Below are 70,212 nucleotides of genomic sequence, written 5' to 3'. Positions count from 1 at the left end.
ACTGAAAAAAAGTTAGGAAAACATTTACTGTGTTTCTTCAGTGTCTTGTAGTGTAGCCTAGCAGGTGGAACCTTAAGTATGAGCCATGGCTGTAGGACAGGACATCCACTCCTGTGCTGGCAAGTGAGAGCTACCAAGTCATTATCAACCCAGTGCCATGAAGTTCAATACCAAATACTGGAGCATTCGTACAGGTACTTCTGCTTCTTACTTGACTGCTGTATTTTAGATAGGAGATTGTCTCTAAAAGATGGTTAAGGCCAGTTTAGAGGTAGTCTTTTAGAATGTTTAGTGATGACCTCCATTTAAGGTGGCTCTATTTCCACTAGTAGAGGGAATTAAACCATTTTCAGTCTCTCCTCTCCTCTGAGTCTGACTGGATATATAATGTCTCAGATGCTTCTCTGAGAACTTATGTAACTAGGCTCCTTCTTTCTTAAACAAAATACAGCCTTTCTTACAAGGAAGGGCACAGTCCTAACAGAAGCACTGTCATTTCTTGATAGGTTTCCAAATTTTTCTTTGCTGACAGTAAATTTGGGCTTTTTAGTTGCTTTTAAATTGTATTTTTCTACAAAGATCTTTAGATTTTACTATTGTCATGCTTCTGAAAGAGATGGATTTTATAGTTAACACATCCAGTTAGTGCCATCATCTGGATCTGTCCCCTTGATTGGCTCAGATTTCCTTACAGCTGAGATAGATTGAGGAGATGAAATACAGTGCACTTCTTTTGCTTTCAAATGACAAATGTCTGTGGCTTTGTGTTACTCTGTGTGTTTTAAGAGTCTGTGCCCTTGTCAGACTGTGGCTTAAACTTTGAGTTCTAGCCATTACATGGCAAAACAGAGCTGAAGGCTTTCTTTGTTACCTCCTCCAACTCCAGGGGACAGGTATCAGCTGTATGTCTCTCCGTTCTGCAGATGGCTCAGCTAGTCTTGTGCTCCTTTCCTCGGCTGCTTTGTACTCAGTTATTGTTAACGGGCTGTGATGATTGCTTGTTATTGTGTTAACAACTTCCTTGATGATGGCAATATCAGGCAAGTAAACTTCAGTGTTTAAGACCTGTTTGAAAATCATCTGTAGTTGTGCTGTCTCTGCAGCTTTTTTTCTGCTTTAGAGTTATAGAACTGTTCCCTGTGGAACTAGTCAGCAGGGCACAGCAGTGAGAATTGTCCATCTCAACTGTTTGTTGAAGGCTTGTATGAAAGCAAACCTTACACATAACACAGCTGTTTTGTGATTCCTTCATGCTAAAATGACAAGGCTTTAAAAATACATTGCTGATTCACTGAAAGGAGGGAATGCTGTTTTTAGAATTCAGAACTGGAAATGTGAGTCTTAGCCTGCCTGGCAGAAACAGGTTTCTTAACAGCTGCTCCTTTTCACTGCCTCAGCATCTTTGTATGAAATCAAATGTCTTAGCCTTAAATTTGATCTAAAGGTGTATGCCATTTGAAAGAACAGGAAAGGATGTCTGTGTAGACAGTGATATTTAATGAAGACAATTTTTTGAATGTGATGTTGTTTTGTGTTGCAAGGCATCCTTTCTTCCCCAACCAGTACAATTTCAGCTGAGCCTTATTAAGTAATAAAGTTCAGATCGTGTAATGACTTCTTTGTTATTTTGTACTAAAACAAGGTTCATAGGCTTAAGAAAAAAATGCTGTTTCACAAAATCATCAATGTGCTCCTTGTTGCTGTCGTAACAGCATGCCAGTTTCAGTACGTGATCTTTAATCTGCAAGTGACTTCTTTTCTGTTCGTTTTCATAGGTTGCATGATATTAAACAAAAAAGAGCTATTTTTCTGGTTTGTGGTTAGTAGCCTGCTAGTTTGACACAGGAATCTGGCATTTAGAGTAAGCTTAGCTGGTGCTAGGTCAGATTCCTGAGACTTTCAGAATTATGCCTATGAGCCTCAGGCGTGTAGTGAGGTGTGAGCCTCCCCACTACTTCAGCAGAGGTCAGGAGACCACGGGACTGTTTGTGTTCTGAGCCACTAGAATGAAAAAAAGCATGGAATGGACTTGGTCATATGTGACTCTTTTATCACTATTCCTAGGAAAAAGCCCCATGCTGTAAAATCTTTTATAACTGTTTCTGTCCTTTGGCAAGAGAAACCAAAGTGATTATTCTTGCTGGTCTGTTCTAGGTGATGTCAGGGACTCCATGTCCACCAGTAATATTTCCTACAGTGTTTTGCAGTATGTTGGCAGTCTGGGGAATGTTATTGTAGAGCTGGCAGCTGTGATCATTTTATGCACTGTGTCATCTAAATGGCTTCAAAATCTCTCTTAATGCTGCTGCAATGTACTGGTAGTCTGTTTGTGCTACCAGCATTATGCTGATATTGGTGGAAAAGCTGAACCTTTCATAGCTGTTTTTAACCCATTAATGTGTATAGGACCAAGAACAGCTTGGTATCTCAATTTAGGTAGAATTGCAACTCTCCACTACCAAGGAAATGAAACTGTGCTTGCCAGTATTTGTGATAATCTGACAAGTAATGTAACCTTCCTTCACATCTGACCTGTGTTCAACAGCCTTTGTAAAGCATGATTGTATGATTTTTACCCTAGCAAAGGTAGTTGGCTGTGAAGCAGGAAGTCACGAAATCCCCGTGGGATTTGAGAAAATTGACTGAACCATGGTTACACACATAGTGACTGTTTGTTTGTACATTCTGTGACTGTTTCATTCACAGGAAAGATGCTGAGTTTATTCATGCTGCCAATACCACCAGCACAAGGAGTTTGGCAAGTGTGTTTCATTTCTGTTTGTGTATTTATCTAGGCAGTGCCTCCTACTCAGCCCTCGATGGTTGCTTCTGTGAGGCACCCCTTGAACACCAGAATGCTAGGGATTAGCATGTCAGTTTGGAAGTCAAAATGAGGTCCAGACACCATGACTGCTTATGAAGAAAGTATGCTGGAGAAGTTACGTGTGTCCTAAAGAACAGAAGGTTATCTAAGGTGTTATCATTTGTTCCTGATGTATATTCCTCACTGAATGTCTGTGTTACCTCACCTGACTGACTCCAGTGAGCGCAATGAACAGAAGGAAGGAACACGTGATAGCCTGCTCTTCAAGGCATGGGGCAAACAAGCCTGCTGTGCCTTTTTTGCTGGCCTGTGTTGTTTTCTTGTCAGCTAGATGAAAGCAATGAAGGATTTTGCTTCCTTCTGAGCATGTTGATTGGAGCATACATGATTCCATTTCATTTTCTGTTAGCAGTGGACAGCTATGCAATGAGATTTCACTATAGTGTTAAAACTTTGGTTTTGGCTTTGTTTTTGATAGGGACTTTCATTAGCCTGCACGTATGCCTTGTGAGGCAGCTTTTATTAACTTCTGGGTGTAGTTAAAGGAGCTTCTTTCTGACCAAGTCCTGTGGTTGTAGTCCTAGCTGATATTTTACTTTGGTTCTCCCTTGCCTTAATGCAGATCCCACATCACCCAGGCATCATTTCCTTGTGGAGGCAAACTCCTTGCTACCCGAAGGCGTCCACTGAGATGTGAGATTAATGAGGATGGTGATGATATTTCCATTAGTGATGAAGAAAATCTCTGGAAAGAGATTAGAGTTCAGTCTATGAGCAGCTGAAAGTGAAGTTGCATGTATAAGGAGTAGAGAAGTAGCTGAAGACAAGTGCAGTGATAACAGAGTATCAGGAGATGGAGACTTCTTTAAACTAAGAAACTGGGGGGAGAGGTCAGCGTTTCACTAGCCGTGGAAGGTAGTTGCTGTCAGGTTCTAGTGCTATGGGTAAAACCCTTAGAGTTCAGTAGTGACTGTAGAATATAACTGGCACTTCTTCAGTTAAAAATATTTCTAAAAGACATACTTTACAAGACAGTTGATGTAACCTTGTTTAGTGTAGACTTCATATTACACAGATGGAGATAAAATGAATACAATTTACTGAACGTACTGTATTTCTTTTTGTTGAAGTAATTTGGAGAGTCAGAAGGCAGGACCTGATCAGTAAGGCAGTGACCTGACTGGTTGCACGCCATACCGCAGCACTGCGGGGCGTACAGTGCAGGGTTCCTGTTTCTGACTTGGATGGTGTGCTCATGAACACACTGCCAGCCTAATAGAGCACGTGAAGCAAAATAGGTGAGAGCTGGCCAACACAAAAGATCGCTCCAGAAGGAAAGCTAGTTCTTTAAGAAGAGCTCTTTCAATAAGTACAGTTCTGAGTAGAAAGTCATGTTTGTACAGGGATATGCCTGTGTGTGCAGGAATTAGATTGCACAGAACAGAATTGATCCCAAAGGTTAGGATATTAAGAGGAACATGTATCTAGAACTGTGTCTATTTCTCTGGTATTCTGTTAGGTAAATGATGAAATTGGTATTAAGCACACTTATCAAAAGCATACAGCACTGTTACAGTTTGGTAAGATTTAGAGGAAGTCACAAATGAAAAATTTTGCATTTCACAGAGAAAAATAAGAACTTCAGAACTTCCAGTGTTAAGAACTTTCCTTATTTAGTTCAGGTGTGCCTTTAGGAGTCTGCCATAGCTGTACCTTGAATAACTTGCCAAGGTGGTGTCCTGGGAGTCCAGCTAACGTGACTTTGAGGTTGTACTTTACTATCTTTGAAACCTGTGATCACTCACAACAAATCTCCATGTATTTGTATCAGAGCAGTTCCGAAGATAAACCAAATAACCAAGATACAAAAATAATACCCAGAGGTCTGCCTGATCACGCAGGATGGAATTTATATTACCCCCTTGCGACATACTGCATTCAGTGAAGCAATACTGGATGTAGAGGTTCAGCCACGCCTAAACTAGAAAGTCCTTTTGTCCCGTTCCCAAGGTTTTGGTATGCAAGAAAAATGTTTAAGTAGGCAGCAAATGTTGACAGAATTGTGTTCTTCATAACTACAGTGTTAATGCAGCTTTGGTTTTTTGTTTTTTTTGGGGGGGGGCATGGGGGGGTTGAAAGAATTCTGAAAGAGAGTGAGCAAGATCTGTGTAGATGAAGGAGCCAAGCATTCCATGGGCAGACATGAGTGAGAGAAAAATCTTTTCAGAGCGATTGACCCCGTTTGTGTTCATGCTGTTGCAAAAATAAATCTTGGATCAGAGGGGAGCTTAACATTCAGGTTAGACACATCGATTCTCCAGTAGTGTTACGTCAGGTAATGACAAGAAAAATCAAAGGTGTTACTGGAGTGGAAGAGAATAATTGAAAATAGTTGTCAAACAATATTTAGTAGTAACAAAATAATTGGAAAGTTAGCAGTGTAAATGTCCCTTGAGACTAAAAGGATGGACATGTCCATAGGATGAACAGTCACAGTCGGCTGTCGGAAAGGAAGAATGAGAATTAGCACAGTCACATTTGTTTTTCCATTCTCAGGTCTCTGGGGAGCTGCAGTCAACAGAAGTGCTCTCTCTTCTGCCAGCACGCAGGAAGCCAGAGATCACAAACAGGTAATTGGAGCTGAAGTAGATTAAAAAATTAAAGTAGATTAAAAAGCAGGTTAAAAAATCACTTTCTGTGCAAAAATTTTAAGGGGTTGTAGGAACTAAGCAATGGAAAAACAAGTAAAAACCTTTCCTGGCACTGCCTAACTTACAGGCTAGTTGCAGCTTGTCTCTTTGAGTTAAATATCTGGGCTTGTGATAAGTGCAGTCCTTGTCCCAGCCCTCCATCCAGCCCAACGCTAACTGCAGTTACACCAATAGTGCTGAGGAGCAGTGGCTGTGGATCAGAACCCATTGTGATTTACCCTCCAAGCTTTGAGGTAAATCTTCAGAAATAACCCGTGTGACTTACAAGCTAATACCTCATTTTAAAAAGTGATTCAGGCACTTGGCTGCTGTTCTCCCATTGAATTAATTTCCTTTCCCTGTTTGGCAGATAACAGGTCTTTCCTATTTGTGCAGTTTGACTGTTGCATTCTTTTCAGCTAACTGGTTTTGCAGAGTGTTTTCCACAAAGAAGAGAGGAATGTGTAGTATTTCCAGGGGCAGGAGAGCCAGCCTTTGGTGTTAGGAGATGGTTGGTTGTCTGCCAGAAACGCTGATGTCTTTTCTGCAATTCATACTGCTTAGATTCCCCAGCTGGTACAAGTGCCTCTGATGTCGGTTGATCTACACAAGCAGAGACCAATTCAGGTAATTTATTATGATATTAATACAATGTGCATATATTCATAACTGTAAATGCAGTTACTCTTTTTCCTTATTGTTTGTTTTTTGTTTTTAATCACTGAAGCTTGTGGAAGTTCAAACAGGCTGCTGAATGTGAGAGACTGTTTTAAGCTGAGGTGAGTCTATGATTCCAAGGTTGAATAACTGATGATTTACTGGATATTAGAGCCAATGTGTCTGTGCTCTTTCAGAAGCTGTTGGAACTGCGGGAAAATCCTTTTGTGCTTACTGAATGTAACTAGACCAATAAATGTTCACCTGCTATCAGAGCTTCTTCAACCTGTTCATGGGAAGATCTAGTTAACTAGAATTAATGGTACTGTGTGAGCTGTACAGCTTATTTCTGGAAGTATTGAGTTATTAAAAATAGAACAATTTTCTAAGGAAGTGGGAGTAGAAGTGTCATTAGGAGAGGCTGCGGTAGAGGACAGAAAGGCAAATGGACCTTCTGTTCAGAGTGTGAATGTGCTCTTTGAGATTGGATGGATTTGTTAGTATGTGGCTTGGGAGGTTTTATAGAAGAATGCAACATATGCTGCATGTTGGCATTATGTTTGTTATGTGAAAATATTATTTTTTTTCCAGCTGAGGGTGTTCTGATTGTTTTCCTGCTGCTTTGCTCTGAGAATGTTTGACAAGAAATTGCCCCACCACCCAGACTGTCCCTGAGCAGCCATTAGTAAGCACATGGCTGTCTGGCATCTGCTCAGCTGCTCATCCCTATTTAGAGCCCCCGATGAATATTGCAGCACAGAGTGGCTGTTACTTCCAGGACTGTATCTGTGAATCACCTTTCCAAGTCTCCAGTGATTTTTCTAAGAAACCTAAGAGGAGGGGAAATTGTGTGTTTAACTGCTGGCGACAGACTGATGGAGCTGAGGTGCCCAGGAATTGATTTTTAAAGCTGGTCCCTGGTCTCACCAAAAATAAAACCTCACAAAGTGAGAGCAGTGCTTGCAGTGAGGTTCTCTGCCAGAATGCTGTGCCACAACAAGCCTTTTCCGACGGCTGTCCCCGTGCCTTATTTTCTTTTACTCGGGAGAACTGTTACCATGATTTTCACATTCTGCAATGACTGGTCCATGCTTCCCTTCTGAGTGTTCTTGCTCCATCCCCGTGTTACTGCTTTCTTTGTTCCATAGCCTGTGTTCTGCCTCTGGTGGTTCCCTGCTTTTACCACTGCTGTTTTTATGGCCAAGACTAACGCTTTCTAGAAATGTATTTTTTCTTTTTAACTATATCTTGTTTTTTCTGACTGGTGTCACATCTGCGCCTTGACAATTTGTTTTTCCCTCGTTAGAGTAGCGTGAGTCTGGGTTTCTTTTTCCCGTTTCTTTCCTTTTTTTGCCACCCTTCTTCTACGCGTGGTTTACACTGTTAGGGTTAACCGAGCGTGCATCCTTGAGCGTGGGGGCAGAGGCTGTCTATCTCGGGCATCTCCTACGCACTGCTTGTGGCACCCAGACTTCCTATACTTCGGACTTCGCACACCGAGCTCTGAGGGCCGCGCCTTCAATAGCGTTGCTCCGAACGGGGCTTGCACGCCGCAGGGAGCGCGGGCCGGGCCGCACGGGAGCCGCCCTAAGGGCTGCGCCTCGCTGGCAGCGCGGTGCGTGGCAGAGGGCCGCTGCGGCTGACGTGTCGGACCTCCGACGGCCGCGGCTCGTCTGCTGCGTGCTAAGGAGCGGCGCCGCCCCACCTGCCGGCCCGACCCACCGCAGCCGGGCCGCTCCGGGGAACCCCACGCGGGGGAGGCGGAGGATCTCCGGAGAATCTCTGAGCCCCGCGCCCCGCCCCGGGGCGCCGCTCTGGGCGGCTCTTTTAGCGCGACCCCGGTGGCTGCGGCTCCGCCAGGCGCGGAGCGACCGCCCCTCCCCTGCCCTCTCCCACCCCGTCCCTCGCCCCTTCCTGCTCTCTCGGAGGGCGCGGCCGGGTGAGTCAGCGCCGCGGGTGGGGGCTCCGGGGCGGGGAGCTCCCGCCCGACCCTACAAAACCCCTCCCGCGCGGCCACCGGCCCCAGCCGCCGCCGGAGCCGCCGCCAGAGCCGCCTCGCCCACCCCGGCCAGGTGAGCCCCGGGGCTGCCAGCGCGGCACGGAACGGGGCCGGGCCGGAGGGAGGGAGCCGGGGTACGGCGGCTGCCGCGGGGGGAGCGGAGCGGGTGCTGCCCGGCAGCGGAGCGGAGCGGAGCGGAGCGGGGCGGTGGTTGGGTGCGGTCGCCCCGCTCCTCTTCCTCCGCCTTCGCTCGCTCGCCCGCCGTTGTCCCGTGGGCGGCTTCGCGCGGGGTCGGCGGAGCTGAGCCGGGAGCTCCGTGCGCCCCGCGCCGCGGCTGGGGGTGCGGCAGCGCCCGGGAAGGGAACCTCCCGTACGTCGTCGGGCTTCCCCAAAAGCCTTCCTGCGAAGGCACGTAACGGTTCGGCAGAAGTAGCGGTGGGGCCGTAAATTCGCTTTCCACCCCGAAGCTTCTCCTGCCGTTTAAAGGCAGCGGCGTTCGTGCGAGGCTGCGGCGAAGGCGGCGGGATGCGCTCGGCCTCGGGCAGCCGCCCTTGCCTGCCCCGGACGCTGCCGGCGCCCCGCAGCCCTTGCACGGGGCGGGGCCGGGCTCCTCGGGCTGCCCCCGGGTTCCCCCCGCCCACGACGGCAGCGCCCGGCTCGGGCGTGGCGCTCTGGGCCGCGGCGGAGGTTCTCCTAGGGGCTGCTGCCCGCCTGAGTCAGGCCTGGCGCGATTCCTCCTGCCTGAGCCGGAGGGCAGAGGGACGGAGACTTTTATTTCAGCCGCAGGAAAAGCGAAACGCTCTCAGGGGGGCGTTCTCACTCACAGTGGGCTTAGTTCCTTTTACCTTAGCTGTTCTGATGTTGGTGTTCAAATGCTGTGTCTGCATAGCGGTACATTGACCCTGGTGTGCGAATGGAGAGTTAAAGGATCTTTCAGGTCCTCTGTGCCGCTGGGTGGTCCCTCTGCGCTCCTTCTGTAGCAGCTGCCTGTGCTAAGCAGCCCCAGTGTGTGTGGTTTGCATTACCGTGGAATGGTTTCCACTGGCAGGAAAGCTCTTCCTGTTAAATGTAGAAAATTTAATAACTTGAATTCAGTGAATTAAAGGCCCTTATTTTTGTGCATGCATGGCATCTTCTTGGGCTGGGACATCTCCTGGGCTGTTAGTAGGGTGAGAGCAGTTCAAGAAGGTGTGCAACAGTGTGGTGGAATGGTTTTCTGGATCTTTTCCTTTAAGACTAGTATTTCTCTGACTGGTGACTGACTTTGGATGTCCTGCTAAACCTTACAGCATGCCCTGCAGGGGGAGGACCTGGCCCATTTGTACCAGCAGTCAGCAGTATGCAGTGAATGGTTTTGAGTCCTTAATTCATTTACACTGAGGCATTGCAGCTCCTCCCTGCTGCATCTCCTCTGTTGCCAGACTTCGCCCTGGTTTGAGACCTGACACAAATGTGCTCTGAGTTCTAGTTTCCATTCTCTCATTCTGGGGATGCCGTTTCCTTGGCTCTTGATTTGGGAACACCCTTTGCCCAGTTTCTGTCTTGAGGGGTGGATTAAATTCTTAAAATGGTAGCTCTGCTTATTGAGCAATATTGATTGTGCGTACCTGGCATGGCTTTCCTGCATGAATCATGGTGGGTGTTGTGCTTTACTTTTTCTCCCCTAACTTTGTGTACCTGAGCTGTCCCTGGGAATCAAGATACAGAGCTGCTTCTATGTGTGCTCTTCTGTCACCAAACAGCTGAGGGGATGAGGCACTGCGTGTAGGCCAGTCACAATGTAAGAGTAGCTTTGTAAGTCAGAGATTGCTGGCAGTGGTGACGGGGCTCAAAGCAGGTAATCTCCCTTAGTAGAATAATATTGTGCTTCAGAATTGATAGTTTGTATTTAGGAGTAAAACCAATTGCAGAAGCTTGCCTTAAGGTATTGAAGTGTTAGCTTAGGAGGGTAGGTGTTGGTCGTTTCCAAGTAAGGAAGAACAAGTTAGTGCACGTATTTTCTGTTTACATGCTCAAACCCAGCCAGAACTTGTCCAAACGGCATCGGAATCAGTTCTCAAATATGACGGCGTTACAAAGCAGGGTGTGACAAGACGTGCATTTGTTCTGAGTAAAGCTCTGCAGTTTCTTGCAGAAATGCGTGTTTCCTTTTGCCAACATGCTTCTGCGGAGCGGCGGTTGCTATAGCATTGTTGTGCGCTGATGGCACAAACCTCCCAGCTCCAGCCCTACGTGAGGGTGTGATCGTTCTGTTCTTGGAAGCTGTTCAAGTGCTTTGTTCCAGCAAGCCCGATTCAATGTGGTTTCTAATTGACTTAGAAATAGGAGTCTTGCGAAAAGCTTTGAGAAAGATTACACTGCAATCACTTTGCTTGTTTTCACTGGTGGTTTCCAGTTCTTTGTGACAAGGAAGGCTGAAGGACCGGAATTGCTCCTCTCTGGTACTGGCTGTAAAGCTGTTAGAGTACAAAGTTCTCATTGTTAGGCACTTCATTTTATTAACATAGACATGAAGAATTTCGCAGTGCAGGAATGTGTTGTCCACCTCTAACCAGTGTCATTGTGCCAACAGCAGGTAGCAGCTTCTTGCCCTTTCTGCTGCCTGTCTTAAAAAGGCCGTGCTGGAGTTTTGCTCCAAAGAGGATTTATTTATTTAATTTATTGGATTATTTATTTTATTGAAGGAAATTGACGTTTACTGTGCTTTGCATTTCTCATTTTCTTCCCTTGGGATCTTAGTTTCCCTTGAAATAGATTTGGTGTTTGTTACTCACATAGGTTATGACAGAAGATAGCAGGTTTTCTTGCTGTATTTTAAGCAAGGAAATGTGCAATTACTGTGTTTATGCTAAAAAAAAACAAAAAACCAAAACAAAAAAAAAAAACATCAAAATACGTTACTGCACTTTATTTCTGAAATCCGGAATTTCTCTGCTTCTTCCTCGTAGAAGACTTAATGAAAAAAGAGGATTTAAAGGTGTTTAAACAAAGAAAAAGTCTTGCTCTGGAGTCTTTACCAGGTCTCTGTTATTTGGAAAATACTTCCAACCTCTTACTGTGCTCTGAGCTCTTGGGTTCAGATCCTGTTGATGAGTGGAAGGGAGTTTAGCTTGTCTGGGAGGTGTGCCTGGGTGGCAGCACTGCTTGCCTGAGGAAAACCTGGTGTAAGGAGAGCACAGAGTGATTGAACAGAACATAAAGCCCAAACAGCCCTTGGAAGGGCGAACCTGGGACTGGCTGCAGAGCAGCTGGGAGCGAGCTGGGAGAGCGCCGTACCGACATGGAGTGGGGAGACTGATGTGCATGGAAATGAAGGGAAGAGCGCTCCGTGTGGCCGAGAATAATACCATTTTGATTCCAGACCCAGTTATCAGTTAAACGTCTCTGATCTTGAGATGTCGTGTCCTGTCTCCTATCCAGCCAGCTCTTTTCCCTGTTTGATAATGCTGTCTGTACAGATGGCTGAGTTCTTGAAGAGCAAGCTCTAGTTTTGAAAGACCTGGTAACGTTTGCTGTAGTTGCCAACCTGGTTGACTAGCTGGAAATACGATGGGCAATCTCTCTCCTGTCAGTGGAAGAATTTGTGAGCTGAGTTTTGTGTCTACAGTAAGTCACTTACACATTGCCTTTGGCTTCTAATCTTTGGGAAAGAGTCCATTTCAGCAAAACTGCTCTACAGCACTGGTGAACTGACCAGAAAGCAGAGCTGAAAAAAACTATGGTGTTGTAAAGCACAGTTATCAAATTGATGTTTATTCTTGCAGTGTGAATAATTTGTTTCAGGGTTGTTTTTTTCCCCTAATTTTCTTTGCATGTCTTAGCAAGATACCATGTGGTTTAGGGAGGTGGACAAGTGATATTATTTTATGTTGCAAGGCGTTACTCTAGCTGTCAGAGTCTGTTACCTGCTGTCTAATGATTGTGTTGCCAATGGGTGTTTGCAGACTTGTCCCAGTCAGGACAAAAGCCTCTCACTTGCATTATTAATGGCACTGTGGCTTGGAAACCCTTAAATCAGCAGTTTTGCTTGCAATTAGCAGATTGGATTGTATTGGTTTCAGTGGTGCAGTATTTCAGGGCTGTATAGCCTGGACTGTAACTGTAAGTATGTTTATGTCTGTAAATATGTTTATGTCTGCTTGTTTCTCTCCTCCAGCGTTCTGTCAAGATGTCTACTGTCCATGAAATTTTAAGCAAGCTCAGCCTGGAAGGAGATGTAAGTATTGTTATTCAAACCAGAAAAGTTTGCTTGACTTAAATGCCATATATTTTCTTGCTTTACAGGATTTTCTTCCAGCAGTTGTGCTGAGCTGTACAATTTTCAGCATTCCACACATTTCTTCTGCTTAATCTTATCTTGACTAAAAACTTAGTTAGCAATGGTCTGCTTTCAGCCATAAAGCTGCTGTAAACCACAGGGAAGTTGTGTGAGGTGACGAGATCTAATGACAGCTCACCCAACTGACCAGCAGCATGAGCAATATTCATGTGCTAGAGGCCGTATGAAGGAGACCAGAGAGCAAAGTGGCTGCCTAGTCTGGTCGTTCATTTTTTGTTGTTGCAAAGCTTTCAAAATCCTGGTTGGTTGGGTATTTTCCACCACATCTACACTTATTTGGTAGTTTCATCAAAATACAGGACAGCCACACTTTGATTTCTTGTATTGCAACATTGATGGGAAGGTTGCCATTGCAGTGTGAAGATATTGTGTCATCACTCTGTGGTTCTGCAGTTGATACTGAAGAGGAAGTGAATCTCATCTATGCATCATTTCATTGGCTGCTTGCAAGCTTACTGTAATTGTGATTTTTATAACCAGCAAATGCAGACCTGAACATGGTACAGGCAAACTTTTTGGCTGTTTTTGCTACTCGTGAAGTGAGTGACTTGTGAAATAAGTTGTATTTGATCTCTGAGAAGGCGCTGTTGAAAAGAACTGAGTACTGCACTGTAGGTAAGTAGCAAAGCTGATTTTGTACAGCAAAAGCAGTTAACTTCAGATTTCTTGTCAATTTCCATTTAAATGGGGAGTTTCTTTTAGAATAATATTTTAGCAGTGGAATATTAGCAGTAGATCTGTTTCTTCTGTGGTACAAATCAATAATGGCAGAAGTCAAACTTGAGTACTGCTGGATCAGCATTTCATCAGATTTTACCATAGAGTCTAAGAGATACCAGGGGGGTGTTTGTTCTGGAGGGCCTCAGTTAGAAGCCAGAGCTGAGTAGCTAGTCCATATAAATGTTCTGCTCAGTTCCCCTAAGCAATGATGCAGCTTATTAACTGATGTTAAACGCAAACATTCAGCCACTACTTTTCTCTTAACAGTTTTTTAACCTTGATGGTAAAGGATGGTCACAGCTGAACCCTGTATTGCATGTTAAGGGATTTGTACATTCTGCATCATTGGTCTAGCAACTGATCTGTTTAGGACCAAAAAACTGCATTTACCATCTGGCTTGGGCTGTCTTCTCTTTCCTATATGGGAAGGAAGGGGCTGAGCTGAAGTTAAGCAGCGTGTGCCATTTCTGCTTCTGTCTGCAGCAGAGACTAGAGAGATTAGGTGGCGAAGATCTCCCCAGCGCGTCTCATCATGTGCTCTCTGCACTGGAAATTGGAAGCCTCTGTTTTTAGTCATGACTTTATAGGCTACTTGCCGGATGATGGCAGGCAACTCAATTTTAAATGTAACTGATGGTTTGTTTGAAGGCAAAGAGCTCTTGAGATATAAATGTCTTGAAAAGTTCTTGTTTTGTTTTGTTTTGTTTTTAAAGAAGAAGTTAAACCTTATAAGCTTTCCTGTTAGTGATACGTGTCCCCTGACGTTCCTTTCTTCCCCATATGGTTCAGTTCTTCAATCTTGGAGCAAGTGAACCAGTTGTGGGACCTCTGAAACACAATAAATATGTGTGGAGAGAACAATCTTTCTCTGCTCTAATCTTGCCCAAACTGCCGGTGTGTTTACACAACCTTTGCTGCCACATCCTGGAAATGTTTGTACTGAACCAAATGCAAAGTCAGTTGGAAAAACTCCCTTGAAATCGTACAGTGGCAGACCACAGTGTCTGGAGTGGCTGTTTTTCATAGGAAGAATAATAATCCTGATAAGACTTTTCCCTATTCCACTGACATACACAAGAGTCAATAAACATCACTTCAGAGAGTCAAACATCTTTATGGATGTTGAATTTAGAGATGGTCCATTTGCTGGTGGAGCAGCCAGCAGAAGGTTTCTGCCTTACCTGTGTATGTGGACATGGCACTTGCTGGGCCTTTTGACTGCTGCCAGGGGGTCTGAATCTACCTGGTTACATACGTGTGGAGGGACACACGGTGGCTCTGACCAGCCTCCAGATGGCTCTCAAATAGCAGATAAGCTGCTATGTGTTTTTTCCATGTTTGATATGGTCTCGCAGTCCAGCCTTTGTCCAAATGACTCAGAACAAGTGGAATAAAGACATCCAACTCTGCTGAGCTCACCGGGTGGCATATATCAGGTTATCCAGCAGTGGTTAAACAGAAGTGCCACGTGGTCGTGTGTACTGATGGGCCTTGGAATCTTTCAGGCACCCAGATTTCTCTGAGACAAGAAGGTGCAGTGGCTGCTGCCGGAGGGATCTGTTCCAGGAGGTGTGACCTCTACAGGACAGCATCAAATGTACAAACAAACAAAAAAACCCACCTCTTAGATTTCTTAGTTAAAACTTGTCCTCTTTTTAATAATTTGGGTGTAAAAAGGTCCTCCAGATGTACTAAGATAACTTAGTACTGTTTATGAACCCTGTTTCTGTTGCTTTTAGGGACTGAAACAAATGTTTCCAGGGATCTTTACCAAAAAGCTTAGTCATTCGTTCACGAGGGAAATAGCTATGGCGATTTCAGATGTTAGTCACTATGTATCTCTGCTGCAGTTTTAAGTGTCTAAATTGGACTCACTGTGTTTCTCAGCTGCTTATACGAACTCTGAGGTTTAGGTTAACCTGCCCATGGAAGATGATGGGAGCTAATATTGATACTTGCAGCAAAGCAAGTTGATTTCAACTTCTGTTCTACTGATCTCCTGTTAGAAGCTATAATCCTCAGGAAAAGTAATCAGGAACAGCTGATACAATCTGGTAACTTCTAGAGCATTCCAGCTGTTTGCTTGGTACCTAAATGTCCTCATGTTCTTAGCGGTGGTAATTTGAAATGTCATTCAGTTTTGTTAGCCTCATGATGGTTAAACCAAGTCATCTGAGGCATGGACTTTGAGAAGGAGATGGTAAGTAGCTTGTGCTTTATAGAAGTATAGGCTCAAAAAGATTTGGTCTTGCATTTAAAATCTGTGAGACAGAGCATGAAACTTGTTCTGCCTTGTTAATTTTCATCTTCTGTCTCCCCCGTCTTTTTTTCATTTAATCTTTACTTTGTGTAACTGTGGCCTGAAATGTGAAGTAAAAAGCTGGCTTCAAATCTTAAATATTTCAGACTTAATGCAACAGATGTTTAAACTTTTGTTGGATTAGCTTTTGCTTATCAATTTCCTTCTACTCTGGCCAGAAAGCACCAAATCTGGGAAAATAAAGATTTAGTGAATAATTTTTGAATGTCAGATTGTAGCTGTATGGCACCGGTTTGTATGTATTCTTTTTTAAAATAAGCATGTCTCTGAAGGGACTTAAGGACAGTACTCCTCTGGAGAGCAGAGAGAGCAGAGTTTGCTAGCAGAATAGCTATTCTGCTATGAATACCCAACAGTAATTCTTGCATTTAAGAATTTGAGTAAATAACGGTCAGCTGCATATATTAACTGCAGCAAGAGCAGATTGCATTTGCATAATTTAACTTTGGGACTTCTTCTTCCTTTATTTTATTTATTTCTTTATTTTTTCCCTTAGCATTCTCTCCCTCCAAGTGCATATGCCACAGTTAAGGCTTACTCAAACTTTGATGCTGACCGGGATGCTGCAGCCCTGGAAACAGCCATCAAGACCAAAGGTGAGGAACATGGGCTGTGGTTTTGACCCTGTTTTTTAAGTTAGAACACTGGCATGCAAATAAAAACTACAGTGTCTCGCAACCGCTGTGTTAATATCCTTAATCTGGCCACCTGTTTTAGGAGATTTAGGATTTCTCAGACCTCACATAAGCTTGACAGAGCTAGATTGAACTGTGTAAATCCGTGCTTTAGAATATGTTTTAAAAGTTTGTGCCCAAAAGTTGTTCAGACTGTTGCTAAAAATGCCCACTTTTTTACTCTTGATTTGTCAGCACTTCCAATTCCAATACCTTTTTTTTTTTTGCCTCTGGAAATGAAGTGGCAGCGCTTTGAGACCAAGCTCTGAACAACTGATTTCTAAGGGATTATTGGGTTGGACATTTCTCCTTCCTTACAGCTTCCCAAGCAGCTGAACAGGGGTGGTTTGAAGTACATCTTGTGTTATTGTAGAGGTCAAAGTCCTAGAAACAGAACCCAGTTTCTGAAATGATATGGTAGTATTCCAGGAGCAGGGCAATGTGGGAGTTCCCCACTTCGCAGAACCAGGTAGGCTGGCATCTCCTTGTCTGTGCCAGCATCCACCATTTGCACTGATTGGGGGGAGACCAGGATGGAGCGGATGGGATGCAGTCCCATGGAAAGCAGGAGCACAGGGAATATCAACTGCAGCTCCCAAGCAGTGGAACCTTGTTGGTGCTCCTAGGGCAGTGACTCTTGATCCTCATCCTGCAGAAAGGATGTGCCAGGCTTTCCAGACTTTCTCCAGGCCAGAGAAGCAACGGCTGGGCCCAGCTGGACCTGCCAAGTCTGTTGCCTACATTTCAGGAGACGGAGAAATTTAAAAGCCAAACAGTTTCTCATCAGGAAGAAATGCCAAGTCAGTGCCAACAAAGCACATGTCTGACTTGCTACAAAATGTGAAATTGCCCCTCCCTAACAAGCGTGAGGCTTTCTCTCACAGGATTTCTTTTATTTAACTGGAAACATCTCTTGCATACTCACTGAAGTAGGCTAAGTAGTGGCTTTTAATCATTTTACGGTCTGTTTTAAAAAGTCCTCTTATAAGAGAGGAGTAAAGCTTATTGTGTTTGACAGAAAATGCTTTGTGAATATGTGGACTTTTGTCAAGATTCAATGTTTTTTAAAGTGAGCAACAATGTCCATTCTTGTTACTCATTGATAGAAATGCACTGATGAAATCCACCCTGAAACTTCCAGAGATTTTAGTGAACAGCAAAGAAAAATGTTTGAGCAGCCCAACTGCTTCACCCCGCCTCAGCAGATGTGAGTCAGCATCCTGTCCATGCAGCATGATTCCCAAGTGTGCAGGGCAAGCACTCATTTTCCATGAAATGCCAGAGCAATGCATTAGCTCATGTTTCCATCCTCAAAGCATTTGAATTAGAAACTTGAATGTAGTCATTTGTGGGTTGCTAATCTATCACAATTGTCATAAGAATTGAAAATGTCATTTGGTAGTTTTGAATGCAAAGTATGGTTTAAATTTAAAACTCATTAAAACGCCTAAGAGATTGCTCTGTGCTGTAGCTCTCTCAAGGGCTGAAAAGCTGTGTGTGTGTGCATGGCTGTTCCTGGACTGGGAGAGTTTGCTTTCTTTTACAAAAGAAAAACACTTTAAAACACACTAGCTGTAGATTATGGCTGAAATGTACAGTCAGCATGTTTTCAAACCAGAATTTCTAACTGAGACATGATGATTTCCAGAGCTTTGTCGTTTCAGACTGAGCTCCTGTAAGAGCACAGATGTAGGCCTGCCTCAATAGGAGCTAAGGTCATGGAGTATAGCATTTCATCATGAAAAATGTGGGCAAGAGGGAGAAATAAGTCTGAATATTTTGGACTTGACTCCTTGTTCCATATTCTGTAACTAGTGGCTAAAAGGCTTGTTGTATGCAGGTCACTCTGAAAGTAGTGCCTCCTATTTATTTCCATGGAAATTGGAACAAAGGGCACAACAGCACTATTTGATATAACAAACTCAACTACAGAACACTCTTTTTTAGCTTTGTCACCACTATTAGTTGTGCATTTTTGCCAGCAATGAGCAAGAGCCCGCATGCTGCACTTGTAAATATCTGTATGGCCACCTGAAGTGTGGCTTGTCTCTCGTGTCTCAGCACCACTGCTGAAACACACCACCCACTGCCTCACTGTGCTCACATCCACTGCTGGGTCTCTGTACACAGTCAACAAGTGTCAGTGAATGCCATCGGGTGCTATTTTTTCCCTACACAGAGGAATTCAGTTCCACACCTTTGCTTCATCTGCACTTCCATGTCAGACACCATTCTGTCAGCCTGCCCTCTGTTGCATAGCAGCAAAATGGCATATTGGTGGGAAGGTTCAGCCCCTACTGCCATACCACCAACATCCACCTCTCACGTCATGAGTCAACATAATGAAGTAGGAGGGCTGCTCTGAAAGAAATGCCTCCTATATCTGCTGTGGTTGCTTCTGGTACTAAGGAATATAAGTGTAGATGGGTTCTGGAGGGGATCTGGGACCTGCCAGTTGCTGCTGATCCATTCCTTACCTTCTGGTTTCTATTAAAAATATTCATTTATACAAATGTAAAAGAAGCTATTTGTTGTGTTTGTTGTAGTAAATACAGAGATCCAAGTCAAAACTCTGGACTTGGTAGGACATCCATGTTAGAACCACCTATTTTCTTCAAAGGCTGGCATGCAATTTGCTGTGTAAAAATAAGGACAAAAAAACCCAGTTCCTTCCAGTATCCAAAAAAAAAAAAAAAACCCAACCAAAAAAAACAACAAAAAAACCCCCAACAAAAAGCAACCCACAACAAACATTCCTGTTACATTCTGAGTCAACACAGTACAGTGTTTTATTTTCTCATTTTTATATTTGGAGTGTTAGTTAAGTGACTTGAGGTGAATTAGAAAACGTAGCTGCTTTATTAAGAAGCCTTAACTAAAAACACTCAGATGAAAGGCTTTAATGAGTTTGCATTTGTGTCAGTTTTAAAGCGTCTGTTCTTGAGCAAGTTTCTTTGCAGAGTGTTGACTGAGAACAAGTGAAGCAGGAAACAGAAGCAGTGAAGCAGGTCATGGATGAGACTTTGTTGATGCCTGTGCATGTAAAGATCTTCATTGCATTGAAAATTTGGGCTGCTTTCAAGGCCAGGATGTTACACATACCTACTAATAATACCAGGGCAGTTGAGCTCTGCTCCAGACTGCACGTATGCTGTGTTTTGAGTGTCAGAGAACACGGTAATCCAAAGAGAAGAGATCTGCTTTCATTCTTTATCTTATGTCTTTGTAGGTGTGGATGAAGTTACCATCATCAACATCCTGACAAACCGCAGCAATGAACAGAGGCAGGATATTGCCTTTGCCTATCAGAGGAGAACCAAAAAGGTAGCAAAATACGCAGAAATAACAGTTATTTAATATTTTTCTTGTGGGTAGTTAGATTTTCAGGCCTTGTACATCTCACAATTAACTGTGAACAAATGAGATCATATTATTGGGCTTACTGTTTCACTGGAAGCAAAGATGCATTTACTTTGTCCGAATCTGTTGAAGATTTCCTAGCAGTTGAAGAGATCACGATGGTGACATATGAGCCAGCTAGCCACCAGGCACGTCAGTGAAAAGCCAATCTCAGGGAATATCTCAATGTGAAGGCAGTAGAGAGGCTTGGAAGCATAGTTACTTATTTGTTTATTGCATGGCAACTTTGCATAAGGAAAACATTCTGTTTACATGGGTAGTTTAAATGAGAAAAGATTGCAGCCAGTTGTGCTGAAGTTCCATAGACATGAAACAAAGTGATACACTGAGCTGAACTTGTCAGAAATACATGCACTCATCTGTTGATGGAAAGAGATCTCTAAAATGTTTGCAGCAGTCTACATAATGAGTCTTTCTGTCTGGAAGGCAAGAGATGTTCTCTTGACTTTTGAAGTTGAGAGTCTTACTATAATTTAAGTTTTACGCCCACATAGAAGAAGAAATTTGTGTAGAATTGGGTTAAGATGAATGTATCTCTTCCAGGTTTGCCAGACCCCAAACGGTAGTCCTCCAATAGCAGCCCAGAATGCACATCCAAATGTAAATCTAGAGTTAACGTTTGGAAATTCACCAGCTTTATGCATGGCTGATACAGGCACATACATGCAGGAGCACGTACAGTTGGACATATGCATGTGTTTGCCTGTCTGCACCCTGACCGTCACTCTCTTGTGAGCACTGGGGGAATTTCCCATGTAGGCTGGACGTTAGTAATGAAGTGTGTCACTCAAAGCTCCGTTAAATGTTTTGCATGACCACAGAAATGCACAATCAAGAAAATATACAGCTTCTTTCATCTAAGTGTTATCTCTTCCTTTACCTTTTTTTCTGCGCTGCAACCCAAGAGCAAACTGAATTTATCAAGTATAACAAGTGCCAAAGGATAAGCAAGTACAGAAAGAATGCAAATGTGCATTAGAAATCACTCGGTGAAATAAGCAATTGCATGATAAGAGAGGAGGAAATGAAACACAAAAAGACATATCTTGAATTAATATGTATGTTTCAGGGCAAGTATCTCATGGATTTCTTTGGCAGTGTGTTGTACTAGGCTGCTCATTTTGCTCAATATAGCTGCTTGTTTTGTGTATTGTTGAAATAGTTCATTATAATAAAAAGCCACAGATTTACATTTCTTTACACTCCTGTGAGTTGAGCTAGGTTTAATGGGAACTACTGATAATCTTGAGGAACGTTTTGATTTGTGAAGTCCTTCCCTATTACCAACATCAATGGAACTATCACTGACTACTGGGGAGTCTGCATTTGTGTCTCACCAAAACTTTGTGTGCGTGGAACTTTGGATCCAAACTTGGATTAGTATCCTAGAATATCTCTTGGACTAAAGCAGATAGATGTCCAGAGCTCACTATCTCGGTCAGTCAGCATAGTAAGCACATAGAGTGTTAGCATACATTAACGTTCTGGATGGAGTTGGTGGCTTTGGAAGCAAGTTAAATGCCCTGGCTGTTTATCTCACTGGTATAAACGTATCTGCAGTTTAGCTGAGGTCACTTTGTATTGCAGTTAGCTGCTGTCCCCAACCTCACCAATTGTTCACATGAAAAGCAGCATCTCCTAACTTATGGGACAGTATTAAACTTAGGAACGGTATTGGCTTGTGTGCACCCTGAACTTGATTCCAGGAATTTGAACTTTGGAACTGCACTATAATGAAGCTGGTGCTAGCTTTATTCAAACTACATATGAACTCATAAAAGATGAAATGCCACTGACTTTATTTGCTGCAGATTTGCATGCATTCTATGAACCAAACATGCCTGTTGCTTCCTACAGGACTGACAGTTCACAGTAGACTCAGGATACACAATCCTGGTTGTATTCTTGAAGTTCTTGAATTTTTCTGCTTTCAGGGATTTTTGTTGTCCTTCAGCCAGCCGTTTAGGAACTGGACCTTTACAATGGAAAAACTGTGCAGTTTTCCAACTTCTCAGCTAATGTGGGGCTGCAATAATAGGAAAAACACAAAAAATATGGTGCTACAGGAAAATATGAACATCTGATGGAGAAGCACTGACTGCAGGGAGTCAGGCTGAGATCCATCGGTGCTTATTAGATCTAATGAAGTGTCAGTGCTTCAAGACTGGAGCTGAGCCGTTCAGAGTCACTTGGATGTCTCTGCATCGTGCTCCCAGCACTCTGCCAGCCGCCGGTGAATTTCTTATTTTCAAAGGATGAGAAAATCTCCATTTGCCAGGCTTCTTTCTTAGACTTTCACAAAACAAAAGCTCTTTGTGTTCCTCTTCCTTGTCAGTTGTGTAAGAAACACTGTGCAGACTTGGAGACTTAAAGTGCTACAGGCTAAATTTTCAGGAGATCAGAAGTGAGCTTTAATTTTTTTCTTCCATCTTGCCTCCGTTATTTTACAGGAACTTTCTGCAGCACTTAAGTCTGCTCTGTCAGGTCATTTAGAGGCAGTGATCTTGGGCTTGCTGAAGACACCATCACAGTATGATGCCTCTGAACTGAAAGCTGCCATGAAGGTAAATGAGCTTTGAAATTCAAATGTTTTTCTGGTGTGACTTTAAATGTTATTCTGGTGTCACTATGTTAAGAATGAATCTGGCCTTTGTATCCAAGGCCACAGTTTTCAAGTATGTCCACTGTTAGTGTTTTGTTTGTTTGTTTGTTTTTGTAGCACAGTTCACATATCCATCTGCACAGCATACAACATCCGAGTGTGAAATAAAATAGATTCTGGAACCGTGTGGTTTTTGAAATGGTAATTAAATCCTCTTTTAGGGAAGAAGTACAGTCAGGAATAATTGATCGGCTGCTATGGCTGGTTGCTGCTCTCAGTACTGCCCTTAAAAATAACATACAGGTTTGTAGTACAAAATGGCCTAAGAAAGAAACTGTTTGCTGCAACTCTTAAATCCTTGGCATTTGTAGACTGAAAAAGTTCCCGCTTACTGGGTCATTTTGCTGATTTGGACAGAACATCCTGTACCAGATCTGCCTCTGCAAAGAATACGAGGAGGAGGAGAATGTGATAATGAGATATCAAAGCAATCTTGGAGAAACTGCACAGCAGTGACTGAACTTGCTGAGTTCAGACCCCTACGATCACAGGCAGGCGTGGAATAAATGGCTAGTTTAGAAACAGCTGCTCTGCTGAAAGACGACTTGGAGCCGTGCTTATGCCAGTGCTTCTACTTTTCTAAGCACGTGTATGTTTGGGAGTTTGTATTTATAATCAGCCCTTACATTTCAGCTTCTTTATTAGATTGATTATTGATTGATTGATTGATTGATAACTAAAAACAAGCATTGAAGTACATCTGCTGGGACTTGTGACAAGACAAAGAGCGGATGGACTCATTCGTCCAATCAATGAAAAATGAGTAGAAAAAATAAAATGCCAGTACTGAGATGGTAATCCTGTAATTGGAGGCCAAATCCATTCCTCAGCAATCAGGTGCTGCCCTCTTCTGGTTTCAATATGCACTATCCATAATTAGCTGCAAATTTGTTTTTTTTTTTCTTTTTTTTCTATTTGCAATTATTTTTTACATTTCATATGTCTAGGATGGCCATATACTTATACAGTGTATCTGCTGCATTTACAGCCTGTATCCTGAGCTATTACCTTATTGTAGCCATAGGTATTATATTCTCTTGGTTCATCAGATATTCTCATCTCCCAAGCATTCAGTCTGAGCTTAAGTTTATCTTGATACTGTTCTTAAATTACAGTATGACATGAAAACCAAAGCTGGGTAAAGACAGGCCATCACAGAAGAGTTAATTATTTTTCTGGAACATATGCTTACAAAATGCTTTGAAAACACATAGAAAATCTTCAGTTTCATTAGCCTTTATTTTTCCCCTAGATATTTATTAGAAGTGCTCTGTAGAAAGCTTTCCTGATTCTCTCAGCTGTGATCCATTTCTATAAAATATTCCGCTTTAGTCCTCTAACTGTATCCAAGAAGGCAGTTTTTCTCATAATTACCTCAGCTTTCCAAACATGAAGCATGAGAAAATTTCCCAGGATGTTACCCTGCACATTTCTCTTTCAGTTCTGTGCAAACCTTGCCTGTTTTTGCCAGATACCAAACACTCTGTTAAACAGAAGCTTAACAAACTCTTAACAGTAGGCATCAGAGGCTTTTCCTGCCTGCTCTTGATGCTGAAAGACAAAGGCATTGGGATTAGCATGAACGTGGTTCACTGGTAGGCAGAACAAGAACAAACTCAGTCCATTCAAAGAACAGGTTCTTCTCAAAAAACTGAAGTATCTGTCTGCCAGATGGCTTTACTAACTAGCAACTCAGATGCACTCAGTGGTCACTGGATAGGGAAGAATCATCAACATATCCAAGTAAATCTTCTATTTTAAGTGATCTTTCAGAGGCTCCTGTCTCACTCCAGTAACAAGATGATAGTGATGCTGTTAGCAAGATACCCATATTTTATTTAAATATGTTTTTATATAAAATAACTGAGTAAGTTTAGAGCACATTGATCAAATCATGTTATTCTGAAATACTGAAATTCCTCTGAGGTTTAACTTAGATGCTGATGCATTTGATGTAGTTTGTTATTTTCTTTTAGTGCTAATACCTATATTGTTTATCAAATGGTAGTATTGCTGCTTAGCTCAAAGTACTCTGACTTCTACATTAAGTTGATTTTAGTCCTGCAGAAAGGTAAACAGAAATTTTATTACTATAACATGGACCTTGGTTCCAAAGCAAAAACTGCTTTGAAATGTCATCTCAACCCATTCTGCTTATTTAATATATACATATAGATTTCATTTATGTGTATATATATATGTGTATATATATATATATATATATTGGTTATCATCCCAAATACCTTTTTATTTCTTAATATCTCTAATGGTAATACAGTTACATCTGTATTTATGCATTGAGAAGTACACAGTGTGGCCAAGTGAAGAAGGGACTTGGTCTTATGGACCTTTTCCAACCTAAATGATTATGTGCTTGTATTTATTAGCTGGAAATCCAGACATGCTTAAATCTTTGTTGACTTAGAAACAAAGCTGAGACAAATGAACACGCCGTGCTCAGACTTGCATTGGTAGTAGAGGAAGCCTGTGGAGGCAGGTGGGGCAGAAAAGCAGGAAAGAACAAATTTGTTGCTGCCCATTTGCATGCTAAGAATCAACGTGGGCTGCAGTTAGTGGACCTCTCTCATTTATGGTGGTGGTGAGGTTGCTGAGTATTATGGGAGACACTCATAAGAAACGCGTTACACAGAGGTACCATCAGTTAGACTGTCAAAACTGTTAGAATAATATTTGGCTGCTAAAAATCTGGTGTTTTTCTGACACTTTAAAAAGCATCTCTACAGCTACCAAAAGTGTCCCTGAATGGTTGTGAAACTGTTGGAGTTGGAGAAAGGAGAAAAGATAATGAAACGTCAGTAAAATATTTTGAGGCTGTTCAAGCATGTCTGTGCATTTCTGGCATCTAACTCACCTGTGCATATGTTCCAGGGCCTGGGGACTGATGAGGACACACTTATCGAAATCATTTGCTCACGGACAAATCAGGAGCTTTATGAAATTAATAGAGTCTATAGGGAAAGTAAGTTTATTTTGAAAGTTTTAATGCAGTTTGTTTGTACGTGAAGTTGCTTGGCTAAGTTCCCTTTAGGGTTGGTTTGACTGAGATTCTTACACCACATCTGCTCTGTTTCTTTTATGCTGGAGCATAAGAAATGTTGTACTGGCATCTTGGATATTAATGTGTTTATATAGTTTAACCTGTTGCTTGGTAGCAAACAAATTGGAGATGACATACTGCTCACCTGATAAGTTGCATACAAATATTCTTTTGTAAGCTACAGATGTCCTGTGCGTAGGGACAGAATGAATGATGACGGACTCATGGGCCGTAGGTTCAGTTACGTAATAAGTAGGTGAAGCATGTTTGTAAGTTTATGTGGGAGACCTGCCATTAAAGACATGAGGTAAAACTTTACGGAAGTATATATTCTCTTTTGTAACTGTTCCAAAGCATTTGATCTGATTTCAGGTATAATTCTTAGTTGATTATAACTGGAATTGAGAGCGATGTAAGATCCACCTTCAAAAATATTCCCCTCTTTTAATATTCATTATATTTTGATATTGACTACTCTGGTCATGTTCATCATAATCAGTAGTGCAGCTGTCAGTGCCTGTTTGTTTCCCTGAGCTTCAGAACTGAGCTCACCAGAGATAGACTGAAATGGAGAAAACTGCTGGCTGATAATGCATGATGTTGTCCAGCAGTTCTGCTAAGGTACTGGCTGAGTCAGAAAGGACGAGCAAAATCAATGTGGTCTTAATGATGCATACTGAATAAAAATGTGTATCAGTCAGGAGAATGTTGCTCCTGCAGTTTAGATTGGTGTTGAACAGGAGACAGAAAGTGATTTTGTAGCAATGTAGCATGTGATCATTTGAAAAACAAAGATGTTGAGACACGTACTGGAATCTTACGCAGGATTCCTTTCTCTTATAATAGCGGTTTCTGTCTTTTTGCATTAAACTTGCAGTTGCCATTGTCTAGTTGTAAATCCATAAATAGTGAAGGTCTAAATGCAGTGGTTGGCAAACAAGTGGCCACTGGTTCAGCTTAAAGCAATATTCCCTTCTTTTCAATATGCTCAGTTTCAATATTTTATTGTTCCACGTTTGGCAGGCAGGCTTTGATTGCCTGGTATCTCCAGTGACAAGCTGATAGCAACGTTCTTTCTTTTGTATGCAAGCATGTGTTTGTTTTCCTTCCCCTCTATATATGACCTTTATATGGTCGCTGTTTGCTGATGTCATAAAATGCAGTGATTAACTCCTGTGCTTGTAAGCAGGTGTTTGTGGGATGCTCTTAAAAGCAAAAGAATTTTTTGTTTTCTAGTGTACAAAACAGAACTGGAGAAGGACATTATATCAGACACATCTGGTGACTTCCGCAAGCTAATGGTTGCCCTGGCCAAGGTAGATCTCTTCATATCCCTCCACTTTTCCGAATGCCTGCCCATTGGGAGTTCTCTGCTGATTGCCAGTAAAATAATAGGATTTCTAACTCACCTTAAAATTTTCTCGTATTTTCACTTTACAAAAAATAAAATAAAAACTGAAGGGCAATGTATTTTGACAGTGACACTGTTTACAGCATCTTCACATGGAGATGAAACAGGCTCATGTACCAAATAGTGACTAATTACTGATTAGTGAAAGAAATATAATAAACGGATTGAAATCTATTAAAGTCCTTCTTAATCTTGCTATTCTCATTTGAAGGGCAAAAGGTGTGAAGATACTTCTGTGATTGATTATGAGCTGATTGACCAAGATGCTAGGGTAAGTCCTAGTAATGGCCATTAAATGTCTTAAGTTGATTAACCTGGGGGGATATTCAGGGTGCAGATGCTGTGAAAATGAAGAGTTTATGAAAGCAGATGTATTTCAGATCTCTCTCGCATAGCAACGTGTGATATCAAGGTATCTGCTGTTTGCAGTCCTGATACCAGTTTTCATGGGACACTTACCCCCTAGGATCTATACAGAGACACTCTGGTATTTCCTGTAGGTCTTTTAGCAAAAGGAAACATGTGCCTTGTGAAGACTGATGGCAATCAAGCAGTTACAAAAGGTTAAGGAAGAGGTATCTTTGAACTTAGTGGCTGGTAATGCTGTTGATTATATCTGTACCTTACTAAGAGCAGTTCTGCTGAGGTAAACAAAGCTAAATTTGGAGCAAAACCTATAAATAGAGGTAAATAGAAAAGTAATAAGTCTTAGTTACAGGGTAGATCCATAGATCCTGTCCTTAGTGATCTGCCCAAATCTGTCCTTTTGGGTGTCTCCCACTGACACAGCTCCTGTAGTGCTGTTTTTCCAGTAAGGAAATGGTCTGTGTTTGAAATGGCTTTCTGTGTAACTCGTGATTTTCATTCTTTACCCAGGAGCTCTATGATGCTGGTGTCAAGAGAAAGGGAACTGATGTTCCCAAGTGGATCAATATTATGACTGAAAGAAGTGTTCCACATCTGCAGAAAGGTACAATTTGAAAGACAGATTTACACTTTTTCTCCTGTAAGAAAATAACAGTCAAAGCGCTAACTATTTTGTTCCATGTGGCTTTCAAGTAAGTGTGAAAAGCAATCAGATCTTATTCACACACAAGTTGTTACAATTTTTTAAGTATTTGTGTACAGATCTCTTTATTTTTACACATGTGCAACCGTTGTTTAACGGTGTGCCATGTACACTGAGAACAAAAATGTCAGAAACCTAGAAAACAGGGCTGCATGAGACCTTTTCATTCCATCCTGGTTAAATTAGCTATATCATGTGTTCAAATCTGAACAGGGGAAAACCAATCGAAGATTTTTCATTTCAGGAAGCAAATCACTGTTGCTTTAAAAAATACTCGTGACACAACTACCACGGTATGTTGTGAGATAATGGAGTTGTGAGATAATGGAGGTGCTCAAGGAAAACAAAAAACTGTACCATCAGCTGGGTATCTTGGGCTGTACTGAAGAGACAGTTCCCAGAAGGACTTGGACAGGTTTTTTTGTGATTTTGTGTGATTACTTTTAACCATTCCTGGTTTGGTTTTGATTTGATCTGCTTTCTTTCTTGTAACAGTGTTTGAAAGATACAAGAGCTACAGCCCGTATGATATGTTGGAGAGCATCAAGAAGGAAGTTAAGGGAGATCTGGAGAATGCCTTCATTAATCTTGGTGAGTTACCATAAAATAAACACTATGTTTAAATAATGTCTTTTCAGTGCTCTTGCACTTGTGATGAAAATAGGCCCGGCTTCCTCTGTATTGCTAGAGGAGAAAGAAACTGGAAGGGCTGGTATTATTGGATCTGTGTATTTCAGGACGTTACAGGCATTGAGAGGTAACATACTTTGTCCCTCTGCAAAATGTAGATCTTGCTTTCCAAATGAAAAGGAAAATGCACATTTTCTGTGATCTGTTGTTAGTTTCAATTTTGTCCAATACAGAAGCTTAATGCTTGTTTCCCCCACATAAAAAGGTTGGAACTCTAGCTGTGCACATCAATTATTCAACATGGATAGGCTGGAAAGTAAGCAGTATGTGCGTGAGGAAAGACAGGCTGTGGAGGATACTAGAGGCTAAGAAAAAAGCTAATTTTGCTCTGAATTCTCTGAAATAGGGGTAAACGAGGGGGATAAATAAGGTGAAATAAGGTGGGGGTGACTGCTGTTGTGGATGAGACGAGAATACAGAGGAAGTTGCCACGTTTCCCAGAACGTTCTTTAAGAGGAGAATCCATTTCAGACTAAGGGGGAAACGAGCTGTCTAAGGCTCGTGTAGAATCAAGACAGCTCAACCTTGAAAGGGACACTTCTCACCTATTAGCATACAATGAACGTTTCCAGAAAAAAAGGTTGTTCATAAAAGCGAAAGATGGACTTCAGAGTGAATTGTGTGGAGGAAGGTTAGCCTTCTGAAATTATACTAGCAATAGAGGGAAATATTTCTCCAACTGCAAGCATTCGTGCTTCAATCATAAGCGTAGCCAACCAATTTATAAATAACAATTCAGGTAAAACCAATTCCTCTTTGCCCCTTTCTGGGGAAACTTTTGGTGAATACCTTATTTTGACAGCTTACAATGCCTTTGAAAAAGCTCCAAGATTTTGTGTTCTATTCTCACGTGGGCAGGATGTTTACCCATTTATCATCTCTCTCTCTTTAGTTCAGTGCATTCAGAACAAGCAGCTATACTTTGCAGACAGACTCTATGATTCCATGAAGGTAAGAAAGACTGCTCATTCTACTCATTATCTTCTAACCATTGTTTCATCAAATTTTTATTCCTTAGGTGGTTTTGTTCATATGATGTGTAACTGCCGTGTGGATACACAGTGATGACTTTGTATTGTTCACAAGCATTCTTTAATAGCTTAACTCATAGGCTATCTATTAATATGCATCTGGTATATGGAAATACAGGGAAGAGTCATATAATAATTATCTTCATTATATCAGTTTATCAAAATTACCAAAGTTAGGTGCATCTTTTGTAGGTAAACACAAGTTGATAGCAGCAAATCTGTTTACTGAAATGGAAAAATAAATAACTAAGTTTGCCTCAAAACATTTTATTGAGAAAAGGTATGAAAGAGAAATACATGATGACAGGCATTAGGCAATAACATGAAGAAGATGAGGATGACCTCCTGGAGAGCCAGAACTGTGGCTTGCAGTCTAAGTAGCTAGATTGGTATCTAGAAGTTAGTTGAACTCTGCTGATGAGAGAGGTATGTTCATGATCAAGTTCCTGGATCAAGTTCAAGTTCACTGTACCTTTTATTGATGCTACCCAGTTGTCTGTAATTTGCTGTATGTCCTCCACATCAGTTACAGCATCCTTCTACGTGTTTTATCTATTCAAAGTTCTAAATGTCACTGTGCTCATAGGGCAAGGGAACCCGTGACAAGGTCCTGATTAGGATTATGGTCTCCCGCTGCGAGGTTGACATGCTGAAAATTAAGAGTGAATTCAAGAGGAAATACGGAAAATCCCTCTATTACTTCATCCAGGTAAATTTTCAGCATTCTGTATATATTAGTTGTATGGATCTTCCAAGTCCTTTTCTTTGCATTAATTCTCCATTAAAATTCATGTGTGGTATTTCAGAGGCTGCAGTGAAAACAGTAGGTTGTTACCATGCACAACTGAAAAAATGTTTAGCTTTGTAGTCTACCACCAGTATAATTCCTGGCAGCCACTTGACTGCCATAGGCAAGTTTTACCTTTCGGTTGATGTGTTACAAACAAAAATTCCATTCACCTGTCTCTATCCCCAGCCCAAAAGGAAAGAATTACTCTGGGTTTGCTGAATTAACATAGATCTTCTAAATTGTCACTTCTTTCATTCCAGTGCCTAAGGAGCAGACTTTTATTGAGAGTGATTTTTTGTGATATTGGGAAATATTAAGTGTTAGGTTTTATTTAATTGGAAATATATTAGAAGAGGCCATGCATCTGTTTAAACCTGGTCTTCTGCCCACCTTTACATCTGCATGGATGTAATTGCATCAAAACCTGAAGCCCAAATCTTTTTCTGAAGTAAGATGACAGTTTGAAATTATAGGTAAATTTTCAAAATAGTGAATGTACTGTAAAATTTTTTGTGGTGATCAGTGAGAAGGAACAGAATCAAGTCCTCCAGCTTTCTTTTGTTATCTTGCTTTTCTTTTTTGCATTAGATCTCCCTAGGGCCTTGCATATATGTTGTAAGAACGATAATCTCAATTCACAAACAAGTAAAACTTGGTCTAGATAGTTTCCTCCAGGCTAGCAAGGCTTCAGTTGTGAAGATCAGTTCATCCCCACAGGTCTAGAATATAGTGTGTATACCCTCATGTTTTGTAGCTGTTTCCTAATAATACGTGTTTTGTGTTTTTTCCCCTTTATAGCAAGACACAAAAGGTGATTACCAGAGGGCGCTGCTGAACCTGTGTGGTGGAGAGGACTGAAAACTGTGATGTGGGAAACAGAAACGCAGAGACATGCCTATTCTGCTCTTCCTTTTACTGTAACCCGTGACAAAATCGAGCCGCCATGCAAACCCTGCCTCTACCCCTGCTTCACCACTGACGCAGCTCCCCAGCGCTGCCTGCACGTCTCAGCAGCAGCTCTGCTTGGCTCTGCCAGAGTTCCTAACAGCGTAAAGCCAGAGAAACTAACATTCCCCAGAGATAAAGGTTAAACGTGCTAGTGGAGAATGCCTCTTTGTGTAATGTTTCTAATAAAACATAAATAAAACAGATGTATCTGTCGGACCTTTAATCTGAAAAATTGGTGATCAACTGATGCATACTTGGCTTGTGTCAACCACTGGCTTTTTTCCCCTGTCTGTAATTCATTACCTTGTCTTTGTACCCCAAAGCCTTTCCTATTTAATGATACTTTTTTTTTTTTTAAATTTATTTTTTATTTTTTATTTTTTAAGTGAGAAACAGCCATTCTTGTGGTGGCGGTGTTTTGGTGTTTTTTTTTCCTTTTACTCAAGTGCAACAGCAAAACTCAAGCCTCACCCATGTGTTGTGTCTGTAAAACAAGGGCCGAAGGCATTGAAATTCCATTTAAATGCTTACAGCGAGCCGTCGGTCACACGACTGAAGGAAGGAACCGTTCCGGAGCCGCCCGGCACTGCAGCAACGGGTGCTGCTCACCCCTCTCAGGATGCAGCTTCCCGCCCTTTTTCTTCCCGCCCTGGGATCGCGTTCCCCGCGCGGCAATAGCTGGGACGGCGCCTCGCGCTGGGCGGGAGCGTTCCAGAAAGTTCTGGTCCGCCTCTGGGCGGGAGCGCGGCTGGGCTTTGCGCGGGTTAGGGAGCGTGGCGGTGCGAAGCAGCCGGGAGGCGTTACGGATTGTAGGTAAGCTGAGTGCCCTGCTAGTCCTGCGGTGGAGACCGGTATTGCACGCTGTGATCGCGTCTGCAGCGACTCGCGCCCGATATAACGCACTTTGCTCGTCCTGTGGCAACATTGTTTCTTTCTGCGGTATGACAGACGCGAAGTGCGAAGAGCAAAACTTTCTCTCCGACGGTGAGTGCTGCAGCTGTGCCACCAGGCAGCGGGACGGAGTAACTCACGTCCTCCTTCCTCAGCTTTCTGCATTTGAAGTGCAAAACTAACAGCCAGCGCCCGCTGCTCTCGGATGGTTGCTGGTCTGTAGCCCTGTGCCAAAGGCAGATCGCTCCTACAGAGTCGGTGAGACTTTCAGACGAGCCCTTCTGAGAGCAGGAGCACACAGCTCCTGCTTCAGGTCGGTGTTAGGGGCTGAGAGGTCTTGCTGCAAAAGCGTTGTCCATAGACCACGAGAAATATTTGGTATAAAATGCCACAGCTGATAAAATATTAGTAACTTAAATGCATAATGATAGAATTTTTCAGGAGCAGCTCCAATTTAATGCCTGATGGAGCAGAGTCATTCACACCTGTTTACAAAATGTCTCTCTGGCTAGATTTGTACATCTAAAAACTCGTGCTGAGATAGCAAATCACTCTTTGAATTTAATTAGCTAAGTCATCTCTATAAACTTTGCTTGCTTGAATGTGGCCTTGTAAAAGAGATCAGAGGGTAGGCATTTTTCCAGTCAGTGGAATAGAGCTAGAATTTGATGGCTAGCATGCACTGTCTCACTGCTACATGACATTCAGAATTGCAGGCAGTCTTTCTCTGGGAGCAAAGCAGTGCTAAATAAACGTGTGTGATCTCAAAGGCCAGGACTATTTTAGCTAAACGTGGACTAGAAACCAAATTAGCCTCCTGGGAGATGTGGAAGCTTTCTGTTTCCTTCATGTAACACTGTTGGGTTTTCTTGTTTTTTGTTTTTTGGGTTGTTTTTTTTTTGTTTGTTTGTTTTTGTTGCTGTTGCTGTTTTTGCTGGTGGCACTGATTGATTGATTTGTTCTATTGGCTTTCTGCTATACCAGACAGGGAGAAATCTCCAAGCTCCTGTTGGTGCTGTGATGTGGTTGCAGGCTTGCTAGTGTGCAAAGCGGTTGAGTGCCCTGAGCTTCTTTGGTCAGGAATACCTTGAAGAATGGTGTTCGGCAGTGCTATAGCATTTCACTGTTAATTGCCCACCTGGCAAGTGAAATGCTTGATTTAAAAAAGAAAAAAAAAAAAAAATAAGGCAAAAAACATATTTTCAGTTGCTAATTGTGCAATTTAGGCTGTTACCTCATTTAAGGTATTATTTACCTTTGGATGACAAATATTAGATATTTAAATTTTGCCTCTCCAGCTCATTGCTTTCCCAAAACTGTGAGAAGAAAGAGTCTGAACTCATTTTCGTGGGATCAGGCGTTGATACAGCTCGTTGTGTTTGCTCACTGGTGTCCCATTCCAATAATACATAACAACCAAAATTTTCCAGGGATACTTGACATTTCTTTGGCACAATTTCTTGGAGTATCCCGAATTGTACAACAAATAACAACAGTAGAATTTGCTTGGATGCGATAGTGGTTTCTTACCAGACCTCCTTTGCAATGCAGGCATTGTACCAGGACTGAAGGAGCACAGCTCTGCACAAGTGTGGGCTTGAACACCTATGAGGACTGTAGTGTTGCTTCTAAGATGGCCGCAGGTGGTTTCCTTGATGTAGTTTTCAGTCACACAGATAAGGGTGACTTTACTGTTTTCTGTACACCATTTCCTTCCTCACCTTTTGGATGACTTAGGCTAAGATGGTCCAATGGTCCAATTCAGTATGAGATCAAGTTACTAACTGTGGAATAGCTGTCAGGCCTGTACCAGGCTGAACTACATCCTTGATGCAGAAATCCATATTGCTGCAGTACCACTCCATTTGCACAGCATGGAGTCACCTCAGTTTGTTATTGCAGTGCATCGAGTAATGCAGGCTGTTGTACAAGTGAGAAAGCGAGATCAATTAATTGTAGTTCAGTCAACAGTGAAGCCAGCATTTACATCCTATGCAATGAAAAAGTTTCTTCCAAGATAGAAACTTTTAAGTGGTTGCTTTTAAGATACCTTTTTTTTCTTCAGTGTTTTAAAACTGTGTAGTGTTTTTACTTCAGAAGTGGTAGTGCTTGTTCTCTGCATTCTACGAGTGTCTCCAAGCTTGTCCCTCGCTTGTAATTTTTTCTTGCTGCAGTGAGAGATGAGGAAAATAAACACCAGATAGATAAACCGTATTACTATCTATATCCTGCTTGTTTTTCGGAAAGATAATTGTATGAAAAATATCTTTGGACCCAAACCTTGCGATTTGCAAGGCCCTTTGGGGCATAGCACATCAAGAAACAAGTCGTATGAAATAGCAGCTCGTAGGTAATTCAGGTCCCGCTGTTGGTGGTGCTTTGCTGCACTTTCAGCAGCTGCTCACGAGAGGGAGCTCACAGAAAGCTTCAAGCGTTCCTGCGGTTAAAAGAATATTAAGAACCAGAAATATCTCTGTATGTTGTGAACTCTGCTCTCTCCAAACATTTACATTCCGTGACTATAAACCTTCTTGTCAAAAATTCAGTTTCATCTTCCAGTGTTTTTTCTATATCTCGAAATTGACTGTGTTCTTTGGAATAATTACCCCAATTTTATTATTGCTCTCTTTTGGGCAGAGGGAGCCAAAATATTTTCTTACATTCTAATCTTACTATGAATTTTCAAACCCAAAAGGTCTCCTATAAATAACCCTCAAAAGAGTATATTAATAATGACAATATCCATAAAGCAATTTTCTTCCTTCTTTAACAGGAAGATCTTGAAAGATCGAGGTGCTGCCTCCTGATTTAAAGCAGGTGCCCAGTCTCGTGTTCTCTGCATGAAATTAAATACAGGGTTATTCATGTTAGCACTTCAGAATTTAGCTGCCATCAGTTGCGCAGTCTTTGCGTTTTCACTCTCTTTTCTGATGATAAAATAGATGTGCCACGAATGTCGCTTTCCGAAAGGAGCTGTTTCCAGTTGTGCACCGCTGCTCCTGTTCCTCTCACACAGACTCTGTTTGCGCTCAGGAATGTTTTTATATTTCTCATACAGCGAGAATTATTTCAGTGATGTGAAAGGGCTTTGTTTATGTCCAGCTTAAGCATTTTCAGTGTCTTAATGAAGAAGACACTGGCTTATTTAAGGTGCTATTTGGTGATTCATAGAAAAAAATCACGCTTTGCTCTTTCAGAGGACTGATTGGAGGGAGTACATACAGGTGTGTTAACAGTCAGAGCATGTGAGTTCCATGCAATAGCTAGTAAAGGATTTGTCTCCTGCTCCTCTGTGCCAGGTGTCCTTAGCAGAGGCTCGTTTAGACCTCGTGGTCAGGGCCTGGTGTTCTTGTGAAGGGAAAACAAGCTCTAAGATTTGTGGGGAATATTTCTGAACTTACATAGAATGTAGTTGTTGGATGAAAATCTGCTTTTATTATTGAAAGAATGTTTGTAAAATACATTTTTATCACTGTAGTGTTTAAATCAGGATGATCTATCTGATCCGAAATGATCATTTTTCTTACAAGAGGTTTGTTTCATGAAATGTTTTTGAAATTATGTTCCCCACCAAAAAAAAGGGTTATTTAAATTACAGTACTGCTGATTGATTTTAAAATAAATGCAACAATGAAAAGAATTGAGATCTTCTGCGTTTATGTAGCAGTAAAGAAGAAGAAATACTTTGGAAACATAATTTTTAAAAGATTTGCTCAGAAAAATATTAAATGGGATGCTTTGTGCACTTGTAGGCTGTGTTCATGTAGTTAATTAAGTTTTGTTTCTGAGGCAGTACTGCAATGAACTTATGCAAATAGAGTTAATAATGACATACTCAGGTCAATAAAGCAACAGTTGGCATTTAGGAATCCATGCACTAATAACAGGGGATCTGCATCCTTTCCAAGTGGTGTTTTTCCTCCTCATTTCCAAATGGTGCCAGGAGATTTTAGGGTGTGTTTTAGGTTTTACTGTGAACTGTTTGGAATTTCTATTATCATTGCAGCAAGTTTTCTTCTTGCAAGCAGGAAAGCATAAAAGTTTATACTATATAGTGGTTCTGAAGCGTGACTAAATCTTAATATTATTGCAAATGATGGATTACAGGAGGATTGTTTTTTTTCTGGACTTCTAAAAAAATTTCATATTGCAAGTGCACTCAGAATTACAGGGCTTTCTTAAGTTAATTTTATATCCCTTATATTATGGGGTTTGATTTAGTAAAAGCTCTGGATTAATCAGAAGAGGCTGAGATGTGCAGTAACTGCAGCTGGGACGGAGGAAGGCTTTCCTTTGTCTATGAAAAAAAACAAACAAACCCAAACAACTTTTTATTTTCCAGTGACTTTGAATTGTAGAAAATGCAGGTGTTGAGGTATTTCAGAATTAGGCTGCTACATCTGTAATCAGAATAGGATGTTTAAACTGGGCAGGAGCCAAAGGCTCAAAATAATGAATTTCAGTGCACTAAGTGATGAACTGATGTAACATTCAGTGGCAATCCATGTGTAGAGGGTTTGAAAGCTCCCAGCAACACAGAACATAGGAAGGGAAGATGTAATCTAGTTCCTTCTCTTTCTGCCTCTCATTATATGTGTTACATGTATTTTAGATTAGCGTAGGTCATAGCTTGGGAAACACCTTCATGCTAAATGAATAAGCTGCAGAGATGCCTCTAGATTCTGTCTGTAAGAAAGTCATTTTAAAGGATACAAATGTGGGTAAGTAACAGATAATTCACATTTGCTGCGATGAAATATTAGGAAAAAAAGGGAATATTGTGTGTAATTTATCAAAGAAATAAAGCCCATGAGTGGGGAGAGTCATATTGTAATTCCTGGTCTGATGCATTTGCTACGCTGTAAGAGCCCATCTGAGCTGTGCCAGTGAGTGAAACGCTTGGCTTGAGTCAGCTGTCAGCTCAGGGCTGCATCTTTGGTCAGGACTGCAGAATATTTGGTACTCCAGAGCCTCTGAAGACCTAGGCCTGTCACTTTTAGCAGTGGGAACTCGGTGTACACGTTCCTTTGGATCCCTGCATCTGGTGCCATAGAAGTGCTGCTTGCTCAGGTATTTCCCAGGTTTTGAAGTTCTGGGAAGCCCTTCAGCCAGGGCAGTGTGCCACTGACCTCGTTCAGAGCTTCTCTAAAACAGTGCAGAAACGGAGCTTGCAGCCATGCTGTTTGATCCTAGATTTTCTTTGTCTGTTAGCTCAATCTTTATAATTCTGCATTCCTATGCCAATAAAAATTCTCTTTGTTTTAGAAAAAATAACTGTAAGATTGTGTCACTCCACACCAGTCGCAAGGAACATGAATTAGATGTGAAAATACTCTCAATTCAGGATTAATCCAGTACTTAATGTGCTTTGTAGGTATAGCTGTCCTCTTCTTCCCCCAAGAAAAATTAAGATGCTAGCTAACATTTTCTAATTTTTCTTAGTGTATTCATGACTGCACATTTTAAAGCAGTCTTAACTAAGGTATGCGGTTCTCAGCTTAATTAGTTTGGCAGCAGTTAGGACTTGATGCTAAAAGAAAAAAGATAGCATGTGTGGTACAGAATTATGTGACTGTGTTACTCTGTTGTTCTTCATATATCGTGTGACATTGGATAAGTCATTCAGCTTATCTGTGCCTTAATTTCCTTTTGGAATTAGAGATAAATTTCTTCATTAAAACAAACAAACAACCACTCCTACGTTTCTTAAATAAATCTTGACCTATCAATCCCACAACAGGTGAGCTGTTCTCATTAATATTTTCATTTCCTAGGTTCAGATCTTCAGCACTGATCACTGTTGGTTGTGTTTCAGCTCAAATGCTGCCTGACAAATGTATTTTCAAGTACTGATCAAATTTTCGTAGCTCGTGTACCTGAACTTATTTTTGCAGATGGGCAGGTACCATCACAGCGGTGTCTGTTGCAGGCGCAGGTCTTGCACTGCACCAGGGTACAAGTGAGTCTTGAGAGCTTGGGGACAGGTGTTTGGAAATGAGCAGTTCTACAAAGAATCCAGCTGGTGACTGAGCGAAGCCTTTGTACGTAAGTGTTCCAGGAAAGTCTGTTCAGTGATGGGAGAGCTGTCTTGTTTCCTGTGACGTCTGTCCTGACAGTGTTCTGTGCCCTGTCTTCAGCCTTTTGTGGGTCTGATCTGTGATTCTGGATGATTGTTTCTGAATCCAGTTCAAAATGATTGCGTGTCCTCCCAGTCTCTCGCAAAGAGACGGAGCATAAAATGCATAACTTTTCAAACCATTTTCCCTGCTACCTATCTTTGGTGTACGTACTGTCCAAGTAACTGGAGACTCTGCCATTGCAATGGATTAAACTTTTGATCTGCAACTTTCCCAATGCTTCTGAAGTCCCTTCATCTCTTTATGTCTTTTTTTTTTTTTTTTTTTCCCTGACAATTCTATTGATTTTCCCCTCTCAATTATTGTGGAGTGAAAAACAGGGCAACTCTTTAGAGCTTTAAAAGACAAGAGAAATCATCCACAAGGGTGGCTGGTGATTTCAGTATTTGGGAATATTCAGAAAGGAGGGAAGAGGGAGTAATTTTGTTTTCTATACTAAATATTATACCAGGTCATTGAAAAAGAACTCAACTTTGTATTAGTGTATAGATTTGCCATTAAATCGTTAAGAGGGTCATTAGACTGATTCAAATTCACTGTTGGATTTTCCAGATGGGCTTTCTTGATATTAGAGGCGCTTGTGTATTCAGAATGAATTGCAGGAAGGGTGTCAAACAACTGTCAGGGTAGCTGCTGCTGAAATCTCTGCTTGGCTCAACTTAGAATTTATTGATATTTAGTGAAAATATTGGTGAGAACATAACCTTTTGTAATGTTTAATGTTTTATTGGCTGTAAAAGATAAAATATAGAGTAAATGGAAGTAAAATAGTATTTTGTTAGATCAGGAGCTAGATTTATGCTTCTGCTTACTGATAGAATAATCAGTGGGTCATAAAGATCAGACCGCCTGCCTCCTATCTCTTCGTTTTTTATGTGTGTATTCAACAATCCCTTCTTTGTGATAGTTAGACCCATGGGAGCTTACCAAAACACCAGGCCCCTTTTGTCCAAGCGTATTAAATTGGCTCTTTAGATCAAGAAGAATGTAGTGGATACTTCTATTTCAGACATTAAGCAGTTGGGATAGGACTAAATAGACTAGGATGCTTGACATGTGCAAATGGAGCATTTGCTCACAAGGGACGCTCGGCTGTGTTGGGAGCTAATTCAGTGCACAAAAACCAGGCATTAAATAAATCGTGCATTAACATTTGGTGAGGAGTAATAAGCAAATAGAGATGTCTCGACCGTTCAGATTAAAAATGAGTGGAAATGTGCACCTCAGCATTTTTTGCAATGTCTGTAGTATGCTCTTCTTTAAATAAATAGTGGAAATACAATATTTGAAGGCTTCTCTGAAAAATGGAAATACATTGAAATTAGTACTCTGGTCATACTGTTGATAGATAGTATGTGTGCTGTTAATGAACTTGGTAAGCTCTCGTGATCGGTGTTGAGGGAGCAAAGTGTGTGTGCACCATGAGGAAGTGCTGATGGTAAAGCTGGGTGCTGTGGCAGAGAGATGTGAGCAGCATCTTTGTCACAGTGCAACTGTCCAGTGGAGGCACAGGGAGTTTCCTACTCTCCAGAGCTGACAGTGCTGGGCTTTTTTGTTGCTGTTTTGGGTTGGGTTTTTGTTGTTGTTTGTTTGTGGGCTTTTGTTTTGTTTTGTTTGTTTATTTGTTTTCCATGGGTAGGAGAATAGGCTTGTAGCTTTGAGTTATTGTAAAAACTGTGGTGATTTTATTGGTGGGATTTAGAAGGCACTGCTCAGGATGTGTTTTTTTAGATTAAGGTGGTGTTTCTGATTGTCCTGTTAAAGCAATTTTCTCAGAGAGTAGAATTCATCCCAATGACCCAATCATTTAACTGAGTAAATCTTGCAAGAAAATGCCAGCCTCAGCAATGCCTCTTGTAGACTTGGTATCAGTACTCTCGAGTTTTGTTTTGTTAATTGTACCAACTTTGCAAAAACTCTGAACCTCCCTTTTCTCTCAAAACTAGGGCTATAAATGTACTTTTTTTTTTTTTTTTTAATTACATGAACTTTGTAAAAAACCATGAACCTGCTTTTCTGCTTTAAACAAGAGGATCAGTTTTGCTTCTGGTTACTTTTCCCTCCTTCCTTTCCCAACCGTAGGCCTCCTTTCTACCCCTCAGTAGGAAAAACGAAACTCTTTTTTTTCCTCTCTACAGAATCTCCAGTGCTGTACAAGAAGTAACATACCAAAATTCAAAATGTGAAGTGAGAAAACCTGGACAGTGCATGTCATTCTTTCCAGAATTATATTTAGTGATCTGTTCTTAGATTTCTAGTAATACAGAAAGATTTTTATTACAGTTTTACACTCTGGCTTACCTGCGCTGAAATACTCTTCAAGCAAAAGCAACTGAAAACCTTGCTGTAAGAATGCAACACTGGTTACTGGTGCATTTCTCTAAGTTCTTTACTCTGAAGGAAAATCTAGATGAGTTTTTAGCCACCACTGTGAACTGTAACAAAAATTCAGAATTATATTTGATCTGGGTTATGAAACGGGCTGTTTTTCAGTGCTTTCCTTTAACATCAAGGAATGTCCTACTCTTACAGCACTGGCAGTGTGGGCAAAATGCATGAAAAATAGTACTTTACATATTATTTCTATTCAAGCTTTTATCCCAAGAGATCCCAGAGATCTTCAGTAACTGCAGTGGAACCTGCTTTTGGTTGAAGAGGACTGACAGGCCTCAATTGTTGCAGCCCATTTCCATTAGTTGTGTTGTGGGTTTTTTTCCTCTCACAATAATAATTTTTTCTGTCTCTAATGGCTGGGTGGGGGAAGATAGCTGTATCTGAAGAGACTTCTATCTTTGCAAACCTGCTGATATCCCAGGAGACAGAAGTGAAGAAGTTTTGGTGTGTAGCTTAAGGATAGTAGCTCACAAGAAACATTCTCGCCATGGCTGTGCTTTTCTGGTGTAGTGAACTGTGCATGCAGACATACTGCTGGAATGCAGCTGTAATTCAGTGGAACAAAGCATCCCACACACCATGATAGAAAGGGGGGGAAATGAAATTCTGCTTCTGCTGTCTTTCCCTATCACTAACTATCATCTGTCTGTTTTCTTCTAAGAAAAACAAAGATTTCTCTCTGATAAACTTAGCCAGATCAGTTATGGATTTTCCTGCAGCACTGATTTCCTGGCTTCTGGAGCATCTTGACCAATCTACTTAGAAAGTGAACTGATTGAGTGAGAGCTTGAGTCACAAGAGATGAAAGAGATCTTAGAATAGAACCATGCAAGTGCTGCTCCATTTGGCTCTTAACAGTTCTAGTTGCTACTGAGGAGCACAAGATTCTTTTTAAAGCCTAGTTCCACTAATGAAATATGGCACTTCTATTAAATATGTAAAACCACCCAATTGTCAAGTACATACAACATAGAGAAGAGACAGCTGAGCAATGCTGCTTGGCTGCAGGCAGGGATTTGCAAAGTCTGCAAAAAAAAAAAAAAAAATCCAGTAAGGAATGGTAACAGTCTGCATTGCAATACAACTCCTGCAAGAGTGCGCTGTACTTTTCATCTTCCTTCACTGTACCTACATGAAAGGATCATCTGGAAGGGCAGCTGTTGGCCTCGCACCAATTCTAAATAATGGATGGTACCAGTGTTTGCGTTCTTTTGTGCAGCCAGTTTATGTGTCATTTTACTGGCTCATGGAGCCCAAGGAAATATGATTTGGAGCCAACTCTGGTTCCATGGCTCTGGTTTGCCTAGCTCAGGAAAAAGACAGGGCTGTTTCAGATGGGCCATCTGGCTCTCTTGTATGGGCTTATTAGTAATAGTGGAGGCGGGTCTATTAGCTTGGGACAGGAACTCAGAAACAGATGCTTTGTTTACGTGAAAAATATGGCTGGAAGCCAAAGCACTAATCATGATTGCCTCTGAAGTGGTTCTAATCATCTGTGTGAGACTGCCTCAGCTCTTGTGTTGTTTGTACAAGCTGGTAGTTTAGAGGTGTTGTGTACAAGATATTTGTAGTCATAATTTCTCCAAACAGGTTAAGGCAAACATTATGAGAATCAGCATATTAATGTGCTGTGTTTCAAATTAGAATTATAAACACTTTCCTCATTGGAGGCCTAATCTGCTAGGAAGAAGCCAGATGTTTACTGATGACACCATTATTTAGAAGGACCTATCAAACTAAAACAAATTATTATTTAACTGGAGGAAAGCCTTGTTTTACACATCAACCCGATGAATCAACTCTGTGCTGATACGGCCTGAAGTAATTTTTGCTTTTCAGGCAGCAGACCAAACATGAATCCCACCATATTTGCAGGTTCCTCTTATTGGCTTTGGGAAAGCAAAAGGAGGAATGCCTACATTTGAATCACCTGTACAAAATAAATGGAAGTAGGAAAAACACAGGCAGAATGATGGTGGGATGTTGCCTTCTTTTTACCAGAAATGACTGAGCAACAGACTAAATTGCTTTTTAAGACTTCAGTGAACATTAAAAAAAGAATAAAATAAAGTTGGAAAGCTTTGAGGAAAATTGAACAGTTAAGCATACTCTCTTTAATTCCCTTCCCTTTTTCTGTGTTGTTTGTTTTTTACTGGTTTAAATATGTTTTGGAGATGTGGGAATTATAACTAGCTTCATATATGCTTGTATTCTTAAATTCTTTGGAGTGTTCTGAAATGGTGTGATAAGAAATGATGCTTTTAGACAGGCTGGCTTTATCTGTTCACTTTTTTTTTTTCCAAATATCTGGCTCTATAATCGCCTTCTAACAGAGATTTGCAGGAAAGGCAACTATCTGAATCTGTCTCATGATCTTCCGAAAATGTTAGTATCGTTAGTCTCAGAAAATATTCTCATCTTACATAACTTTGCATCAAAGCAACTTTGTTTTTCTTTCATTAAGTCTTTCCTGCTTTGGTAAGCTGAAAAACCAACACTGTTTTTTGGTATTGTATATAACGCCAGAATCTATAAGTCATTTAAGACCACGTTTATGATGCTAAGCTTTTAGATTATCATAAAATTTACTTTTTTTGTTGAAGTAGTTGAGCTTCAGACTGTGCTTACACTGACGTCAAGATGTTGCTGTGCCAAAACAAAGGCTTTTGCTCAGTGTAGGGAGAAGAAAGTAAGGTAGTGTATGGATTGTCTCATGATTGCAGTCATCTGAAGACTAGTCAGAACACGCAGGATTTGTGCCACCCCAGTGTAATTTACATCATTCTGCCTGTGGGTACATAAATCCATGCTTTTCATGTGTTCTGATAGATTGCAGAACTAGCAGATGGAAAAAAAAGGAACACCACCTTCATTGAAACTTGTGTGTATGGCCGAATTGTCAATCTACAAAGTGGGATATTCTTAATATTACGAAATACACAATCAAAATGGGTTTACTGTGTAAGGGGAATAAATGATCCCTGGAGTTAACTGTGTGATAGAAGTGCCCAAACATTACAGTTATTTGCACGTAGTAGAGACTCAAACAATTTGATTTCCAAAAATTAAAAAAAGTAACCTGAAATCTATATTTTAGGTATAGATATTAGCAAAATGTATTGTAGGTTCTTGAGATGCTAGGTGGCTTGTAGGAGAAAATAATAGGTATAAGGTGGAATAAAATCTGGCATCATATGACTGTATCTGTTGTTAATTAAGCATTGTACCCTTTTTTCTTTTTTTTTTTTCCCCACTGCTGTATTGCAGAAGTGTAAAGGTTGGGCATGTAAAAGCACTCCTGTCATCCTTTTGATAGGAGAGTATTATAGAACTGAGCACTCTCAGTTCTCCACTGAAATCTTCCTAGAAGCTTGGACTTGAAGGCAAGCATGATAATCTCTGAGCAAATCCTGCAATATTGCTCTTAATGAAGCCCTTTTGTGGCTAGGCTCTGCAGCCTGTGATATGTGCAAAAATAACTCGTGGTTCAAAAAACACCTCTACACCCCCCAGAGTGTACAAGCTTAATTGGTAGAAATCCCTGCTGTACCTATCACTCTCCTATCTGTCATCTTACTGGGCTTCTTAAAGCACAGAGACAAAGTGAAAAGTTATTTAATTTCTGTTCTGTGTGTCAGAACTTCCTGAGTGCACATAGGGCCGTAAAACAAATAGTCATTTCTTTTTTAATTAGCCCATTCCTCATTTTTCCAGCTACTTTATCTGACAAGTGCATCATCAGTTTTTGCCTTCATTTTTAAACTGAGGACAACGGTACAACTCTATCAAAGTGAGCATCTTTTGCATGCACAGAGTCTGCTTTAGTGTTCCTGGTATTGTCTAGACGGAGCGCTGTGGTTTGTGCGAAGATTTTTGTTAATAGCCATGTGGAGTTCTCTCTGTATTGGCTATATTAATGGCTGCAGGAGTCATCTATATTTTAAGTTCACAAGGTGTTCAATGAAATGAGGATATAAAATATTGGCTTAGCAATAGCATCAAACCATAGTTGAAAACCAAAAATATAACTGAGGTCTTTTTTAAGACTGTTTGAAAACTGTGCATTCTCAATTAGCGTGGTTAGATATTTGGTTAGGTGGTATGTCTTTTGTTCAGGAGTCAAGAGAACATCAGGAAGTAACTGTGAGGACAAATTCAATGGTCCTGACCAGAGAAAAGCTCATACTGACACTTGTTCAATAGAGACCACAGAATTTGCCCAGGAAGAAGGAATTCTACCTTCGTAGGCTGAAAATGTATAATTAAAGGCCCAAGTGCATTTTCTTTGAAGTCAGTTGGGGCTACACATGGAGAGAGTAATTGTTCACTGTAAGTAAAGGTGTCTGGCCCCAAAATTTTTTTTTAACAGATGTTGTAGTGCGTTAAAATAATCTGAGAATCAAACATAGAACAAACGTAATGTTTCAGTTAATGAGTCTATTATGCCTTATTTCCCTTGGAAACTTGTAATTATAATTAATTACCTCAAATCTGCTGCTAATCCATTTCAGCTTAGAAAAGACATGAATTTTAAAAAGTTAATTTTCTTCTGCTATGTTCTTGTATTTGAATATTGAAATAATATTACAACTGAATAACTTTGATTTTACATATATCTTCTAACACTTGTCAGGTTCTCACTGTGCTACATTCAATTGCTGTTGAGCAGATGCTTGTAAACATATATCAGGGAATGAATAGGTAGACTGCGCGGTTGCATCAGCTGGAAAATAATACTTTAAATTATATTTTCAAGCTGTATTGAACAGTGATAAAGTTTGTGTGTTTCTGCATACTGAAAGGACATACAAAAGCAAAAATGGTACCCTTTCACCAGTTCTCAAACAGAATGTTTTTGACTGAACTTTAGAATGTCCAGCCATCATGTCAGCTGTCATAGAAACACAGATGGTCCCGCGGGGAGGGGACCCCTTAGGATCAAGTCCAACTCTTTGGCTCCATATCGGGCAACCTAAGGATTAAGCCATATATCTAAAAGTGTTGTCCAGGTGTTTCCTGAATGATAGCAAGCCTGGCACCATGGCTACTTCCCTTGGAAGCTCATTGCAGTGCCTTAGTGCCTCTCTCACTGAAGAACATTTTGCTAATATTCAATCTGAACTTCCCTGGCACAGCTTTAAGCCATTTCTATCCAACTTCTTACTTGCTGTTCTCAGTGAGACAATGCTTTTCATGTAAACATAGAAATGTAGGATGGCTTGGGTTGGAAGGGACCTTTAAGATCACCTAGTTCCAGCCTCTCTGCTATAGGCAGGGACATCTCCCTTTAGACCAGGTTACTCAGAGCCCCATCCAGCCTGGCCTTGAATGCTTGCAGGGAGGGGGCATCCACAACCTTGCTGGGCAGCCGGTTCTGATGTCTCATCACCCTCGTAGTAAAGAATTTCCTCCTAATATCCAGTCTAAATCTATCCTCTTCCAATTTAAAACCATTTCCCCTCCTCCTGCTACTACCTGCCCTTATAAAAAGTCCCTCCCCAGCTTTCCTGTAGGCCCCCTTCTGGTACTGGAAGGCCACCAATGTAAGGTCTCCTTGGAGTTTTTTCTTCTCCAGGCTGAAGATCCCTGGCTCCCTCAACCTCTCCTCATAGGAGAGGTTCTCCAGCCTTCTGATCATCTTCGTGGCCCTCCTCTGGACCTGCTTCAACAGCTCCTTGTCCTTCTGGTTTTGGGGGCTACAGAACTGGATGCAGTACTCCAGGTGGGTTCTCATGAGGGCAGAATAGAGGGACAGAATCACCTCCCTCGACCTTCTGGTCACACTTCTCTTGATGCAACCCAGGATATGGTTGGCCTTCTGGGCTGCAGAAGCACATTGCCGGGGCTCATGTTCAGTCTTTAATCAACTGACACCTGCAAATACTTCTCCTCAGGGCTGCTTGAAAGCCATTTTAAGAAAGGAAATAATCTATCAAGCTAACAATACTAAATCCACGATAGTTGTAAACCTATGACTGTGACTATAGACCATATTGCTTTACATTAGCTGAAAAAATTGTCCATTATGAGGTAACAGCATGACCAGTCATTTGACCAATTAGATTCCAAGTCATGATATTTAGCCTGCTGCATATATATATGCATATGTATCCAATTTTGTTTGTGTAGCTTTCTAACAACTTTTTCAGAAGATTTTTAAATGTTTTAGTAGCTATAGCTCCGTTCTCGCAATGGCTCTGAAGAAGAAGAATCAGGATTGTCACGGAGTTATCTAGATCTATCTGTATCCATGACAGGGGAGCAGCGGGCCAGCAGGCCCACCAGCCCAAAAAGGGAAAGGTAAAGGGGGAAGGCTTGGTCATAAAACCATGACAAGGATTTATGAAGATAGGCCTTATGGCATAACTGACTGCAGTTTTCAAGGAACGGTTGCACTTCACAGTTCATTGTTTTGCATGTTTTCTTGTATCTGCTAAGCCACTGTTTCCCTTAGTTGCTGACGGTTGGCCCTGTCTGAGAAGGGTGAATAAATTTCTACGGCTGGCTGGAAAAGCTGCAAGAATGATACCCACAGCAAATCATGTCTGGTATTACCTGTATGTAGTCTTTCAGAGTCTGTGCTCTCCTGCAGCTTCTCCTCCAGCACCAAAGAGGTCCTGGAAAGAATGCAATGCATTGATAATAGTCTGGACTGTATGATCAATTGCTTGGAAAACTAGCCATGGTAAATGGAGACAAAAATGGTGAGTCGTGGTTTTATGATTTTTGTTATTGGTGTTCCACATCATAACATCAAGTGGAGCACAGAGATTTAAACAGTTAATGCTCCAGTTCCGTGGACTGTCAGTATTTCTGGGTTCCTGGTTCTCAGAAGAGCTACGTATCCCAGAAGACTTCACTGTTCTGTTTCCATTTTCTATTCAGAGGGAAAGATAAAACTGCTCACAAGTCACAAGACAGCCCCCCTTCCTTTACTGCTTGTTTCTGCAGCGCATGCTCCCTAGCTGTTTTGCATTCAGCATTAGATTAAGGCCTTTGGTTTTGGACACTCTTGGTTGATTTATTAGCCTCAATTTCAATTGTATTGTATTACATTGTGTTATCTTGCATTTCGATATAATATTTAGTAAATTAGTTTCTCCCTTAGCTCGTTGCTGCTGTTTTCTTTTTCGGCCCATCTCCCTCTCCCGAGGCGTGGGTCCATGGTTTCCCCTCCCCTTTAGTCACAGAACCAGGCCGAATCAGCCCAGAAACCATTGACACAGGGACATCCAAATATCACTCCAAGTATATAAACTTGAAGTGTATAAACTCTAGTTTATTTTGGTTTATAGCAAGAACTGTGCTACAACGTGTTGTTTCTAAATACTGTTTTATGACAAGGTACTTCCAGGTGTGCGGTTTGTGGTGTACAATGTTACGATCTGACACTTCTTTATCCTAACCAAGTGCTAAATATTTGTGAAATGAATGTCATAAACATAGACAAAGAGAGATCCTCTTTGCTTCAGTTCTTTTTTTCTGTAAAACAGCCGGTTTGAGACTTGAGTGATCTTGTCAAAGATTCAGGCTGTTTTTCTCTACCGTTTAAAATGATTCTTTTAGTTGCTAGAAAGTCATAATGCTTATGAAATAGATGGTGTGAAAATAGAGCGTAGACATTTCCCAGTTGACCTAGGAGTTACTCTGGAGTTATTCCATATCTTTAAAAAAACAGTTATAAGGATGTGAATCTTTGTTTTGCTGCTCTTCAGCACTTTGCGGGATTGCAAAGCAGTGTCCTCACTGGATTTTAATTTTTATCCTGCCCTCCAACTAGTTGTAGAAGCTACAAGCTATGTACTGCCTTTCTGGCAACTACTGTCCTGAAGACAGGAAATGGGTTAGGGGAATCCAGTCCAGGTACCCAGGGACAAATCTCACTTCAGTTGTAAGAGCTCTTGGGAGTTTCTGGAAGAGGACAGGTTGATTTTAGTATTGTCTTAATAGTTTATGAGCCTTATGGGAAATGTCATTATGGGAAGAAACAACAAATGAAATCTATTTCATTTGTTAAGTGTAAAATCCACCTTTGAAAGTTGGAATCACCACCTATGTACAAAGTTTGCATATTAAAAGAACACTTGTTCTTTTTGTTTCTGTTTGTATATGTTGGAAAGGGATAGTCTATGGTTGGTGGTATACTTAAGTAAACCCTAGTGTATCAAATGGTTAGTGTGATAATTTGAGGCAGTTCCTGAAAGAAAGAGAGTCAGGCATAATTGCTTCAGTTGAGTGAGGTTGTGTGTGTGTGTTATTGATATCTACTTCTGCCTGAAAACAGCTGTGTGCAGAGGAAACGGATCCAAAAAGGATTGCATATAAAACTGAAAAAATCAGGTTGCATTGACTCACAGGGTTAAACTGAAAGATACTGAAACATTACTATCCTTATGGTCTGGAATTTAGCAGCCTCTTTAAACTTGGAGGTCTTGGATGTAGGAAACATGAAGAGTATATTAGGAAACAAAGGATATATTAGAAAACATAGGGCACATGACCTGTAGCAGCTGTTTTTTTGGTGTACTTTGAAAGTGCCATATTCTATCTATGTATAGCAGCAGGCATTAACAACTTGCATGAGACTGTCTTTAATTTGTCTTCTACTAAATGTTATACATACCTAGTACCATTTAACTTGAACTTGATGATCGTTGTGGACCCCTTCCAACTCGGGATATTCTATGTCTTTGTGATAACATGGCTAGAACTGTGATTTCATTATCTGTGTGTCACTGGCAGGATGTGACAGCATGCAGTGTTTGAGCTCAGCATGCAGGTTTGACTTCATGTGAAGTACTTCACAGATCTTGCTGCTGTAAGGAGGATTTGTTCTAGATCTCAGGCAGTGGTCAGCGCTTCTTGCGAAACCTGTGCTTGAACTACCAGGTTCCTAAACCCCTGAAAAATGTTTGCAGGATGGTAAAGATATTAAATAAAGATTCTGCTTCAGCAAATTTAAATTCCTCAATTTCTTTGTAAAATATACAGAGAGAAATTAAAGAAGTACAGTTTCCCTAGTATACAACATGTAGTAATAGGGGTAGGTTAAGTGTAATGGTTCATATTAAGTGTTTAATTTTTATCAATAGCATCAAATGTTAAGGAAAACTATCTACTACCGTGACCATTATTTTTAAATCGAAAAAGCACAGGATAAACGTTTAGGCTCAAAGCTTTGATTTTTAATTGTCAAAACAAGTTTTGGCTCTGTATATTACTTTCTGCTAAGTCTTATCCTGTAGCATGCTCTCTCATGGTATGTTGAGGGGTTTTACTTGTCCTTAGGCAATTGAGTAGTCATCTCCAGTAAAGACAGCAGTTGATTATGTTCATTAGAAACAATTACGGTAAATTGATTTCTGCTGATGTCAATTAATGTCTTCCAAGAGCTGTTCAGAATGGATAATCGACAAGAATCAGGACATTTAAGACTTTGGAATGTGTACTGTGAATGAGAATCTGCTGTCCTTTTCCAGGTTTAACAGCATCATCTTTGGCAGACTTCTAAAAGTAACCTCCCTAATTACTGTGTTGACGTTAATTGATCAGTTCATTCCAGTACTGTATCTGTAGGAGGACAAGTGCTGTGATTAGGGATGGGCTGCACTGGAATCTTACCTCCCACCAGTGATGTTTCTCCAGTATTTCCAAACAGTAGGAATTGCTGGTTGAGGTGGTGTATTTTGTACCTCCCGTAGTGGCTCTACATGTGTGCTTGGATGCAGTTATTTACTTAGTTCTTTATTTTTGTATCACCAAACAATAGTAAAGGTACAAGAGTGCCAAGAAAGAAGACTACCCTGTCTTTCAGACTGGCTGGATTCCTGTGTGCAGGGAAATACAATTATATTAAGATATAGAAAGAAACGGCATGGATGCCAATCTAAAGTTCTTGTGCCAAGTTGCTATCCATGAAGTTTCTTTTATAAGGATATTTGGAAATTCCATTATGTATAAAGTGTCTTTTTTTCAAAGAATTTCTTGAATGGGAGTTCTTTCCGTTCTGAAAACTTTTGTTATATTTTTTAGTAGTTACTTGGACTTTTTTCGGAGTTTCCTTATTTTGCTTTGCTCCCTGATGTGTTCCTGTGGAAAAATCAGACTCCAAATGCCTTCTCTGCCTCGGGTGGCCTTGGATATGCAAATCTGTCTTGAATAGCAGAGGAGTTGATAACTCTGGCCTACAGCTCTCACACAAAGGAGACAGATTTGTCTTCTTTACCCCCTGTTTGTCTCCTCAGGAACTGTGTTCTTGGTTGACAATATAAAGCAAAAAAACAGAAAGGAAAAAAAAAAAAAAACAAAAAGCCCGCTCTAAGCAAAAGTGAGAGAAAGGGAATAGGGAAAGAAAAAGCACTGCTTGTGTTTCAACCAAATAAATTGCTTACTACATTTTTTGATAGGTGCTGCTCTTACTGTTTTACTCTCATTAGTGGAAATGAGGAGTATTTTTCTGTCAGATTCTCCACATTTCCCCGTTATTATTGGATTTGTCACAATATGTCACTGAGAAACAAATGTTTCAGAATGGCTCTGAAGTACTTTTACTGAAAAAAAAAAAAAAGGTATGAATTGAGTTATCTCCAATTAATTTATTATGGTAGAGAATAAGGAAACACTACTGTGGGTGGAAGAAAAGGTGGCTATTGTAAACGTACAGAAGAAATACAAACCTGTGTTGATTAGCAGCTGTGTCAGCTGTGTTTAAACAATAGCAGCTTTTTCTCACTCGGTTTGTTATTTAAAGCTTTAAATGTTCAATTTGTGGGTTAATCCTTCTTGTAGGTTTTTACCCTTCATTAGTTGGCGATTGAGGTGTTTATCTTAATTTTCTTAAAGGATGTTGTTAAAAGAAATGAGTATTAACACTCCGAATGGTAATTAAAGATCAAAGCTGTTCTTGGTGGTTTGTGGAGAAGGTGCTATAATAGACGAGTGGCGGCAATGCACCTAGGAACAGTTTCTAAGCTAGTTACTGACCGGCTATTCCTCACCTTTTGTGCATCGCTGGCTGAATGCAGGAGCTGGTAAAAACACTGCTACCAACACACGTAAATTGCCACTGTTTTTTTCTTTGGTTTGTTTTTTAATCTGATCAAGTTTACAGTACGAATGAGAACAGCCATAATTAGAAAAATGTGGAACTGGAAAGGCCTGTTGCGTGTGTTAACACAAAAGCCTCTACAAAAGTTCAGCAGAGAGAATTTTTGATGTAGCGGGAGTGTTAACAGCTGCACTAAATTAGAAGCTGTCTATGGAATCCATAATAAAACAGACAGTGAGGCTTCAAACAGAATTTCCATGAGTGAGCCTGTGTTCCAGAGCCATCACCATTTTTTTGCTTTATAACCTTCCCTCTTTCCAATTTCCTTTTTCTGATTTTGTGTTTTAATAAACGATAATGCAGTAAAAGAGTTTTCTGATATTAATGATGTAAATGCATTGTTCAACAACAATGACTTTTTAAAATAAATTAATAGCTTAGTAGGAAAAATGAATTAATTGCTGCAGCAGGAGGCCAGTGAGTCTGTAGGAGTTTTTGACTTACTCAGAAAATTGGTGAATTGTGAGCAGCAGAAATAGAAGTTTCATTATGCTGCCCTACATAGGTGCTTCAGATTCCAGAGAGCGTCCACGGGACAGAATGTACCTCATTTCATTCCAGTAGCTCTTTTGTATCTGAAAACCACTGGACTTAAAGGAGATGTTCAGAGAGAAGTTTTTGTTTCCTGTGTGTGGTAGTTTGTTATTATTTCCTATCAGTGCAGAGGCCTCTTCCATTTCATTTTCAGAGACTTTCTCCTCATTTTGGTGTCCTTTGCCAGGCTCCTGCCAACACTTTGTCAGAAGCCTGTTGTCTTTGATCCAGGCCGGATGTGGCTTGAGTATTATTTTTATTTCTGTAAAATTTATCCCTAGAGAGTGCAGTTTTCTTTACTTCATTGAGTGCCAGTTCCCTTTCTCCTCAACTAATTGGTGTGTACCACCATTACCCCAATCAATGCATGTAAGTTCCTTGCTGATGCACAAATAATAAATTAGTACACAAATTCATTTTCCATCCAGAGTTATTTTACTGAAAGCCTCAACTCAGCTGCCATTTCCTCAGCCCATTTTTGACTTGTCGTCCAAGGGGTAGGACTGTGTTTCAGATGCTTCCTTAGGAGGGTGTCTATCTTCTGCCCCAGAATATTTTATACTCTTTTTTTTTTTTAAAAAAAAAAGGCTACCTTCACATTAAATATAATCGAACAATGCAAAGAACAGAAGCACAGCCCCACTAGTTGTGGAAAACAGCTGTCTAGGAGCTTTCATGATCTGCAGTATGGAGTATGGAATAGCGAGCCCTCTTCTGCCCCACGGTCAGGAGCAGAGTACTGGAGAAGCGTGTTGTGCTGACAAGAAGCAAGTAAGGTTTTCAGAAAGATCTCTTGAAAAATTCCTGGTTCTTTTCTAGAAAAGATACTACTCAAAAAGCTGGTGCTGTGACTCTAGGAATAGGAAAAACAGCATTGCTCAGAGTGAGGCAAGAAAGTACTCTGGTTGTCTTCAACATGTATTTCACTTAGATTTAATAGGATGTGTATTTTATGTTTGCTGAATGCTAATTTTTAGATAAACATTTATTGCTGTTTAAGAGCTTTGCAATAGATATGCAAGTATCTCACAGACATGTTTTACATATATTTATTAGGAAATAACAGCTATTTTAGGTATAGTATTTAATGAGTTCTTAATATGCAATTACTGTCTTATTAAATCTAAATTGAATGTGTGGTTTAGAAAATGGAGAGCTGGCTCCAGCAGCCACATATGTCTGCCTGTTTTGCTGCTTATGCTATAAGGCTTCGTTTACCAACAGTGATTTGACATGAAATCCATGATTTTAAAAAAGCTGCTTCATTTTCCCACTGAAGCTTGCCATGAGTTTATTGCTCTGTCATTAGCTACTAGTAAGGGTTTGATTAAGTGTTGTATGGAGTTGGCTGCAGGAAGTGCTCTTGTCTTGATAGAATGAGAAATTTAAGCTTGTGCTGGTGAATGAATGCTCTTGAAAAAATGTCTTCTTTGCTGAAATGTTGAAGGCAGGTAATAGCTTCTCACAGCTAGGAGAAGCTGCTTACAAGCAGAAAAGTAACTTGCTTTGTGTGGTGGTAAGTTGGTTGCAAGATTCGTCCTTCCTTCCCTCTCTTCCCGCTGTTTCTATTGGGTATAGTGTTTTTACAAGTCAGTTTACCAAGGAGAGCATTTGTTTATGGAAATGTTTCAGTGCCAATTCATATGAGAGAGTGATTTATTTTAAATGTGTTGTTCTACTAGATGCATCATTCGTTAGCTGTGAATGAGTTTGGTTCACAAGCTCCAGAATTTTCCCTGAAGAGACAGACTGAAGATCCCATGAAGATTTCATGGGAAAGATGGGCTTCCCATGTATGTCTTGTGTGAGCTACGTACTTCTTTTGAATGCACAGACATCATCCTTTCTGTTGTTAGGCTTTAGAGAGAATTGATGCCAAGCAGCTCAAGATAGATACCACAGAAAGGCTGTTTTTTAATAGGAACATGTTCAAATACAAATCACCTGGAAAAGCAGCTGATTTCTGTTTAATAAAGGCAAGTTACTGCTTTCTTTGGGTAGTGTCTTACAAAGGAGCCTCCTAATAAAGGCAGTGGGAGATTGTAAAAGTCGAAATGTTTCTATGTTTATCTTATAAACGGAAGTTGGTGTTGTGGATCCTTCTAGGGAGAATTAGCCTAGGGTGAAGAGTTACTTCTAGGAAATGATTTTTTCCTGAAGACTTAATATTTCCTACAGTTAAAAAGTTGGCTGAGTATGAGGTGCCTGCATCCATCACAAGCTGCTTAAAAAGCTCATTTGTAAACTAGAAGCTTATGATCGAGATTTTGTGAGTTATGGAAGGAGCCCCAAGACTTGAGTCCAAAGAGCTGGGCTGTTCGTGCTGTGCTGCAGAACACAGGAGATCTGCACTGCAATAGAGTGCCTCAGAGCCTGAAAAGAGATTTAGTGCATTTTTTTTTTCTGTCTGGGCTATAGAGGCTGAAAGTAGTGAATAGGCTTGCTTACGCAGCAGTTCAGGTAGTGAGCTACTGAGATACATGATAAAATTTGCCGATAGGCTTGTTTAATCAAAATTTGTTACCTATTCTTATATGTTCTAAGAGACTAAAGCTCTCATATAGTGTAGTGTCATTCTTGATCATTTAAATAACATCTCTTAGCAATTTGGAGTGAATAAATATAGAGAAATGGGTTTATTGTACTTCTTTCTTTACACTCAACTTCTTTTGGTGCACTATGGCTTAGTGAAGAAGGCCAGTTATTTTTGAAATCATGCTAATTAGTAAAGTGGCCATGCACCCACAGCCAGTTATCTGAGCCCATGGTGGTCTGAATCAGATATTGCTCTCCATCTCCAACCCCACCTCATGCTGCCCCTTGGCTGAGAGGGGAGAAATGTATTGTCAATACTGAGCAGATCCCTCATTGAGGTACATCACAGTTGCTGGAACAGCAGTATAGATTGTATATCATATTAAGATGCCATGTGACAAACATGTATGGGTAAAATGGAGCAGGTGTAACTCTTCTGGAGGACACTGACAGTATAAATAAATGTACATCATGGAGTACTGATACAGCGGTTTAGCTAGACAGCCAGTCAATGTGAAGAAAAAAGGAGAGAAAGTATGAAGAGGCTTATCTCTGTGCGGCTTGCTAGCTGTTCATAGTATCATGACCTGGCATGTACTTGTTTTCCTTCCTGCCCGAGTGCTTGTACTGGGCAGGTGAACCCTTGTCCTTTCCAGTGAGTCATAGTGTAAGCAGAAAGACAGAGAAGGCCTTGTTCCCTTTTACTCCCGTGTGATTAAGAAAAATCTATGTCAGTCTAGCCCCAAGCCCCTGTTGTTTGTTGAGTCCTCACAAATGCATAGATTCTCTGCAGCGTGTGGTCCTATTGTAAGCCTGGTGTCCTGTTTAGTTTGAAGGCATTTTGTGTATATGTACATCCTGAATACTAGTGAAGGCCCCGAAGAGAAGACGTTAAGGCAGAGTTGTTTGCTGGGTCAGTCTTATCCCTTGTTCTAGATTCCTCCTGAGTTGAAGTTCAATAAATTAGGAGTTCTATCACTCATAACCTCTGATTATTCCACTCCAAAATGTGATTTAAGTTTTGTGGTATATCTGATACCTTGATGCGGCAGTCAGGAGATAAAACGGATGCTTCCTAGGCCATGCTGAAATGTAAATGAACAGGAGAGTGTGGGGGGGATCTAAGTTCTCGCCTCTTTAAATTTTTATTATTTCCCATCCAAGCTTACTGTTTTTGTTTAATCTTGCCATTCCTTTTCTTCTTCATTGTGTGCTCTTGTTCTTAGGGATATGCAAACTTTATTAGTCAGCTCAGCTTTCAAGCTCTACGCGCTCTTGTGTTTGAGAATTGGGAATCAGGTACTTTTACAGTTAGCCTAAGGGAAGAGCTGGGCAGGAGGAGCCTTTATGAATAATCAGGGTTGACATCTCCAACGTTGTTCCTTCATTATAAATATTGTTAAAGGAGCTGTGACCACCATGGGCTCAAACAGAACAGAGCGTGGAAGGGAAGAAAAAGACAGCCTTTGATATCCGCTCTCTACTAGTTATCACTCCATTGATGACACTGGCGTTGACAGGTCTCTCAGATTTGGCTGCCTTTTTTCAGAAAGTTTTTTCTTCTATTAGCATAATTATTCTGTTGAAGGCTGAGTTCATTGTACAAGCTGTAAAGGCTGAGAACACCAGTTTATGTTGGTGCTTGTAAATTTTCTTAAATGTTGTGTGCCTAATAGATGGGCAGAGTTTTCTGATTGCATCAACTGTTTTTTGCTGCTTTCCTTGACAGAATTTACTGAATACCCCAACTGTTAATGAACCTCTTTCTCTGTGTATAATCTAAATGATTGTTTTGCTTCTTTCTTGCGAGAGTACACTTGTGCACACAAGAAGTACGCAACACTGTTCACTTAAATGGGACTTGCTCTATGCTTTTTCTCTACCTTCCTAATTTAATTGTATAGGAAATTAGTTGTTTAAGCCTGGACTTTTCTGATTGTTCGTTAAGGAAACTAAAATGTGCTTTTGCTATCACAATCAAACTCCCTACAGCATTAAATATATTAAATATTTCTTTGAGGAGAGGGTTCTTTAGTGGGATGTTTAGTCCTCCAAAGGATTAGCACAGCTTCGTGGAACATGTAGTGTAAATTTTCTGTTCATAAGATACTTTGAAGTTTTAGAAGATATAAAAGTTTTAAATAAAATCAGATTATATATTCAGAATGACCTAGCTTTTGGAAGAGAGTAGAGAGTGTTTGATAATTTGAGCACAGTTACTGCTTTTTCAGGTTCCCTAGTTCTGGTACCTATATTTTCCACTGCTGAAATCATTGGCAGTTGGAATTCTTGCTGTAATACATGCAGTGCCCCAGGCACTTGTGCAGAACAACTTCTTCTTCTCTGCTCAGGTCCTCCTCTAGCCTGGGTGTCTTCCTGATTTAAAAAAAAAAAAAACGAAACACTATTTTACAGTGAGGGTGGTAAGGCAGTGGAACGGGTTGCGCGGGGATGTGATTGATGCCCTGTCCCTGGAGACATTGAGGATGGGGCTGGATAGGGCCCTGGGCAACCTGATCTAGCTCTGGTGTCCCGGCTCACTGCAGGGGAGCTGGACTACATGGCCTTCAGAAGTCCCTTCCACTTCAAGGATTCTATGATTCCATGAAAAAATTACTTCCATAGATGAACTGAGAATTTTCTTCAGTGCTCAGCATTGCTACTGGAGTATAAAAGGAAGTGATGAAGAAGGAATGCTGAGAAGACGCTGTGTTTTTCAATGGAGCTGAGGAGAAGTTAGTAGAAATATAGATGCTGAGATAACCTTAAGCTCGTTTTTCTTTTTTTAAGTAAGAACACTCCTCACTTGTTTTAGTCTGTAGATTTACCTCTAAATAAGCTAGAAGGTAACTAAGAAAGTAAAGTCTATTGTAACTTAAATTCTCCTAATCTTGATATGTGTACATATATATATGTGTGTGTGTGTGTATGCATTTTATATATGTATATATAAGAAGTGTGGCCTTATGTGTGCCCTTCATTTGCACACAAGTGACTTTGCTTTGCAGCCACATTCAGTGCTTTCCATATTTGGGATAAAACCCAGGGCTTTGATCATGGTGGGGCATTAAGCACTGCTTGGGATAATGGTTTTTGGTACCTTCCTGCAGAATTTATATTTTTTCTTTCAAGCTTCCTACTTCGATTTAATTCAGTTGGCAGCTAAAACAACATAGAATACTGAGCTTAAGGCATATTACAGAAAGTGTATGTTAGATATTACAGCAAGGGCTTATGTAACAGCCGTTACGTGTGGGAAAGGAAAGGAATGTTTCAAGTATGCTGGAGAAGAGAAAGGCTGGAGAATATTTAGAGTAGATTCTTTGACAGTTGTTGTTGCTTGCTAAATTACAGACAATTACCTCTTTCTGTGACACAGGGAATAGATAAGGTAGCTCTGTAAATCTCTCCCATCCCAAAGTACCATGAAATGGCAGAGGACCTTTGTTGGAAATCAGCAGTAGTTCATGTGCTTACATTTCTTTAGTCTTCAGCTGTACTCTTATAAGTCACCACTTATTTACAAACACATGCACATATTTTGGTGTAAATGAGTACAGCTTCAGTAAACTACTGTGCCACACAACTTCATGTGACTGTAGGTTTGGATGCTAAGCACTGCTATAGTTATCAGACACTAACGTACTTCACAGTATATTAAATGTCATTAAACAAGTCTAAGCATGATGAGTGCAAAATTAATTTATGTTTTTGTGACTGAAATCCAGGAATCATCTTTCTTAAAATTCTTGATCCATACTGAAAAGCCTTTTTCCATTAAAGAAAATGTAACTTCATTTGGGATCTTTTATTTTTAAGAGCATAAAAACAAGAGAAAATATAATGGGGAATAAAACTGTAAAGGAAGCAAGTTTATTAAATAACTGGTGAATCTGGGAAAAGTTAGTATGCATTTACTTATAATAAAAATGATTCAAGTGCGGACAATTTTAATGCATCATCTTCTTTCCTTCAAATGGATAAGAAAAAAAAAAATAGTGTTGTTTGTGGGGGGGATAACGGGACACTGGCAAGAAGATGTCTTTGTTTTTCTTAACATAAATCACTGAAGGCTCCAAGATACAGTGAGGATGTATTTAAAGCTCACTACCCAGCACTGGCTTTCTGTAGTTGCTGAGTTTTTGTTTGAGAAGCAATCCAAACATGGGTCATGAGCTGGAAGTGGCCTTTTAGTTGGTTTTCTGTTGAGTGATCTTGAATGAGCAAACAGTTATGTGAGTGGGATCTTGAAGAGACTTTTGCATAAACACTTATATTCTCTGTATCCTCAGTTTTGAAGTTAGAGACAAACTGTCCACTGGGTTCTATAATTATTTATGAGACCAAGGTGTTAAATAATTTTTTTCCTGTTAGATGAAGATAAATGAATGTGGATATGGGAGGCTAGACTTGCTAAAACGTTAATAAGTTGTTTTGGCATTTTATGTTGTATTTTGAGATTTCTTGAGCCAGGGGTACCTGTGAGATAAAATTCTTTGAAACAGCGTTTAAAGTTGTAGGGTGCCTTGTGCTTTTTACTGAGGAAATCTTTAGTATGTTTTATGAAGGACTTACGGGCTGGATTTTCACATGTTTGTCTGTTTGTCAGTCAGTATACTTGTACATTATTCTTAGCAGACTAGCACTGTGTTAAACGGCCAAATTCCTTCCCCTGTTCCAGAATTTTAAAAATACTGATCTTGCATTATGAGCTGGGAATTCCAGCTTGTGTTTTCTGATCTCTGCATTATTTGCTGTGCTAAGATCCTGTAGAAGCAGCTTCAAACCTAAGCGTTTTGCCCTGCTGCCTGGTTTTCTTTCCTGGCTTGAGGTGTTTGTCTTACCCTTGTTTATAAAACAAGGAACTGTGAATAAGGGACTAGTTATTTCAAAGCTTGATAAACCTTTGTAAAGCAACGTGCTGTTGCGAGTAATGGCCTCCATCCATTATTAGCCCAGTTGATTTTCATTTACACTTGGCTCTAACAATTAGCTTGAGCAGGTGTGAAGGTGATGGAGGGCCAGGGACGCACAGAGGTCAGCCACTGCTCGGTGTGATAAATTAACCATTATTATCTGCAGTGAAAGTGGCTCTTTACGCTTGTCAGCAGCAAACAAAGGGACAACATATCTCACATAAAGTGGAATCAGGACCACTACTGCAGACGTGATGTGTCTGTAATTTTATCTGGCAAATAAAGGCAAATCCTTTTGAAGTCACACCTGTGTGTTTTACTTCAAGGGTGTAAATCTATGCTGTCTTAGAGGTGAGTGTGTATACATATATATATGTACATGTATGGATATTGAGCTCAATGCTGTAGTAGATTGCATTGTATATTAGCACATTCTAATCTGCACTGGAAATTAAGCAGAAAATTGTTAGTTTAGGGTTTGAAATGTGGAATTTTTCAGCAGTCTGTAACAAGGAAACGATTTCAGACTCCTGCATTTAAATTCCTATGTTTCTGTTTACTAAATATTTAAGAAACACCTCTGATTTGTCTGTGTTACATTGGCATTCCTCTGACAGCTACCTATGTTTATGTTTCAAATTAACTGTATAGGCTTTCCCAAAAGATGTCCTGTTCTGAAGTGTGTGGGACTGGGAGAGGGTATGTATGGTGTGTGTGACAATGGTGGGTTGCAGATGGAGCAGTGCTGCATGGCCTTGGACCACACGGGTGTATCACTGCCACTCTACTGTTGTGAACTGTTTGCACAACTGAGTTGCAGATGGTTTTGGTGGTTTTTTTTCATCAATATGCTATAAAGGATTAACAGGCCTCAACACTGTGTGGTACTAAAAGTATAAAAATGGAGAATGAGGACCTTTTCTTTACTATAAAAGTAGTTTAGTGGATTTGGTTGCTTGAATTGCCTGTTCCTCTCCCCCCTGTGCAATGAACACTGACTCTGTATTTTCGTTCTTTCACTAGCAAAATAGCCCACTGGTTTGCAGCATCTGAACAATGGAACTTCCCCACGGTCTGTTGTACAAATTGATAGGAAGAGTACATGGGGATTTTTTGTTACTTTAAGTTGTAACCATGCAGTATTTATAATGGACCTGATTTTCAAAGGAAATGGATACTGAGTTACAGTGTTAGCTGTGATTATCTGTGTTGGGAGCAAACATTCCCTCCTTCAGCAAGGAAGTCAAAAGAGTTCCACCATGGCACTCCTCCCAGCTTTTTAATTGTTGCTGACAATATCTGCATTGTTACATCAGGCAGCAGCCCCATCAACTTGATCACAGTGGGCCATATTGTTATCATTTGAAGCACAACTTATTTTGCTGTTGAGCCTCTTCTGATTTTGGTTAGTGATGCTGGGTTTTCTTGAAGAGCCTTTATTTCCAAATGTGCTCGTGCAGCTTATTTGCAGAATTTAGCTGTCACTGACTTGGAATTCAAGTACTGCACTGGCTTACCAGTCAAATGGCTGCTTGAGCCAGTTGTCATCTTTGGTGAAGAATTAGTAACTGATCTTACGGAGACTTGAAGAGAAACAAAATAGTACTGATGTATGAGCAATGCACTTGGTCTGCAACCTCTCATTATTTTCTAGGGTAGGAACCTCTGAGGCTGCCCGTACAACCGGCTGGCTGTCTGTGGCATGGATAGCTTTCCAATGACGGTGCTTTCTTTTATGTTATGATTTTAATACAAATGTGATAGTTACTTCTCAGCCTTTTCTGGGTGTAGTTAGGGATGGCCCTCAAAGTACTGGTATAACTTCCAGCTATGCCACACAGAGGTTGCATTGCTGAGTGAAGGATAACACTCTCCTCTTCGGGATGACAAATGTTTTGTGTTTAGAGCTGCTGCTTATATTGATAGAAGCATAAATTAAGGGGGGGAAAGGGAAAAAGATGAACATTGTTGTTGTTTTTTTAAAAAGCCAAATGTTTATAACAGAAAGCAAAGTTCTTGCAACCAAGTGGCAGCAATTCTGTGTTGCATAATCTTGTTAGAATTATGTGTTTAATCGTTGGATTTGTCAAAAGGGAGGGTTGAACTCATGGGAATAAATATAATTCACATGGGCTTAATTACTGTGAATGGGTAGGCGAAAACAAAGTATGCAAAACAGTACATTTACTCTTCACATATGTGTCTATATACATATATAATTAGAGTTGGGCAGAAAACATTTTTTCCTGCCACCCACACTTAGCTTGTTTTTTATCAAAATAAATATTTTGTTAGAAAAGCATGCATCAGCTCTACCATATATAGGTATTGCTTGTCACTGATGAGAATTAAAAAAAAAAACAAAAAAAAAACAAAAAAAAAAACTGTCTTTGAAGCTGAACTCAGAGCAAAGAAACCTACTTTTACTCATTAGAAATGCATAACAACCTAATTGGGAAGGGCATAGTTAGGAACACAAATATTTGCTGCATCTGTAGAGCAGCAAAGGAAAAGTACTTTAGACAAACATCTCTCTTGAGTTCCACTTGGTAGCTTATAGTGTATCTTCAGCACAGACAGATCAGTGTGATTAAGAGGTACTTTTTAGTGATGCATCCCAGACTGCGTTGTAAATCAGTGACACAGCAGACTGCTCTTGGGGAGCTAGAAATGAGTTGTCCCATTTGTAATGCATTCCATAAAAGATACTTCTTCTATATTTGAGCAACTTGTGAAGTTAAAATAAAAATATAATTTATGTCTGAGCTATTAATGACCACGGATGATACTGCACAAATTAAAGAAATTAAGAAGTCTACTTGGTTATTCCCTTAGAAATGGGGACAAACAGAATTGTGGTGTAGTAGGAAGTTAGATTTGTTCATTCTATTGAGATGTTCAGATAGGAAAAGGTCAATGAAAAATGATTAAAATGTACTTGTGTCTCTTTGATGTGTGTAAGGATCATTTTTTCAGTTAACGCATACAAGTTCAATGAATTAAAACAGCCTGATAAGGCAGAAGATTTATTTTCTTCCCAATGTCTTTGCACAGGGAAGCATTAGTTTAGGAAGTTTATGATTTGGAGAAGATATATAAGGTAGACTGGGCATGATGCCAAGTTTGGTCTGTTGTAGATTCATCACAGGCTGAGAACGTGGAGGATAGTGATTACTGGTACTCAGTGGTGTGCAAACATCGGGAAGTTCAGCTCAAGTATGGCTTCGTGTAGCATGAAGCCATTTCTAAATCCCTGGTTCTGACTCCCTAGTTAGATAATCTTCTGGTGTGTTTTTTGTTGTTGTTTTGTTTCTTCCTGTGGCAGAGCAAAAATAAAACAAAATAATTAAAAAAAAGGATCAGATCAGGTAGGTTTGCTTGCTTCTTGGCTTGCTCTAATTTGTCATGCTAAAATGAATTTTATTTTGTGGGTTTTATTAAATCTGCAACTTCAGAAGTTAGTTCAGTTAACGTGTCAGAACAAACATTTGCTTCAAACACCATTACCAACAAGATGTAGAATGTGTTTTCACTTGAAGAACAATATCTGTACTTAAAGCTGCACGTTTGAAGCAGGGAATTCTATGTGTTAACACCATGTGCTTTCCTGGAGGAAGCAAAGTATCGATTCTTGCGTTGATCACATCTCTCCTGGTGTTCAGAGTGTGAACTCAAATCTGAGAGCTCTCACCATATTATCTCATATGATCTCTAATCAACTGAAAGAACACATTTTTGTTTGTTGAGTCAATAAGCTCCTCACATGCCTTCTTGGAGTCAGTGAAACTCAAAGCATACATCTAAATATGACGTATATTCAAGTCTCATGTTGAACAGTCATAATGACAGTTACTTAAGCATCCCAAAATTTTGCTGAATGGTCTCCAGTGTTGACTAATTGTTATTGTGTGTGTTTTTTTTTGTGGCAGGACTAATGTAAGATGACAAAACTTTGAACTATTTTCTCTGAAGTTTCTGTGGGGCAATGGAAGTGCTGAAAACTGCTGTATGCTACTGAGAAGTATTTTCTCAGTGCAAGTGATAAATAAGTGAGTACACACACACCCACCTCCCAAACCCACAATGAGCTGGTTATGTAACTGACACAAAAATACACTGTATGTTCCTTATTCAGCACTAGAGAATGAAAGAGTAAAAACTATGAATGCTACAGGTCAGTTTCCCTTTAAGGAGATATAAGTTCTGACCTAGAAAACATAGGTTTTAAAGCACATACAAGAAAATGAAATGCACAGGAACTTGATAATGTTTGATAATTGATAATGTAAAGTGGAGCACATGCTTAAATTGCATAGTGGATTGCACCATTGCACCAGAGTAGAGGAAATTCCTTGGTTCCCTTTTCTTCAGGTATGCAGTTCAAGGACTTGTACTTACAATTTCTCTCAATTTTTCTTAAAATGCAAACTGCTTTTAAATTGCCTCAATGGTTTATGCACTCTCTAATTACATATAGTTCATAGTACATTTATATTTATATGCTGGGAAGTGTTATATATGCTCTGCATATATGTTGTGCAAATGAACTGATGCTTTTAGACCAAATTTAGGTTGTGACACTGAGTCTCTGAAGGCTTATTTTTAAAGTGACTCTTCATTTTTCTCACTTAAGTAAAATTCTATTTCTGCAAAGTAATTGTATGAGTGAACGCTCCTGTTTAAGTGAACAGTTTATGGTTACTGTATTAAAGTGAATATTTCAACTTGGCTAACACAACCACTGAATAAACACATATTGATATTATAGAACAAAATAATATATCAGTGCATTGCTCATTTGTGCTCTGATAGTCACCCTGATACTATTAGTCATGCGGGGAGTGACAAACACAATTACACTCGAGTGCTAATAGAGTGGAAGGGCAAAACTGCCTGACCTCGGCATCCTGGGTCGATTTAAATGTTTGATGTCTCATTGAATTAGTATCACAGTGTGAAAGACAAAGCTCAAACTAATGGAAATGAGCCTGGACATGCAATACTGCTGATTGGGCTGACATAATTAGAATAATATTCTTCACACAGCTAATAACAAGCAGAAGAAATAAATAACCAAGAGATAACTTAATGACTGCATGCTAAAATGCTCCTTTGAATATGCTAAGGTTAGCATTTTCTGTTTACTTACAGAGCACTGGGAGAATTTTTTTTTTCCTGTGTAATCATCAGCTGTGGTGATCAGCTCCATACTGGTCACTAAGGCTGTATGAAGCTATGCAGGTTGACCTAAATTTTCCCCCTCAGTATCATTATTTAACCCTCAGAGCATTGTTACAAATATCTGCCTCTCTAGAAGACTCTCCTGGTCCCTTGCAAAAAGAGGAAAAAAAGCTGACATGTGACAGATTTATGAATATATTGCCTTTCGTCGTCTTATTGTAAGGTGCTAAATCATGAAGTTAAGTAAGAATGTGGGGAATCTGAAGGTTGTTAATTTCTGTGGGCATGAGGTGAGATTTTTTTATAATTTCATATTAATTAGGAATGCTTTTTAAAGTAGCATATCTTAACAATTGATCTTTGGTGATATCTTTACCTAGTCTTCCAGCTTAAGACAAGGTGATATCAATACAGACTTAGGAAAGATGTAGTTTAGACAGCAGCTTGCGGGAACCTCCTGGACATGAGATCAGTTCCAGCTAGATCTCATACTTATGCCCTATAATGATGGGCACACTAGAAATCCAATCTAACAAACCACATTAGATCAACTTCAGATCTTTGCTATCAGTAAGATGTTCACCTGAAAGAACGGACTGTTAAGATTTTGTAGATGGACATTTTATACTTACGCAGGATCTACTGAAATCGCAGATAAAGCCATTGCTGCCTAGATACCAGGGAGCATGAACCTGAAACCCAGACAAAAGGAAAATCATTCAATGGTTTGATTTGATTTTATGAAAAAAAAAAATGTTTTATTTTCTTTTCTGCTTATGAAAGCTCACAAATTCTATTTCAAGATTTTCCTTCTTATATGAATAATTCCTTGGACTAACAATGAAAATGCAGTGACTTCCTGGAGAGGCTGAAGATTTGTTTTCAACAAAAATTAGTGAACTGTCCTTGAAAGATGTCAGAGAAAAAAATTTTTTTAAAAAAACAAAACCCTGCTTTTAACTTTAAGTTTCATACGGTAACTGTCTTAAAATTTACTAAGAGCTGTCTTTTGGGCCAAGTCTCCAATAGAGCAGATCCTCATCATGCTTCTTTCAAATCAGGAAGTTTTTTAGTGCCTTTGAAAACTAGTCCAGGAAAATTCCAAGGTTCTCGAGGCAAGATCTGGAAGTGAGCTTTGCTGTACTTCTGGAACAACAACTTTGTTCATGAGAAGATTTCATTGCAGCAAAAAATTGCTAATGTGATCTTACTCACTTATGTTCTGCATGTTAGTGATAACTAAATCTTTCTGATCTTAGAACATGTAAAACAACGTAGGTGTTTTTTATGCCCTGTTAGGCCATACATTTATATAATGACTAGCCTTCTATCATGAATGTACTGAAGTGGAAACCGTGTTCTTAAATGAGTAAGATGTTGCATGTTGCAAACTTGCAGGTAGAGGATTCTCAACAGAGTATTTTAGCTTTGACCAGCGCGAGACAGTGAAATCTGTTACATTCATAAACTGACCTGCATCTGTTACTTCTTTTCAAATAATAATAAAAAGAAGGCCAAGCATTTTCAGCAAATCACATTATTTCACTTCATTAAGGGTTCACGTTTTATGGCAGTCTATTACCCATTCAGACTGAGTTAGCATTGCTGAGCCAGCAGATGTCACAGTATCAGGAGCTGGTACAGAGGTGGATATCTCGTAGACTCTCAGCACAAGTGCCCTCAGTACTGTGGGGTCTGTTCAAATGTGGGCTTAGGAAAGGGCTTGGTGTTCATGTTGTAATTCACTGCCATTAGTAACCACAGTTGGCATGCGGGAAGTGTGAAATGTTTCTGATTTTGTGACCCAAATGTATGGTTCTCAGAAGAAATGTCCCAAGTGGTGCCTTCCTCATCCCAAGACACCCTGCCTTCTGAGTATCAGATAGTTTACGTTTGTCTGCTCTTCGTAACCTGTAGAAATGCTGATGTAAACTGTGCTTGTCTGCTCTGGGCTATTTCTGAATCCTTATGGTAGAATTTCTGTCTCCCTTTAGTAACAAATCTATTCCCACTCCATAACGTGGAGAAGACAGAAACAATAAATATAATAATAATAAATATAATGAATATGATAATAAACATAATGATTTATATCCTCTGTGATAATGCAGGTACATTGTCTGTATGGCAGTAAGTGGGTAACTGTCCTTTTACCTAGATCCTCCTCTTTTGCCTGGAATCTTAAACCAACAGAATTAACTGTGAGAATTGAAAGATGAGGGATTATTTTCTCTGTCATAAGTCCATTTGAATTTATGCTGCTGAGCTATACAACTGTCTATCTGATCCCTTTAGATGACCTCCCAGAGTTTCTATTCAAAATGAGTTCTCTAAAAACAGAATTAGAGGTACCAGTGCTACTAAAGCCAAAAGATGAATATACAAGCAAATAAAAAAAGCTCTCATTCTTGCAGAGGGCTTTCTTAGAGCAAATTCTTTGGCTTTTTCTCAGCCTAGGTACAAATTTTTGGTAATTTCACTGGCCATTTTGACGTTGGCGCCTGAGTCCTGAACATATTTACTGTGATAGCGCTAATAGTGTTAACAGTAGCCTTAGCACTTGTGGCAGCTAAGCCTAACAGAATAGAAATCCTCCCTACAATAATAAAAACTAGAGAGCTTTCAAAGCTTAACATAATCAGTGACTTGGAGCAGTTTCTCAGTGTTGGTTGACCAGTGAGGAAATGCACTTTTTCATGCATACTGGTTTATGCTTTTCCTGTGTTTGTGATATTGACAGTGTTATGATTTTGATGGTAGAAATATTTTCCCAGTACATGTAGATGGTTCTGTTAGTGTGCATAAAACTCTTAGTAAGTAAAGGAGAGTTTATGCAAAGGCTGTTGTCCCTTATTTAGCTTTAGTTACCAAATGCAAATCTCTCAATATTACTGCTCAGCATAACTTGCACATCATTTGACTTATTAGAGCTGGCTAATTTTTTAAAAATTATCTTTCTATTTTCAGTAGAACTGGGGAAGAACTGGATCTGATTTTCTGCATCTCCCTATGGTAGTTATGGTGAAGTCCAACCTCAGAAATTGTGGTTATTATTTGTCTTCATCTCAGTGATACAGAGAAAGTTAAAAGCCTTTTTTCTTTTAAAAGGCTTCAAGCAATGACAAGTTCAGCATTGTGAGGGTATCATGCTAATCACTGAAAGGTAGAATATTATCATCTTCAGGCTAAACACAGGGTTTTGTCAGTATCCATCAAGTCTCAATCGTGGATCACAATTCTTCTGCATGTCCTTTTGCAGTTCATGCCTTTTAGAACTTCAGTCCCTGAACTATGTGTGTAGGTACATTCCCAAGCAGCTTTTCATACACTCCTTCTGAATATTTGCCATATTCTGTATTGCCTTCATTCTCTGATTGTGCAGGAAAATCTTTATTCATTTAGTTTTGTCCCAAGAATATTGGAATAATACTTTGGAATATCTGGATAATATTTTTCAGTCTTGTCTCAGCCCTATTTTTATCATGATAAATTGCACTCGATGATCTCTGTGGTCCCTTTCAGCCTGCGCTTTTCTATAATTTCTATGATGTCTATGAATGTGAAGAGTAACTGTGTGAGCAGCTAAACCTTTCTTTAGAAACACTTCCACTGTTCTAACAAGTTACATGTAATTAGTTAAAAGAAAAACTGCTGCTTGGCACCCACTAGCTGGTCATTACCCAATGACCCCTAGGGTCACTTTCATAGTGGAAAAAAAATTAAAAGAAAAAACATGTACTTATTTTTGTTTTCAGCCTCAACTGGTCAGACTTTTTTGTGCTCTAATTTTCTGTTCTATTTTATAGCATTCTTATCTTGTGGTCTTGAAGGATCCAAATCAGGTAAACTGAAATCTTTTGATTAAAATATAAGCTTTTGAATTTGAACCACAGTGTTTTTCTTTTTGGTGTTCGTAGACAAGCTAAAGTTTTCAATAAACTAGGAGATCTTTTTCTATTTTCTTTCCTTTTTTTCTTTCTATTTCTTCCCCCTTCAATAGCTGCAGTCCTAGTGATATCTTGTGACAGCTAGTTACATAGGCTGGTACTGTTCATTTTTAAAGCAACAGGTCTAACGAAGTGTTTCACTCAGTACTACGTGTCCATTTTAAACAGCAGATATTAATATTGACAGGACAGGTATCACTGGTACTGATTACTAATAACGCACCAGCTGGCCTTTGAGGTGTGCTGGATGTGTTCTGCAAAGCATTGTCTGCCTTTCTAGACAGAGCTGTAGCTAGTTTTGCACCTCATTCAGACAATACAAAAACTTAGTAATTTGAAATGAAGCCCTTTGTGTTGTTGAACACACCTTTCACTAGGAAGGAGTGCACTTAAAGTGGTACTCTAGTTTTGGTTGAACGAAAACAGCCTTCAGCAATCAGGGCTAATAAGAATGAAGAGTATCTGCAGATTAAAAAAAAAAATTTTTTTTGGTACTGAGCAAATGTAGAAACATTGCGTGTAGCTGCAGACTTGATTTATTTTCATACCTTTTGTCGATCAGATAATTTTTACAAAGATGTACTTAAAATGCTGTTTCATGCAAAGTTCACTTTTTTCTCCTTGTTTAAAAAGACACTACATCTTTAATTTGCCAGGCTGTGTATTAATTTTGCTGAGAGCACCGTTTATTTCCCTTTCCTTCTACTTTAATAAAGTCAGTTGTTGACAACTCTCAGGCGTGTCAAACTCTCACCACTAATAATTGCTTAAGGTTCCCTAACTTCTATAAATGTTGGTTCCAGCTAAAAACCCCATGCTGTAGCCCTGTTTAAGGGAAGGGGAAAAAAAAAAAAAAAAAGAAAGAGGGAAAAAAGAGGTGGAGAAAGAAAGAAAAAAAAATGAGAAGTTCTTCTGATGAATTTTTGATTTTCCTTCTTAACAAAGAAATGTCTGTGATTCAAAGAAATAGCTTAAAGTGATATTATAAAATAGAATATGGAGTGCACTGTTCTGAATGACTCTTTGCTTTTAATGTGAGACTGAAAAATTGTCAGTGCCTTTTTTGATTAGATGAGGTTTTTTTGTTCTTGATCTAAGAATTGAGGAGAAAAACATGCTACTTGCATTTGAATATGGTATGAGCTAGATGTAATGTGTTGAAGATAAAGCAATACCAGTACTGCCTCAAGGCGGCACCTGTATCTGTGGGTCAATGCCATTTCTCTTTAGATCGCTGCTGAGCCCCTCTCTTGGCTGCTGCTTTATTA

General features: G+C 40.2%; 1 protein-coding gene across 1 annotated transcript; it reads left to right on the top strand.

Moving 5' to 3' along the window:
- Positions 1–12,338: 12,338 nt before the first annotated feature.
- Positions 12,339–31,212, top strand: ANXA2 (annexin A2; the record flags this gene model as incomplete). Its single annotated transcript, XM_079541064.1, has 12 exons — positions 12,339–12,386; positions 16,046–16,145; positions 19,453–19,547; positions 22,094–22,207; positions 25,195–25,285; positions 26,600–26,679; positions 26,986–27,045; positions 27,651–27,744; positions 28,339–28,434; positions 29,426–29,484; positions 30,151–30,273; positions 31,153–31,212. 12 exons carry the CDS (start codon positions 12,339–12,341, stop codon positions 31,210–31,212), a joined length of 1,020 nt encoding a protein of 339 aa, XP_079397190.1.
- Positions 31,213–70,212: the final 39,000 nt, after the last annotated feature.

The sequence above is a fragment of the Tetrao urogallus genome (assembly GCF_951394365.1).
Source record: "Tetrao urogallus genome assembly, chromosome: 11".
In the NCBI taxonomy this organism is placed as follows: Eukaryota; Metazoa; Chordata; class Aves; order Galliformes; family Phasianidae; genus Tetrao; species Tetrao urogallus.
Note: the sequence above shows the minus strand (reverse complement) of the source record. Positions and strands in the feature narration are given on the sequence as shown.